General features: G+C 34.2%; 7 protein-coding genes across 12 annotated transcripts; 5 read left to right on the top strand and 2 right to left on the bottom strand.

Annotated features, from left to right (window-relative positions):
* The first annotated feature begins 391 nt into the window (after positions 1-391).
* LOC145562187 (BEL1-like homeodomain protein 2) lies at positions 392-12688 on the top strand. The gene is made up of 5 exons (XM_081622379.1): positions 392-848; positions 1050-2492; positions 3863-4248; positions 6320-6380; positions 11755-12688. Exons 2-5 carry the CDS (start codon positions 1098-1100, stop codon positions 12355-12357), a joined length of 2445 nt encoding a protein of 814 aa, XP_081478505.1. The 5' UTR covers positions 392-848; positions 1050-1097; the 3' UTR covers positions 12358-12688.
* A 7035-nt stretch (positions 12689-19723) lies between these two features.
* Positions 19724-22975, bottom strand: LOC145562186 (BTB/POZ domain-containing protein At3g50780-like). Its single transcript, XM_081622378.1, has 2 exons — positions 21744-22975; positions 19724-21008 (listed from the first exon to the last, which is right to left on the bottom strand). The coding sequence occupies exons 1-2, from the start codon at positions 22371-22373 to the stop codon at positions 20046-20048; spliced, it is 1593 nt and encodes a 530-aa protein (XP_081478504.1). The 5' UTR covers positions 22374-22975; the 3' UTR covers positions 19724-20045.
* A 4782-nt stretch (positions 22976-27757) lies between these two features.
* On the top strand, positions 27758-28319 carry LOC145563470 (uncharacterized). Its single transcript, XM_081623916.1, has 2 exons — positions 27758-27842; positions 27955-28319. The coding sequence occupies exons 1-2, from the start codon at positions 27761-27763 to the stop codon at positions 28302-28304; spliced, it is 432 nt and encodes a 143-aa protein (XP_081480042.1). The 5' UTR covers positions 27758-27760; the 3' UTR covers positions 28305-28319.
* A 1271-nt stretch (positions 28320-29590) lies between these two features.
* Positions 29591-44517, bottom strand: LOC145562185 (histone-lysine N-methyltransferase SUVR5-like). Of its 5 annotated transcripts, none has more exons than XM_081622374.1 (13): positions 44052-44517; positions 43029-43065; positions 40537-41075; positions 39783-40085; positions 39491-39601; positions 38197-38307; positions 34608-37436; positions 32451-32603; positions 31980-32096; positions 31788-31891; positions 31567-31704; positions 30739-30826; positions 29591-29958 (listed from the first exon to the last, which is right to left on the bottom strand). In XM_081622374.1, the coding sequence occupies exons 3-13, from the start codon at positions 41020-41022 to the stop codon at positions 29851-29853; spliced, it is 4548 nt and encodes a 1515-aa protein (XP_081478500.1). In that variant the 5' UTR covers positions 41023-41075; positions 43029-43065; positions 44052-44517; the 3' UTR covers positions 29591-29850. The 5 variants fall into 5 exon arrangements, with proteins under 5 accessions (XP_081478500.1, XP_081478498.1, XP_081478501.1 ...); XM_081622372.1 differs by having other exon boundaries at positions 32451-32612; positions 44052-44516; XM_081622375.1 differs by having other exon boundaries at positions 32451-32612; positions 40537-41015; positions 44052-44516.
* Positions 44518-47639: 3122 nt separating this feature from the next.
* LOC145563469 (uncharacterized protein At4g19900-like) lies at positions 47640-52137 on the top strand. Of its 2 annotated transcripts, XR_014094545.1 has the most exons (6): positions 47640-47862; positions 48444-48510; positions 49026-49520; positions 50207-50636; positions 51541-51593; positions 51728-52137. XR_014094545.1 is itself a non-coding variant. In XM_081623915.1 (5 exons), the coding sequence occupies exons 3-4, from the start codon at positions 49026-49028 to the stop codon at positions 50609-50611; spliced, it is 900 nt and encodes a 299-aa protein (XP_081480041.1). In that variant the 5' UTR covers positions 47641-47862; positions 48444-48510; the 3' UTR covers positions 50612-50636; positions 51541-52137. The 2 variants fall into 2 exon arrangements, 1 of the variants encoding a protein (XP_081480041.1); XM_081623915.1 differs by having other exon boundaries at positions 47641-47862; positions 51541-52137.
* Positions 52138-57307: 5170 nt separating this feature from the next.
* LOC145564757 (uncharacterized) lies at positions 57308-58147 on the top strand. Its single transcript, XM_081624968.1, has 2 exons — positions 57308-57605; positions 57816-58147. The coding sequence occupies exons 1-2, from the start codon at positions 57308-57310 to the stop codon at positions 58145-58147; spliced, it is 630 nt and encodes a 209-aa protein (XP_081481094.1).
* A 1071-nt stretch (positions 58148-59218) lies between these two features.
* Positions 59219-60037, top strand: LOC145564756 (uncharacterized). The gene is made up of 2 exons (XM_081624967.1): positions 59219-59422; positions 59618-60037. The coding sequence occupies exons 1-2, from the start codon at positions 59219-59221 to the stop codon at positions 60035-60037; spliced, it is 624 nt and encodes a 207-aa protein (XP_081481093.1).
* Positions 60038-60948: the final 911 nt, after the last annotated feature.

The raw sequence follows: 60948 nt of genomic DNA, 5'->3' as shown, positions 1-60948 counted from the left end.
ATTTCAAAACCAATTGAAATGATCTTAGGAGAATTATTCCAGATGTCATGATACGAATTAGAAAATTACCAATTAATTATAAAATGGGATGAGATGAACATGCATACAATTTATTGACCCATCTAAAAAATTTGAAAAAAGTCAATAAAATTTAACTTGTGAATAAGGTTAAAAAAATCACAATATTTTATTTTCAGTAAGTTAACCTATGTCATTATCTACTACTTAAATATTTGGTTTCCTTCCATGTAAAACCCTCTCCAATACCTTTGAGCAATTGGGGAATTAATAAATGAAATAGTAAAAATAAATCAAATTAAAATTAATAAAGAAAACTTTTAAAATAAACGATGGAGTGAGAGAGTGGGTGAAGAAGAGGATCAATAGCGACTTCCCTCCTCTCTCTCTCTCTCTCTCTTTCCTCCTACTTCCTCTCTCTCATCCTTTGAAGAACCAAAACCAACAAAAAAAAAAAAAAAAAGAAAAAAAAAAGGAAAAAAAAGAAGTCTCCCTCTTTATAATTTTTGGCAAAATTTCCTCCATTTTTTTTGCTTTCCCTCTCAAGTAGTCCACATAATTTAATGTTAGTTGATGATATCTCTTTCCAGAAGGCGATCGCAGAGGGAGCACACTTAACTACAAAGAGAACCACATAAGGAAAAAAGCCGTAACCCGAACCCGAACTCAACCCGAATATTCATAAATAACTAAAGATAATACAGCCTAGCTTCATTTTGATAAAGATTGATATAGACCTTATTACCAGACGACAACCTACAAAAACAAGCACAATTCATCTCAGAGAATTTTCATTTTTGCAGTACTAAGCATTTCTCTTTCATTCTAAGGTTTTTCCATTTTTCCATTTCAAGTTATGCTTTTTTTTTTTCTTTTTTTTTAATATTTTTATTTTTGGGTCGTTTTTATTATCTAGCTATCTATCATCTTCATGAAAGGGGAATCGGTGTTTTTTTTTTTTTTTTTTTTTTTTAATATATATTTTTTTTAACATGGTGCTGACAAATTGATGGTTTTTTTTTTGGGTTAAGGTTGTTGCTTATGTTACAGAAGATGATGAAGAAAAAGATAGAAAAAAGATGGGCGTAGCGCAACCATTACCATCAGTTTGTTCGTCATCAAAGAAGACGACGACGACCACTAGCACCACCACCACCATCATCAGTACACCTTATCATCACTTGCAACAACTTATTGTCGCGATTGATAAACAACAGCCGGACAATAATAATACCGATAATTCTATGTCCCACGAGTATCATCATCCTCATCAACATCATCATCACCACCAGCAAGCTGCAAATAATATCTTCAGCTTTCCGAATGGATTCGACAGATCTGCTGGAATAAACCAGCAGACCGAGCAGGCAACTGTGGCTGCTGAAGACCCTGCAGGAGGAGGATTACATCCTGTGTATGAAACTGCTGGGATGTTGTCGGAGATGTTCAATTTTGGGCACGGCTCAGGGCCTGCTCCAGACCCCGAGCTGTTCGACTATCGCCGGGCTGTTGGCGGGATGGGCCCTGCCGATTGGTATGGGAATACAAGGCAGGTAACTAGAGACGATCAACAACATATTGTGGAGCACCAGCAGCAGCAGCAGCAGCAGATGGGTGGTATAAGTGCACATGACTCGGCCGCAGCCATGCAACTTTTTATGACTAATCCACCTCCGAGATCACCATCGCCGCCACAAGCACCACCACAAGCGCAATCCAACATTCAGCCGGGTATTGGGGGAGGAGGGTTTCACTCCCTAGCCGCGGCTGGAGTAGTCCACCCATCAGCTAATAATAATAGTACAAGTACAACAAATCATCCTAATTTTTGGAGCACTCAACATATCAATAATCCAGCTGAATTAACCGGAATTGTGGAAGGACAAGGGCTATCATTATCGTTATCGTCGTCGTTACAGCATCTAGAAGCAGCTAAACAAGCTGAGGAAGAATTCAGAAACATTGGAGGTCCAAGTAATGAAAGTCATATTATGTTTTTTAACCAACACCAAGCTAATGCTACTGGAGTTGGTCCATCATCATCAACAACCACCTCATCGCCAGGCGGTCATTTCTTTAAGAACCTAGCCCCTAGTCCACACCACTTACAATCCGTGGGCGCTTTCGGAGGTCCAAGTAATGCTCATCACAACCAAATCCACCTTGGGTACGGGTCGGCGGCCACGTCATCATTGGGAGTAGTCAATGTGTTGAGGAATTCAAAATATGCTAAGCCTGCTCAAGATTTACTAGAAGAATTTTGTAGCGTTGGAAGGGGTCAAATAAAAAAGCCTAAACTAGGGAGACAGAATTCGTCAAATCAAAACCCGAACTCAAGTGGCGGTGGCGGTGGTGGTGCTGCTGGTGACGGAGGTGGATCTTCGTCATTGACGAAAGATCCGCCTCAATTGTCACCATCTGATAGGATAGAACATCAAAGAAGGAAGGTCAAACTACTAGCAATGCTTGATGAGGCATGTTTTTCTTTCTTTACTAGTCATTTTGTTAATCATGGCACCTCTTTCTTCTTCTCACACCAAGAGTCAAGACCAAATCTTATTTTATTTAATTAATTAATCCTTTACTTTTCTTAACCAAACCCAATTATTTTTTTTTTATTAAACCACCCAAATCAGATTTTTATTTAAAAGATCCGGCATGCTTACTCACAAAAGAAAATCAACCTTCTTTCTACTGGCCGGCAAAATATAGTATTAATGTTGGGCATATAGGGATTATTCTCATTGAATCTTATGTTAATCAAAATTAAATCTTCATAATATATATAAGCTACCAATCAAAATATTATAATGTATAAGTTTTACTATATAATACTATAATTATTGTTACTATTATAATTAAGAATATGATTAGAATGAGTTGACTTAATTAAGCTAAGGAAAATTTCTAATTTTTTTTTTTTTCAAATATAGTAGAGGGTCTACTCTAGGCACTTTGTTTATGTATAGTCTAAAATATAGATTGAATTTCTATTGGCTAAGACTAATAGTGAGAAGACAGGCAAAGAAACACCCGAAAGTATATTCTTTCTTTCATCCTTCGGCCTCCTTCTCCATTAACAATAATAATTTTGTCTCTATCCCAAATACTTTGGGTTAGTTTCCCTAATTATTTATTCATTATATTTAAAATTTATGTTAATGTACTTTTGGTTTCCCTTTAAGAGTAACAAACCTTCTTCCCTATTTCTTTATTTAATTAGGGTTTATAAATTAATACCCGAAAAATAAAGAATGATACTATTATATTACCAAATCTTCAATTCATTCCTACACTCCTAATCTTGGTTTATAAATAGTGACAGTGGTTAAAGACTATAATGTAATGATTGTTGATTTTACGGTTAAAAATTGCTATTTTCGCAGGAATTTGTCTGTTATTTGAATTGAAACGCATTTTTGAGTATGTATAACAAATTCTTGTTTTCATTTTCATATCATTGTCATAAATATTTTTACATATAAATAGTAAAGTAATTGAGATGCCTTTTTCCTGAAATCTTATACATATACATACCTACATATGTCTTATTCTATACCCACCAAGAAAAACAAAATCAATTAAAAAAAATATGATTGTGTTTTTAATTTGCACTAAATAAATTTAAAAAAAAATAAAAAAATAAGGCATCTTTTCTCCTTAACTAAGTTACTCTCTTAGGTAGTTGAGTAGTGAAAACAACTCAGTAACCTCTTCAACAACTAACGTACACCCATGAAACTTGTGACTTATCAACCTCCAATATCAACTTTCTAAATTTATACTATACTTGTATGATTTAATTAATTAATTAATTTTATTTCCTTTGATTTTGATCTTTTAGGTGGATAGAAGGTACAACCATTACTGTGAGCAAATGCAGATGGTAGTAAACTCGTTCGACCTAATAATGGGGTATGGCGCAGCCATTCCATACACGGCGTTAGCCCAAAAGGCGATGTCTAGGCATTTTAGATGTCTAAAGGACGCAATACAAGTACAACTTAAGCATAGTTGTGAAATGTTAGGAGAAAAAGATCCAACCACAAGTTCGGGGATAACAAAGGGTGAAACACCAAGGTTGAAGGTACTAGAACAAAGTCTAAGACAACAAAGGGCGTTCCATCAAATGGGGATGATGGATCAAGAAGCGTGGCGCCCGCAACGTGGCTTACCGGAGAGATCAGTGAATGTACTAAGGGCATGGCTATTTGAACACTTCCTTCATCCGTATGTTGTCTTTTTCTTTTACTCTCTTGTTATTATTCTTTTTGTTTGGTTCGTTGATAATATTATGTGCATGATGATATGAATAACATGATATAATATGATGAATGATGGATCCAAGGTAAATTACTTTGTGTAAGTCGTTGTTGTTGTTGTTGTTGCATAAAAAAATGGTTTGGACAAACGGGAAAAAAGCTGAGTTAAAGGTTATTGATCATCATCATGGTCATGTCTCTTTTTATTCTTTTTCTGTATGTTCTTTTTAGCACAGTTTCTCATGTCAATCTATCATGTCTATCTAGAAATAGAATATTTTTTGGGATTTATAACTTTGTTATTATTATTATTATTTTTTTTTTAATGTATATAATGAATAGGACTTAGTTCAGTTGAATTAGTAATGATTAATTAATATAATGTAAGATGTTTATGTAAAGGTCAACATAGTTTAGAAATACATTTTATACGGTCTAAGTCAAATAGGAGATTATTATAGGCTAATGAAGTATAAATTGTCATTATTGAGTGTTAAAATGCTCATCATTTAGCTCATTTTATAAGGGTTGTATGGCGTGGTATCAAGGAATATAATGAGTTTAATTTGAAATTTGTTTGTGTTCTATTAATTTATTTGTGTGGCCGCTTCTATGACTCAAATATACAAATTGAGAAAGGTGATTATTATATATTATATTGATAATTCTTGTTGATCTTAAAATGTTTAAATTTCTCTATCTTAATAATATTCAAGTTTTTTTTTTTTTTTTTTTTTTTTTGTTGTGTAATTGATTGCTAAATGCATTTAGGTGTATGACTTATATCATTGTAAAATGAATTAGATATTTAACCAACGACCTAGTATATAAGGCACACTTTGAATCTTAAATGCAACTTGATGTTATGATCTCAGTCCCACTGTGATTTTATGTTCTAATTTGAAGATTAATGATATATGTTTAGTTTTAAATACATCCAAATTTTGTCATAACACCATAATCATCTCAAATCATTCTTACAGATTATTCATTTTTACTTAGTTGTATGTTGCTCATACTATATACGAAGTATTGATGTAGTTTACACTTTCTTACTTTATATTGTCTAAAACCTAAAATAATACAACACTTATTTGCTTACAAATATTTGTTTAAAGTACGTTTCCATACAACATAACAAAACTGACTTCATATTCTAAGGTTCTGATTCGAAATAGAGATATTTTAGTTATTGGTTATTGCATTGTCATATTACAATTATCATTATGAATTGCTTAAGTAAAATCATTTTTGCAAGATGGGTTATATATATTGAAATTACCAAACAAAATGAAATGATGCACATGTAAATTGTTAAGAACTAGGACTAGTACTAATCAATTCCATTGGAGTTAATTAATAAGGGAGTGTAATTAATTGCTCGCTGTATGTAATAGACCCTTGATTCAGATCAGTATTGATTAATTAATGAATTTCTAAAACAATTTAAATTAATTGATTGATTAATGGTGATGCTTTTCTGCTGTATCAATGACAACAAGGTTCCAAGAAATAATGACAAGCGAAAAGCCAATAAAATTGATCTACCGTTATACTACATACATACAACAATCATGCTTTTCTTCTCAGACCACATTTAATTTTAATTCAAGATATGACAAAGATTCAAGTGGCTATATCATACAGTTGTCCTTATGACCTTTCTCTCTCTCTTAGATTCTCACGCCCCCTTTAAGATGAGAGAGAATTTCTATATTTTTCCATTTTACATTATTTTTTTTTTATTTTCTTGTGTATTAATTAATTAATTAAATACAAGTGTTATTATATAAATATATGAAAAACATGACCATTGTTACACCAAAAAAAGCATATATATGGTATACAAATATAGCAAGTGTAGGTTTTTGTAAAAAGACATGGTAACTCATCAAAACACGGTACACATTTATCTCATACTATATGATAATTGTACATGGGTAGATTATACACTGGGTGACTGTAATAGACTAATGTCGTATTCTCATTGATCGAGCTTGGACACACTATATGATGTCTTTTTCTGGTCACTATCTCAGATATCCAAGCGACGCTGATAAGCATTTGTTAGCACGGCAGACTGGTTTATCAAGAAATCAGGTACGAGTACCGCCTTTTTTCTTTCGTTTCGTTATCTCTCTCTCTGTCTCTAGCTATTATGCATATGCACAATTTCACAGACATGTATGCAAATAAAAGACACACAAAAATGCAAGAGAGTACTTAAATGCAAGTAGGGAAAAAAAGAAAGAAAGAAAGTCATATTCATCATTAATGAGAGAATGCCTTGGTAACTTCTATAGGACAGTTAAAAAATGGCAATAATAATAAAGAATAACATTGCATGGATATAAGTCATATAACCTATAGTTTTTGTACTACAGTTTTTATCCTTTTTTTTTTTTTTTTTTTTTTTTTTTTAACTGATGAAACTACTGTCATTGAGAATGACCTAAAAAGTCACTATAGTAGTATAATTATTTTAAGTGGGTTTTATATATTATACTTTTGGCTTTAATTTTACTGATTGTACTTTCACTTAATTAGGGTACACACAAAAAAATACAGGTAAGATGAATCATATGATAATAAAAGCAGATGTAAGTACGGAAAAAATAATTAAAAGATGGTGTGGAAGAAAGTTTTCAGAGAGCTTTCCTCTCTTTGTCTTTCTCTATGCAATGTGCATCATACATTATTACTCCATATACTATGATTCTTTTTTATAATGCTATTATTGAATTTATATGATTATTATATCAGTTGACCGACCAAAGTGATGATTAAAGCAACATACATTATGGTATTTATGCAATGGATAAATAGGACTTATTAGTTAAAAATAGTATGATCATATTTTTCCGATTATTGTGTCATTTCAAAGAGTAATAGATCAATATGCACGCGATACATGTACGAAATTTCAAAAGTGTATAATTGACTGCTCATTGAGAACATTAGTATTGATGGTATCAAACATTAATAAAAGGGAAGATAGGTGCTGACATTTTTTTTTGGTACGTAGCTAGTTCAAAGTTTGCTTAAGAAAGTTCATCTTATCAAGGTTCAAGGTTGTATGGTAAATTTGTGGTACATTACTAGAGGGAACTAATTTCATGACTCTCTATACTATTTTTGGTGAGGGAAACAATTAGAAAAATGCTATGTATTTATCAATTAGTCTTGGTATATTTTAATTAGGAAAATGTTCAATTCAATCCTTAACACAGTCAGAGTTTAAGGACTTATACTATATACATAATAGCTAGTAGCTTTGCCAATATATTATGATTGCGTAACATTTAGGGCTTGTTTAATATCTATCAATGCTAGTTTTCAATTTTTGCTTTTTTGATTTTACATGTCATATGATATGAGATGTATTTAAAAAAATTATATTAGTTAATAATAATAATAATGTTGATTTAGAAAACTAATAAGTGAGAAGAAAACTATTGTTTTATACTGCGTATATGGTTACCATTTCATTATTTTTAAAAAATATGAAATTGAAAACAAACAATATTAATGAACATATTTCTTAGTATCTCATTTAGTTAAAACAATCCCAAGCATATCAATCAATCAATCAAAGCCTTAATCCCAAAAGTGGGGTCGGCTAACATGAACCAAATTTGATTATTCCGTGTAGTCATCAACATAAATCTTTCTCCTCCATCCCTTACGATCCAAAACTTCATCCTCACGTAAATCCATGCACTTCATATCCTTCCTCACTCCTTCCAACCAAGTCATCTTTGGTCTCCCTCTTCCTCGTTTAATCCCTCCATGGTCCCACTCTTCCACTCTTCGCACCGGTGCACCCTCGGGTCTCCGTCTTACATGTCCAAACCAACGCAGACGATTTTCCCTTAATTTATCTACAATGCCCGCCACACCTACTTTCTTGCGAATAACCTCATTTCTGATTCTATCTCTTAAAGTGTTTCCACACATCCACCTTAACATGCGCATTTCCGTAACCTCCATAATCCCAAGCATAAATTATTAATAAAATTATAACTACAATAGAGAGATTACAAAAGATGCGTAAAAACAAGTCTTTGTAAATCAGCAAAAAGAGATCTAAATAAAATTTGTATAAAAACAAACCATGGTATGTGAAACATATTACAATATATGAAAAGTTTATAAACTACTACATTTAGAAGTAGATAATTTACAAACAATCGTAAATTGATAATTGATTGTATTAGCTAATTCGATCAACAAATTCTTTGCTTATTGGTCATTATGAATTGCTTACATATTTATATAAATATTTTCTAGTAATTGAAAATTTTACTAACCAATACAATAATACAATAAGTATAAAGCTAACCAACCAATACACAATTTGAAAACAAGAAAATAAAGATGATTTGAGTGCACTATAGCTAAGATATGGCACCCTTCTAGAGTTCTAGGAAGACCCTCAAGTCTATCTCTATCATATGTAACATCATCTCAACCTTCATAACACTGAAAATAGATCCAATAATTATAATTTAGACTTGTGGGATTTTCATTATTACAATCACTTGTTAAACTAGACCTTTAGCCAACCAACTATTTGACACCAACACCAAGAAATATTTTTTGAAGTTGGCAAGTTAAGATTCCTAATTGCCTTCTAACATCCATAAAATCTACACCATTTTTTTTTTCAAAGAATTGACTTGTGCTTCCTTTTTTTTTTTTCAAGAAGAATTGACTTGTGCTTCTTATACTATTGGATTTATCCTTCAACTCTTAAATTACAAAGATATGGCATTTTTCAACGTACTAATAGAGGAAAAATTACAAAGATGAAATTTTAATATAGTATAGAATAATTGAAAAATATAGACGGGACACATGTCATCAATATCGGCAGCCTATATCTCATAGCATTCCAATGCAATATTAAGAACAAGATTGTGAAATCTAATTTCATCTTTTAAACAATCCTACTTCCACAATATGTATAAAGTCTTTTTCCATTAATTAGCTAGCTAAGATATAAAATCGAAAGAAAATCTAAAAAGAACAATGCAACTAATAGAAAAAGAAAAAAAAGGAGCATATTCTTGGAACATTGCATTGCATTGCATGTAAGTGCGTGACAAGCACTAAAATGCATGCTACGTCATTGCCCATTGGTTATTACTCAGCCTCTACAGTTGCCATTAAATAATGCTGATTCTTCCTTATTATTGTACAACTATTTCGGTTGGGAAAGGATTAGGAAGGACATGTTTGTTTTGTTAGGTCTTCTTTATTCTGAACATAACCAACTCCTACCCCCCTAATTTGAGCATTTTTAAGTGTAATCAATAGAATAGGATTGTTGATTATTAATCATTAGGAAAACATATAAAGTTATCCCTGTAATATAAAAGTCGTGCTTAAATAACAAAATAGAAAGAGTCTCTCTTATCTCTCGATATTCTTTTAAGATTACCAACATACCAACTGCATAATATTATTGAGGCTGAATGTAATTTTTCTTAATAAGATATACTCGTATTAATGTATATCAAAAGAATTGAATTAAAAAGATTTTTTTTACTTTTTATTCTTTTAAGTATTCATATTGGAATGGAACCTTTTCTAAATATATAGGAGCCTTCACATAAATAAAGGAAAAAAATTATTATTGATAGGTTTGTTTGTTGATTTGATTGGGTTCCATTATTTAGATGATTTTATGCTTTTTAAATGGTCCCTGTTACAAGTTTTAGGAGCTTTATAATTTTTAAAATGTTTGGTTGTCTCTTATTAAGATTTTCAAGAGATTTACTTCGATTGAGCTGAACTTGAGAGGTTAAAATTGCATGTTACATCTTACGTGCATGCTGTAAATTGTTGTCTTTGTTTCTAAAAGTATGCTCTAAAAAACAATTTAAGCAATGACCAATTGAATTTATTTTTACAATAATATGTTACTATTTCATTATATAAACGATTGCTCTTTCAAAAAAAAATTTGGTCCGACTTCCTCTACTAGTACATACTACTCCTAGATAATTACAATAAGACAATTGTACAAGTGGAATCGGAACGATTGTCATTTTTGTCTAACAATGAATAATAAAAAGTCAAATATATATTGTCTTTACTCTTCAATCTTCACATTGTGCTTAAAAGATAAAGGATGGTACCCCCTAGTCCCTAGTGTATAGGTATCCCACAAGTCTTGTAGCCCTATTTGAAGAAGGATACAATGGAGGATTTAGGTCGTAGTGTCCCTTGTCAGTTAAATTGCATGTAAAAATAAACAAATAAATGAGACAGAAATCTACACGATTATGACTGTTTTGAAATACAGTAAACAAAATAAACTATCATATCTCCCTTTCATTACTTACTCACAAACTTTTATTGTGCCATCATGTGGTTACTTCATTAGTGTTACATGATTACTCGATCAATATTACAAAGGTTATTTTATCAGTACTATGAGTATTATTTAATCGGTGTATAGTGGTTATTCGATTAGTATTATAGGAATTATATTGTTCTTTTACAAGCGGTCAAATAAATTATTATTTTTTATACGTACCTAGATTTATTTTTACTTTAAATTACCTTTAGAAATATATGATTGGGATGTGTTTGTGATGAGGTAAGGATAGGATATAACGTGCATAGGCAATAGAAGAGGATGGTCCTAAAAAAGTAGGGTCTGGTTACTATAATTGTTCCCACTAATACTATTCACCATTCACTTTCATAAAATTGAATGCCCTCAAAACTACAATTCAGTAAGGTCAATTCTCAAATCATCAGTACTACCAGTGCCACTTATTCAGTGTCTGCTTTGAATTTATTGAACCTTGTATTTAATTTGTCTATCCCATTTATTTCTTTCAAACTTAAGTTGGTGTGTACATCCAATCAATAGTCGTCTCATACTATATTGTGACTATTTTTTGAGTCAATTGTCCAACCATAATACTATGTACTGTGTTACTCGTATATAGATTGGTTATGTTTATTAATTAGGAATTTCCCTTGGTATAAAAGAAGGTAAAAATTAGAGGCATCTGGAAAATAGAATAGTGCGACTTCTACGTGTTACGTGTAACATACTGGATGTACAAGGTACAATACTCAAGTATGAAAAAAATTTATAACTAAAAAAATATTTAGTACTCCGTAGTAATTTATGATTATATTTTCTTAAAGAAACTTGATAAATGTAAAATAATTTCTAATATAAAACTATGAAAGCGGGAATTATTAGAATGGTTAGAATGACTTTAAATAATCCGAGTCAAATAATATCTGTTATCTTAGGATGGAGAAATTATAACATGACAAGAGTTAATGGCAATAAGGCCTACAGATTTTTTCTAAAAAAAAAATAAATAAGGCCTACAGATTAAACATTAATGCATCTATCATTATGTTATACAGTAATATTATGGAACTTATTTACAAGTGTAATGACCATATATATATATACATTGGGACAAATTTTGAAAAACAGGTATCAAATTGGTTCATAAATGCAAGAGTACGGTTATGGAAACCCATGATTGAAGAGATGTACCAACAAGAATCCAAAGAAATGGAAGAAGAGCGAGAACGAGAACGAGAACGCGATCGAGAAGGAAACCAAACGAGCAGCAGCACCAGCAACAGCTTCGCAACACAGCAACAACATCAGCAACAACAACAACAACAAGCATCAACTTCACATAACCCAATGCCTTGTTCTTCTCCTGCTGCCAATGCCACTGTCGCAGCAGAAGGCAAAAGATCCGCTGAAACAATGACACCTGCAGTCCCGCCATCTGACCGCGACCCTTCAGTTCTTGCAATCAATAGACACCACCAACATCATCACCAACTACCGTCCCACTCGGCTGCAGCCCTTGTAGGTCTTCAGCCAAGTGGGTCCCAGGATTTTATCCATGGACCAGCAAATGATACGTGTCATTTAGGTGGTGGGGATAATGTGGGCCCCACTACTATGATTAGATTTGGGACTTCGACTGGTGACGTGTCCCTTACTTTAGGGCTTCGTCATGCCGGGAATGCTCCGGAGAAAGGTGCTGCCTTTTCTGTTAGGGACTTTGGGAGCTGCTAAAATTGGTTTTTATATTTTTATTATATTCTTTTTTTTGTTATTATAAAGAAAATAAGCGGGAAAGGCGTACAAATTCAAAAAATAATATGTCTTCCTAGCTTATAAAAATTGAACAAAGTGAAAAAAAGGGGTGAAAAATATAGATTGGTGCAATTTCAGGGACGTATGTATGTATGTAGCTAAGTAAACTAGCTAGCTAGGTTGGTCCATGCATCATATTATGATTATCTTTTTATTATTTGTTGGAAAATTGTATAGTAGAAGAATTAAGCTTCTTTTTTGAATTTTATTTTTGGATGAGTGGAGTTTAATTAGTTAATTGTTATTTATACTACGTATGTAAAATTAATTTTGTGAATGATTAAATAATTAAGAATAGTGTAAGAGGAACCAATGAGATGACGATTGACGACCAAGTCATCAAGAAGTGATAGTATAGTCATTATGATGTGGTTAATTATATATCAGGTGACAAATTATAAGGGCATTTTGATGTAATAATAATTTCCAATCATTTAGTTGCGGGCCTAAGCATGTTCATGAGATTGGTTCTCAAAAGAAAAAACGCATGTTCATGAGATTGGAGTGGGAGTGGTGATTGATAAATGATTGAAATGATGGATTGTCACAATTTGAGAGAGAATGATCGAACAATGGTGTAAAGTAGTTAGTAAACAGATGATGAATTGATTAGATCGATTTGATATTGCACTTTTTTTGCCCTAATGTTCATTTGATTTGCACTTTTTTTTTACAGGGTCTACTTGTGATATGATTATGTTCAAACACAACTTGGAATTGGTATATACGATAATACGAGTATCTTACTATTTTTGTATACTCCGTATATAATGTTTCATGTCAACAAATACATTTAAACAAAGCAATATAATTTGATTAAGCTCTTCATCATCATATAGAACATTGTCGCATAAAGTGAGATGTAATAAAAAAATTGTTGTAAAATTAAAATTCCATAAGATCGATTAATGCTATTTTAATAAAGGTCTACAACAACCTTAAATGCATATCAAAGGCCGTTAACAATTTAAAGCAATACAAAATAAAATTTGTCACAACAATTAAGTCATAGATGGATTATTATTGTAAGATATTAATATAAGGCAGTTATTCTCTTCATTTTATTATATCTAATTTGTTTCATTTTCACTTTATATACATTTGATTAGACCTGATTAATCCCAAATAGACATGATTGAACTTGAAACCTTTTTATTTAAGTGAAAATAAGGTGGATGACTAGATGTTACATACTATTTTTTTTTTTTTTTAAAAAAAAAAAAAAAAAAAAGGTAGTAGTAACAAATTATTTTTGCCTATCGATCTCTCATAAAAGAAAAACTAGTTGTTGAGTACAAAAATGTGAGTTTATATAGGATGAAGATTCTTTTGAGCGTAAGTATTAATTCATCAATTAAAGAGTAACATTTACAAATTACAATGCAATAGAGATCAAAACGTACTGAGAAACATAATTAAGTTGGATCAAAATCATGGGTTACATTTGACGTTGATGAATACTCTGTTGAGGACACCCATATTCAGGCCCAGGCCCATTTGGCTAACAACAGAATTAGTCAAACAGGAGCTTAGTCAGCAGTGTAATTAGAGTTAGTTATAACAAACTCTAATTTCTTTTTCTGTTATTTTGTTAGCATCATACAGCTGTATAAATATAGGTGTTAGTTGTAATAATTGCATATAATAACTTTCTCCTAACTTTTCTGGGTTTTCATTTTTTCTTTCAATAATAAAACACTTTATGTTCTTCATTCTTCTTCTTCGACTAAGTTCTTCTCTGAATCTTCTTCTTCTCTAAATTCGAAGGTTTTCATTCTACTATGACATAACCTAAATCATATAAGGAAGCTTCTAAGCATCCTGATTGGGTAAGAGCTATGCAAAAAGAAATAGATGCTCTTGAAAAGAACCATACTTGGGATATAGTTAACCTTCCTGCGGGTAAGAAGCCTATTGGATGCAAGTGGGTTTTCAAAATCAAACTCAAGGCAAGATTGGTGGCTAAAGGGTATACACAGAAGTTTGGCATAGACTATGAAGAAACATTCTCTCCTGTGGTCAAAATGTCAACAATCAGATGTGTAATTGCCCTAGCAGCAAGCAAAGGATGGGATATGTTCCAGTTAGATGTAAATAATGCATTCTTGCATGGAGACCTCAATGAAGAAATCTACATGGCTCTTCCTGAAGGATTTCAAAAAGCTGCTGGAAAGGTGTGCAAGTTAAAGAAGTCCCTCTGTGGTCTAAAACAAGCCTCAAGACAGTGGTTTGCAAGATTAGTCACTGAACTGTCCAAGAAAGGTTTCAAACAGAGTCACAGTGATGCCTCATTGTTTATAAAGAAGAACCAAGGCAAGATCTCTATAGAAGCAATATATGTGGATGATATTATCCTAACTGGAGATGACAATGTGACCATTTCTGATTTAAAGGATCATCTGGATAAGGTATTCAGCATTAAAGATTTAGGAAGACTGAGTTTCTTTCTGGGAATAGAAGTGAGTTATATGGATAAAGGAGTAGTTCTGACACAGAACAAGTTTACTCAGGAATTATTGTCAGAATGTGACTTTGATCTGACCAGAAGTGCTGTGACTCCTTTTCATCAGCACCTAAAACTGTCAGCAATTGAAGGAGAATTGTTAAAAGATGCAACACTGTATAGAAGCCTGGTAGGAAAGCTGAATTTTCTCACTAATACAAGGCCTGACTTAGCCTACACTGTTCAGAACTTAAGTCAATTTATGCAAAGTCCAAGGTCATCTCATATGGAAGCTCTGGAACATACACTCAGATATGTTGCTCACACAGCAGGACAAGGGATTCTATTAAAGGGTTCAAATGAGTTAACTTTACAGGAATTTAGTGACTCAGATTGGGGAGCCTGTCCAGATTCTAGAAAGAGTGTGACTGGATATGTACTTCAGCTTGGATCTTCTCCAATTATCTAGAAGTCAAAGAAACAACAGACTACTTCTAAGTCTTCATCAGAGTCAAAATATAGAGCCATGGCAAGTGCAGTAGGGGAAGTCACTTGGATGGTCAGGCTTTTACAGGAGCTTGGAGTACCAAACCTGCTACCTATAACTCTGCACTATGATAACCAGTCAGCAATTTACATTGCCAAGAACCCAGTGTTCCATGAAAGGACCAAACATATCGAGATAGATTGTCACTTCACCAGTGAAAAAGTTCTTGAAGGCATAATACAGTTGACTTATCTTCCAACAAGGTGACAGTTAGCTGATGTGTTCACAAAATCTTACCCTCAGCTCACTTTTCTGATCTAATGCTCAAGCTGGGTCTGTTCAAACCACAGTCCAGCTTGCGGGGGAGTGTTGAGAACACCCATATTCAGCCCAGGCCCATTTGGCTAACAACAGAATTAGTCAAACAGGAGCTTAGTCAGCAGTGTAATTAGAGTTAGTTATAACAAACTCTAATTTCTTTTTCTGTTATTTTGTTAGCATCATACAGCTGTATAAATATAGGTGTTAGTTGTAATAATTGCATATAATAACTTTCTCCTAACTTTTCTGGGTTTTCATTTTTTCTTTCAATAATAAAACACTTTCTGTTCTTCATTCTTCTTCTTCGACTAAGTTCTTCTCTGAATCTTCTTCTTCTCTAAATTCGAAGATTTCTTCCAAAATTAACATACTCTCTATATGAAGCTCTTTCAATTTGTTGTAGAAAGTTTTGGAAATTGAAAAAAAAAAAAAAAAATCGATTCAAGTGATGATAGACATATAAATGTAATCTCAATTCTAGTTGGATGACTTTTGAATCTACAATACATGAATTAACTTATTATTAAAAGTGATTAATTTAAGACACATATTTGATTACATCTATGGTCAGGCGAGTTCCTATTGTGTCCTTCAAATTGAAAAAACACATATAAATCGAATCAGTCTAATCAAGTGATTCGAGTCGGGTCTACAAATAATGCAAGACCAATAGTTAGGCAAATGACCACTCGAGGGACTAGCATCTAAAGCATGTGCAGTGACATGAGAATAGCTAGTTTGGCAATAATTCTCATAGAATAAGGTGAGGGATGGATCTCCGTACTTTGATATTGAACGAAAATTGTTGCAATTAATAGATGGTTTTTAAACCTTGTCATTTTACTAGTTGGATATAAATAATTGGCAGCAATGACAACATCATTTTCATACATAAGATTAAATTAAATGAGTTAAAAAATGTGGGGATAACAATTTTTTTGAGGACCAATTATACATTATGAAGAGTACATCGCTTTCTATAAAAATCTTGGTGGGTTAAAATTTGGTCCCCTACACCCGTCTTAGCCTTGATCATCAAATGTTTTGATTGAAAGCGTGGCAAGACAAGGATGGAGCAGTCTGCCCATATGCGGGTTGGACCCGTTGGGCCCCATTTATCTTCTACTTTACTTAATCGATCGATGACTGTAATTAATCGCTATGTATCTAGGGCTTGTTTGGTTGGATCCAGCTTACTTTTCGAACTTTAATTTATTCTACCAAAAAAAAATCAACTCTTAATGAAATCTAAGGGTTGTGTTCGAGTGTGTAACTCTAAATTTATCAACTCTTATCATGAATTAAGTTTCATAAAACCTTTTTGCAAGGTTTAAATAGTAATAAAGCCCTAAAAGTGTTACTGTATTACAGAGTAACAAAGAAATTGGAGTAGGCCCAAAGCACTTTTTCCGTTTCATTTTACCAAAGATATTCCTACATGTACATTTGCCCAATGCATGAATTCAAATATTAGTATCTTCGATTACATGTACATACACTACATGGTGTGAATAATGCCAAATTCAAAATATGTCAACTTAAAAAACACGGAGGAAGCATAATTTAAGCACCAATATTATAGCAACCTCAACACAATTTACACATATAACATGGTAAGAAGAACAAAATAAAAAGGAAGGCAGGGGTAATAATAGAAGAAACAAGACAGTAGTAGAAAGAAAAAAGAAGCAGACAAAGATATAAGAATCAGGAGTGCCGGGATTCCTAGTGCACCAAAACCAGGCCCACGTTCGATGGTGAAAGCTCATTACTCTTTCGGGCTTTTGTCTTAGGCCCGCTTTTAGCTCTTTGCTCTACCTCCATTTTACTATTTGTCCACCTTTTTTTTTTTATTTTTTTTTTGGCATTATAAATTGTGGTCCTCCATATTGCATGATTTTCTTATAACTCTCTTCATTCAATTTTTCCATGTTTTTGCAATATTTTGACCTCTTAAGGTTGCAATTTTTTCCCAACTTTAGCCACTAAATTCATTATATATGCAATTTAATGCAATAACACTATCGACTAACATGTAATTTTCCCGATGGATTTGTTCATGTCGGGTTATCAAGTATTTTCGACTTTTCAAGTCCTATGTAAGACTGCATATATATATATATATATATATATATATATATATATATATATATATATATATATATATATATATATATATATATATAACCAAGGCTAAAATAAAAACTAGGAACTAATCTAGGCCCTTAGATCAGGTTAATCGGACGGCTCACATGCTTCCCGTGTCATTAATGACATTTTTGTAATATTTTAACTTTATAAAGTAGTTTTCAGTTTCATTTCTAAAAAGTAAATGAAAATTTAGTAAAAGTAAATGAAATCAGTTTTAAAGTAAATGAAATTTCCTTAAAAGTTAAAAAAAAAACTGGAGAAAAGTTTGAAAACAGTAAAATTACGAGAATGCCATTAATAAAAGCGGGTGCAATGTGAGCCATTAGATGGAGTGCGATCAATGGCTGAGATTAGTTCCTAGTTCCTATTATTCACCTTGGTTCTTACATCATCTCAATTATATATATATATATATATATATATATATATATATATATATATATATATATATATATATATATATATATATATATATATAAATATATAAATAAAGACCCACATTTCTTGGAGAGAGAATGAGATCTACAGTCTACATTATTATTTCCTCCATTAGTTTTAGTTGCAATATTTTGACTTATGCATTACTCATATATCCTATTTTGACTTAAGGAAAAATGTAGTCATGTGAGATTTTTGTTAAATTTATCTCAATATATGCTTTCTTAATATTAAAATTTAATAATGTTATCATTTTATTTTATTTTTCCCAGTTTAATATTCAAAATTGTGATACTTCGTATTAGGCCCTGTTCTCTTCACCTTAAAAAATATAATATTAAGTAAAAATAATTTCAGTTTAGTAAAAATAAGTTCAATTCAGTAAAATTAATTTCAGTTCAGTAAAAATAATTTCAGTTCATTAAAAATAAGTTCAATTAAGTAAAATCCAGTTTTCTTAAAGAAGAATTATAATAGAAAATCAGTAAAATTAATTTAAGTTCAGTAAAAATAATTTAAGTTCAGCAAATATAATTTTGTTTCAGTAAAATAATTTCAGTTACAAAAAAATAAGGTAAAAAGAACGGGGGTCTTTATAGTCAAATTCCAATTGTAATCATTTTCCATCACAGTTCGATCCAAATTGGTTGTCCAATGAACTTACTAACTTGGTAAAAGCCCAAAACATGCAGCCTACCCAACTATTAATAATTTCAGGCCGACAACGATCAAACCACATTGAAGTTGCTTATATAGTTGTTGCCTTGTTGGGGCATGACATTTATTCTTCCTTGGTTTCCAAATATAAGTCTCATTTCACCCAAAAACAAGCCTCCTTCTCACTTGGTAAGTTTCGAACTTTAAATATCAAGGAGATAGAATTAGAGTTTTAACAAGTGAGCCAAGTCTTGCTTGGTGTTATATAAGACTATTCCACTTGTGAGCAAGTTTAAGTTTAGCATGGTCTTACAGTTGAAAATTTGAAACGGCTTAATTCACGAAGGTAAATAGTTTTATGCAGTCGGAAATTTTAATCCCGTTGATTTTGTTCCTTCCGTGATGTGGTGAATCGATTTTATTCTTGATTTGCGTTGTTTCGGCTTTTTGGTAGCAAAAAATAGCTAGCACCATTTAGTACTCAACTACCAGCAAGTAAAACTCAAGCAGTATCCTGCTAGAGAGGTGTAGAAGTGCTCCTTAGATACCAATCTAAAGGACTTAAGGGCATCTCTTAACAAAAGCACTTGTTCAAAGCTTCAAATGTACCAGAGGAAGCGGAGATTGATACATTACTATATTCAGAAAACCAGTTTGCTTTATTTTAACAGCATTTCCTCCTGTACAGTGTACACCACGAATTCTGAATCTTTAACTTTCGATCATAGGAACATTTGAAAAACCAAACGCTAACTCAAGAAATACATGCTAATAAAAAGTTGCATATACAAGCATTCTAAGCAGGACTAATATTTATCGGAATCACTTGGAATTGGTTAACATTTTTATTCACCAATTCTGATAACATGAAGATAACCACAGCTATATATATCAGCTTATAAACACAATATTGGATTCACAGGACTCAGGACTCATACTTCCTATTAGCATCCTACTCCCAACAATTTGGTGGGTCGAGTACATAAACTACAACATCATGTCACTCCAAATTTCAAGTTAAGAAACCACTCTTCAAACCATAAACACAATCAGCATTGTACATATACCTGTATGAATTACTTTCTCGAGGTAATTATTTTAGTCTACACACTATGAAGTCATTGAGTTATCTGACTGACCTTGATTTACTCGTGGCTCAGCATATGGCCGAATGAAGGTCCTCCGCCACCAAACCTCAAATGCTCTTTGGAGATTCGGGCAATTATCACCCGATTTTAGGAAATTGCTCAACCAAGAGAGCAGAATACTCTGCTGTTCCTCAAGGGGTAAAGTCAAGATTGTCCTCCCAATCCCTTCCTCCACCACCTTCCGATCAAATGATCTGCACCCATGATTCAACCAGCTGTAGTCATTGGTCAATGGCTCCAACCACGTTTGCAATAGCATATGCCGGGTATCTTTAGATGGTAGCAGCTCCCCCCTGCCAATCCCAACAAACAACCTCGCTGTTATGCAGCTAACATGGTAGCGAGTCATAGAAGGAAGCTTATGATGTAAGCCTGCTAGCTCCTGCTGGCACACCCACATGAGGGCAAACTCGTCAGCTAACTGTCTTTCAGCCAAAATATCCAGCAACCATGCAAGGTTGTCTGCTTCTAGAGCAATTTGCTTGGCAATAGGATCCTGATTGTCCATTGGCCGGTCACTAAATTCAGGCCCTGTTGCCCGCTTGAAATGGGATAATAATGAATCTAAGCAGCTTCTGCATGAAGCATAGATTGTTTCATAACAGATATCAGGTGAGCTATCACAATCTGAGCTGCTGTTATTCTCCCTAAGAAGTTTAAGAACAATGGACTTCATTTCACGCCGACCTCTCTCTTCATTACTCTTAAGAACAAGTTCCACAATTTGAGATAGTGTGTCTTTTGGAGGTCTTGAGATTTGCGAAGAGACTCGTTTCAGGACAGGATTTACACCAACATCCTCACTCTGAAGTCTCAGAACTGAAGACACCACTTTCTCCTCTTCCTCCTCCCCAACCCAAGGGGCAGCTTCCAGGTAATCTAAACACGCCTTGATACATGAGCTAAAACCAATTACTTCTGCAACCTGCAATGAATTCATCATTAGTTCACACGTGCTGAAGAAGTCTATTGGACTAAATGTCTTTATAAGGAATTTTCTAAAATGAGGAAAACAAATTTGCATTTCACTGATGATAATCTTTGTTCATGGTTTTGTTCTCATCTTTCTGTAACTCTAAATGCAGCATGGTAGATGAATATGAAAACCCACTTAAGTAGTTAAGCATATGAATGCTTATAATCACGCGATTTAGAGGGGTAGCTCACATTTTGGCTCTTGAAGCTAACTAGCCTCACCAACCAAATCTAAACTATACTATCAATATGCTCTCATAAAAGAAGGCATACATAAACATATCTTAAAACTCATCCACTTGAGCTCCCACTTCATAGTCATACATTAAGAACCTATATGAAACAATTACATCTGCACCTTTAAAAAACGAAATCGACAATTGCATAAGCATTTAAGTATATAACATAATCAAATATCTAAACCCAAGATGCTAAATCTGTCAAAATTATTGAGTTTCATCAAGGATAAACAAGGCATTCAACATCTGAAGCCAATCTATTACTCTAAATTTAGTATCATTAAGGAAATAATTCACTAATTGATGATAATGTTTTAAACAATTATATCACAGAGATCTTAAAACAATTCATCACACAATAGCAGGAATAATATAGCAGTAAAGTATTGATTAACAAGCAAGAATACAAAGCAGATATATTTGATCACTTGGGTTTTCGGAATTACCTTAAGAACACGAAGCACTCGTTGAACACTTTGCTTAAGTATCCTTTGCTTCATATCCTTAGAATACATCAAACCAACACACTCAACATAAATTTCAACATCTTCACATTCCAAAATCTGAAGTGAAGCAACATCAGACTCTTGGTCAGCCAATCTCTGAGCAAAAAAACTACTATTTTCCACAAGAACATCCTTATGAACATTCAATTTAACCGAAAATCCATGCTTCCCATACAACACAACCTTCATATCACTAGTCCCTGATTCACCAAACTCAATTGAAACTTTTTTAGGCAAACTCTCACTCTTATTCCTATGTGTTGTTCTCTCAACAACTCCCTCTGCCACATTAGAGGCAGGGGTAGTACTATTAGTGACACTCTTATGATCATCTGACGGTTTTCTTTCGTGTGAGTTTGTTATTGCTTTCTTTTTAATTGATTCGCCACTGCTTGGTAGTGGTGGTGAACACGGATGTGGTGCTGGTTTAGATTTGTTCATTGGATGTTGTGTTTTCAGATTTTTTTGGAACACAACAGGTGAAGGACAACACCAGAAACCTTCAGGAGTTACAGCAATTGGTACATTTCTGATCTTTGTTCCACCTTTACTAACTTTTACTTCAGACATAATTTCACTACCAAAAAAAAAAAACCTCAGAAACCCAGTTTTCTGATATTGATAAAAAAATACAAATAAAAATCTACAAATTATATATATTACCCAGAATTTCAGCTGATCATACAAGTTTCAACCAAACTCATTAAAATTTTCAACCAACAAACCAGATTAAAGAAAATTCCAACCAACTTTTTGACTATAAACAAAAATGAACAAAAAAAAAAAAATCAGTCTAGGAAATTACTAATTAACCCTTTTGGCATGAAAGAACGATGAACCAAATTTTGCAAAAACCCAGAAAAAATTACAAAAAGATAAAAACAATGGAAAGAATAATTTGTAAAGTGGGTTTATAAGAACAAAATGTTGCAAAAAACTTTAGTAGTGTGGGTATCTGTACAAACAACACTTTTTTGCTTTATCTTTGCATTGTATACGAGTAAAATATAGAGAGAGAAAGAGGAGAGAGAAAGATTGAAAGAGAATGATCAAACAAAGCACGCCTTACAGAAACAGTTTTTGTGTTGGATTTTAGTTTTTTTTTGTGCAGAAAAATTGGTTTACTGGAGGTGGATTCCCAGTACATAATATCTAATCGTACCAGACAATACAACATTTTTTTAATTCTTTTCATGTAATGTAATGTGATTTATTCTATGGTTTCATTTTATAATATGGTTTTAACATATTTAGAGGACAAACTTTAAGGTTAAGATGATGATAATTTTTGCTAATAGTGACATGATGTTGAGTTTCTGTTAATTAGCCTTTTTTAACTTTAGCTTGCCTTTTCTTTTTGGTTATTTTTTGTTTTTTGGGTGAAGATGGCCTACGTTAGCTTGCTTACAGTGCAAAATCAAAGTTTAAGAATCCGATGTTTGTATCAAATGTTGATCAATTTTCTATTTGTCAAGAAAGAATGGATATTTTGTTTTCTCCAAAATTTTCAATGTTAGTTACATATTTGTATATGTTTTCATCTAATTTTACATACGAAGTACAAGTATATGTTTTCATCAATTAAGAGTAGTGTGGATGTGTGGTTAATATCGTTGTCTCATAAATGTTTTTATTTACAATATTGACAATCAATTATGAATTGAGTAAGATAATATCATACTAATTTCAAAATTTATATTTACCTATCAAATTGTATTTTTTTTTTTTAATACAATGAGAAGTTTAGGTACATCTTCTTGCAAGACCGTGACCTAAACTATCTAGGAGTAAAAAATAAGAAAATTTGCTATCTAAAAAAAGGTCTAAATCTTGTAATTTGGTAAATGCTAACATCAAACTTAGATATATTTGTAAGGTTCATCTTCTTTTATGACTAGTGTACTTTAAGAAAAATGTCATGTTGTTAATATTGACAAACAATTTTGATCATATCATTCTCAAAAATTCCCCTCGAAATTCCCAAAACATCCCCATTGAATACAAACTTATAAATTATACTCCCTCCGTTTTTTTTTTAAATGCATCACTTTGATTTTTACACTATTCACATATTATGGTTGACTTAATTTTTTCACCTTTATAAAATAAATAAATGTTATTATATAATATGTCATTAGATTAGTCATAATGTCTAGTTTCATAATATAATTTTGTTACAATTTTTACTAATAGACAATTAAAAATATTAATAGTCAAAGTTGCATCTCAGCAAATGTATCGATCAAACTGATACAAATAAAAAATAAAAAAATAAAAAATAAAAAAAAAAAAAAAAAAAAAAAAACAGAGGGAGTAACTATTCTTCAACAAGACATTTAACTGGACTATTAATTCCATAAGAATGCTAATTCGAAGAATGTAATGAGCTGCGCAAATGAGCACATTTATCAGCTAGTTGAGCACATAAAATGCATATTTAATTCCTGTTATGGTTAAGTGGTTTACCATTGAGTCGTTGAACTGGCATGTTAGTGGAAGTAGCTGGACCAATACGCTAATAAATTGCACATCTAATTTTGTTGGAGTAAAAAGAGATAAATGATTAAAGGACAGGCTACACTTAATTGCATTTAACATGGGCTCAATAGAATTTTTTTTGGCATTATATTATATTATGATTTATGGGTAATGATATATGTAGCCCTTAGGGCTATGTATTAGCATTAAATATATTTTTCAAAATGGAATTAAGCATTAAATATACTTTTCAAAATGGAATTAAGTTCGGAATTCATGACAAAATCACGCTCAAATCGGTGTAACTAATGTTAATCTTTTCTTAATATTTCCTTTTTGAGCTTCTTATACACTGCCCTAAGGGTTATGTTTATCATTTTCCTTATATTATTAAGGGCTTCACAGAACCTTTAGTCACATCCTCAATTGGTGCTTCAAATTAGTTTAGAAATTATATGCCCAAAAGTGTGTAAATTTATAGTCTTAAATTTCTAAAATTATACTCTACGCCAATCATCTAAGAAAATTGTAAGTAAAAGATAAGTTTATTATACGAGTAGTATATTTTTAAGGGACGAAAAGAGAACTTCGTATCACTTAAGTTAGCTTCACATGTTTGAAAGAGAGAAAATAATGTGGATCCTATTAATTTGGAATATCTCATGCACTCTCACATTCACTGACTCACAGTCTCACACTCTGTCTCATGAATTCAGTTGTTGTTTTTTTTTAAAAAAAAAACTAATTCAGTTGCTTATAACTAGGTGATTTGTTTTTTCTTAATTGCATAGAATATTGTAATAAAGATACTGCTTAATATTAATCCCATAAGTCAGAAGAATTAGATGTCCTGTGCCGTCTACGCAATGCAATAAAGTAGTAGTTGTATTAAAATGTTATTTCTACTTGAACTTTGCCAATCTTTTAAGAACGCACATTTGCCAATTTCTCCACCATTGACTTAAGTTACGACTTTTGCTTGAAGTATTAGAGATTTTTGTTATTTTGGATGACAAAATGTGCTCATAACTACATTATGTAATAATAAGTTTACCATTTCAATTGAAAGATGAACCAACTAATTTTAAAGTAAACGTACTTATCAAAGGAATTGTCCCACCATTGAGGGAAAAAAAAAATTATTTCTGATTGAGGTGGTATTGCCAAACTAAGGAAACTAATCAATAATCGTGATTGAATGAAGGGAAAGAAAAATGTAGTATGCTTTAAGACCGAAGGCTTTTTTTTTAGGCTAGTAATATCTTAAGAGAATATTAGGGTAAACAACGACTCTCAGGTGAGTCGTTGCTCATATATATATATATCCTACCATTCTATACTCCATAAGAAAAATCATCATTATAAATATTTCGTCCTTAATCCTCTATTAGTGAGAAATAACATGTACCATATTTCACCTTAGCAAAGCAATATCCTACCATTCTATACCCCCTAAAAAAAAGCAATAGTATACAATTCTTTTTAAGAGTATAATCTTTAGAACTTTAATTTTGCTTTTTTTTAGTAGTGCTCTAAAATCGATTTTTGAGTGATGAAAAAGTAGTAGGCCAGGGACCAAAGAATGGGCCTAAAATGTTATGTTATGAATAAGATCGAAGATATGATGAAAGGATTCTTCAACTTTGTGATTATCATCCATCATCTATCATCTATCATCTATAATCCGTCATCTATGATGCGGTTATAAACTTTATAATAAAAGGGAGATGAATGATGATAATGCAGTTACTAAAGAGAATAGATGGGCCTTCTCTCTAATAATGCTGCCCAACCTGTCTTTGTATAACTGCATGTGGTTTGGCGTTTTGCTGACCTTTATTTGTATTCATTTATATTTTGCTGTTTTTTTAAGCTATACTATACATATAAAGTTCTTCTATCTCATTCTATATTGATGTCATATTTGACATTTTCTTCTCATTTTGCACTTTCTTGTGTAATCTAGCTGCTATACATGTGTAATTCTTTCATTCCTTTTTAATTGTTTTTTAAGGTTACACTCTTATACTGTTTTAAGAAAGAATACAGATATATACACTGATATTTTACTATTCGATTTTGATTTACGTATATCAATATTTCGATTGATATATTATAGTAATAAGGTGCTAATTACAATAAATACGAATATGACTCGATTTTAACATGAAGCTGAACGGATTAACTCATCACGCAAATATGATAAGATGGTATGTACGGGGTATATTGCACGGCAATACAATAGAATATAATTCGGTAATAGGAGAAGGGAAAGGACGACGTGTTGGTGTAACATCCGTATTTAAAAATCAATCCTTTCCAGAGCAGCAAATATCCCAAGTTTGATTGAGTTTTAGGGAGTTGGGTGCAAGAAGCTGCAGACATGATAGAAACAGGGACAAAGCTAATGTCAAAAAACTGAAAAATATCAACATGAAAATTGAAAATTATGCAAGCATGTCCATATTTTGGCATTTCACACTCATCGCTGTCTACATGTGACATGTTATCCAAGGAAATTAAAGTACTACTGTACTGGTTAGTTGCTTTGCCTACAAGGCTAACGACCTCTCTCTTTCATGCAAGATGCATCATGTTTCAATTGAAATCTCAATCTTTTTAGTCAATTGCACATTTACACTATAGTGGTGGCCTCATTCATTCGCTTTCGGAAATATTTTTATTGAAACAGATCTAGCAAGATTTCATACGGAGTAACTAGAATGAAATGAGAGGGTGGCGGAGTATTATATAAAAGTCTAGAAATATTTGCCACCGTTCATTAAATGAAAATGAAAAATTGGATTTTAGTATGACACTAAATATAACATTTAGGTATAAGAGTTAATACTATTTAAATCAGGTGTACAAGACAACACCAACTATAATATTCGTCGCATCTGACATACTAGTATCATAAAAAATACTACTGTATACAAGTAAAATTTTCTAATTTAGACGACGATAAAGCAAGGGGTGGGGAGTAGGACGGGGTTTTGAAGGATGCACACCCAAATAGAGGTTGGTGTGCACCTATACATCCCTTATAGTTGGTGTTGCTCCACCAGTCTATAGTTGGTATCATATAGGCCAATCATTCTTTTATTAAATGAAGATGTGGTGAAAAAAGCCAATTAAACAAAAGAGATAACTATTACTCTCATAATTTATTGTGAAATAGTAAAATATAAACCTTAACAAACCCCTTAATCATAATTTATCATAGGGTAGACACATTATGTTATACGTAGTATTAATTCAGAGTAGCTTATTTTGTTATCTCCTAGAGTATTGAGGGTTCAATATATAAAACTTTCTTTTCCAATTTGTTTAACAACTGTTGACTTTAATTTTACTAGCTCCATTAAACCCATAAACAATCATTGACAACATATAATAATATCATATCTTATTCATACATTATATCAATCTTAGATGAATTTTTATTTCCTAAAAAGTCAAAAATAAATAAATAAAAAATGGCAAAACTCTACAGAATAAGCTCTACACTAATGGCTGCCCTTTTTCTTGTTTCTGCATCAGTTCAATTTAATGATCCAGGTATCCCTTAGTATGACCTTTACCTTATATAATATACTATAATATAACTTAAGCACATTCATTAATTCATTATGATTTACAGTATTAATTAATATTTTGTTGTGCTTTTTAGATTGGTATTTCTGGATTCCTCTGTATTCTTGTGCTGCTTATGTTAATCTGATGAGCAGCTTAGCAACTGTTTCATTAAAAAGAACTACATCAACAGGTAAACTAACACTTTGGCTAGGGATATTCTTGCTTACTAAGGTTCTTTTGGAAGACTACTTTGGTGACATGATTGGGATTTGGTCTCTTGATATGAGACATAGATTGGTTAGAGAAAAGATTGGAAGTGGGTTAGTCACTTCTTCTATGATTTTGCAATTATCGTTGGAGATGGATCCTAGAAAGAATATGGAACTCAGATCATACTTCGAATGTGGTAAGGTCTTTGGCCAGGCACATGTTCTCGGAAGTTGATATTTTGGATAGAATACATCCGTTGTATATAAGTTTTTGAAGGGGTCGATTAGTTAACTGGATGATGTTTTTGTAGGGATGGCGATTTTGGTGGGGATTAGCTATGGCCTCTCCCTTGTCTTTCTAGTGCATAATGAAAAAGAGATGATGTTTTGAATCTTCTAATCTATCCAGCTGTTGAAGATAATGTCCCAAATTTTGCTACAAAATGTTCTATTTTCATGTCTAATTTCAATAAATAGATAAGGAAAATTTACATTAAACCACCTTTTATAACACTTTAATTGCAAGAAACCACCTTATAAAAATTTTTTCAGAAAAACACACCTTAATCGTAAAATTTTTTACAATCACACACCTTTTCCCGGAAAATACCCATTGACTTGGTTTTCAGGGGTTGACTCGACCATGAGACGCCCTAAAACCGCTAACCCTCCCTTTTCCCCAGCCACCCACTTCCAGTGGCCGGCGACCACCTCCCTCCTTCGTCGCCGATGACCTCATCCCCTCCCTTTCCTAATTCCCGTCTTTAAACCCAACCCTCAAGCCCTAAACCCAATTCTCGTACCTTCGTGAAGTGGGTGGCTGGGGAAAAGGGAGGGTTAGCGGTTTTAGGGCGTCTCATGGTCGAGTCAACCCCGAAATACAAGGTCAATGGGTATTTTCCGGAAAATGGTGTGTGATTGCAAAAAAAATTTCGATTAAGGTGTGTTTTTGCGAAATTTTTTTTATAAGGTGGTTTCCTGCAATTAAAGGGTTATAAAAGGTGGTTTAATGCAAAATTTCCAATAGATAATAATGTTCTTGTGAATGTATGGTGGAATCATGTTGTTTGAGATACAGAATTTGCTCAAAATACTTGGAAAAAATGCACCTTTGATTTACTACTTGTAGTTCAGTATTTAAATCCTGATTCACATATTAGATTAATTACAACAACGTAGGAAGCAACAAAGGAATTGTAAAATGAAAGACTAGCCCTTGATACTCTTACAAACAAAATACTTCCGAGTTACGAGTATGATCTTTAGTACTTGATAGTTGGAACTCTTTTACATTGAAACAACTTGAACATCCAATTTCAAGAACTCTCATCCACGCCTTTAACTCGCCATCTCAATCCTGCAAGGAGTTTATCAAACAAACAGGAAACACATAATAGGGTATGTAAATTGTTACCAACGCTAGAATTTACAGGAGCAAGTAACTAGTTGTATTGCATATTAGTGTAACTCCCGTAGAATCACTGATATAAACTAAAATCAAGAGACTAATTTCTCCAAAGATACTACGAAATTTCTATATTTCTCTAGTTATGCAACTGGTCAGACAATAGAAATGGAAAACTGTATATACAAAGAAGCGAAAGAGGAGAGAATGGTACAATCAATTTACAAGAAGGTAATAGGCTCCCGACACTGCATAGCTCAGCTCTACTCAAGCAGTAAATGGAAAATTTAGCAGCGCGACTACAAGACCATTACAAAGGCCCTTAAAATCAGCATCTGTGATGCAGCTGATTGCCTGGGCATTGATGCTAATAATATTAGTAAAGGCGACCCCTACAAGTCGAAGCTCCGCACAAGCAGGGGCATCCGTCTCCGGCCTGTAGCTGATAGTGAAAGTCAAAACAAAGTTCTTCCCCGGCAGCTATCTGTCCCAATATAGACAAGTTACAAGTGAAGAGTGATGGCAATGAAGGTTGGAAAAAAATTATAATAATTGTTCATCAATCAATTAACTTTTTAAAAGCACAAAGAGTGCCACAGAAGCAGTTGAAAAAAAAAATTAAAAAAATTTAAATGTCAGAACGATTCTATCGCATGCTTGGATTTGAGGTAAATAAATGTCGGTAGATCTTCACAACAGCGGCGTTACTTAAATTTTCAGGGAACAATAAAACTTAAGTATGTTCATGGGTTCAAAGCTAGTAGGGCTAAATTACGGGAATTTGTTGATGGATGGAAGTGGAGGTGGGTGGTGGAGGACTCTTAATCCATATGAGATACAAAATTATTTGCATGCTTGGATTTGTGGTAAACATTTAACGGCATATATGAGAACACGATAAAGAGAAGGAAGATTGGGTAGATGTGGTGGGTTCAAGGAACCCCTTCCTCCTCCCTAAACCACCACCTCCACGACTCAATCCATCACCCTTTTCTTTATTTTCTCTTCTTACACGCACAACACAAAATTAAGCATGCCTAAGAGAGAATTTATTTTTGCCATATAATTATAGAAATTTCAACAATAGACAATACCCCTAAATAAATTATTACGGATACATTCTAAGCAAGGCCTTAATATGAAAAGGTGAGAATAAATAAGAAAACCACTTGCAAAATAGTTTCTCTTAAAGAGTACCCCAGAAAATTATAAAAGATCACTTCATCATTTAATACTTTTCATTTTTGATGGAATATTCACTTACATCCTGTTTTGCATAGAAACCAACATGGGCAAGCTGAAAATCCATGCTTTCCACAAGAACCAGGTGACTGTCAAGATTTGGACAGCAGCTACACAAGAAAACATAATTAGAGCACCAGGCAACAAAATCAGATAACACATAGTAAGGGAATTAGAATTATAACCGGAGTATGAAGCAAACATTTAAAAGGGCACGATTAAACATAAGCTTATCACTATTTAACAATAAACTTAAAATCTAGTTGTATTAGATATCTCAAAAATGTGCGCTTGCACTAATCAACTTTCTATTGCATGTGATTAGCAGCACAATAGTAGCATCATCTATGATACATGATTCTTGTCTTCAATTTGTCTCGTGCAACAGGTTGATGCATCTACCTGTCTTTGTTAATATGACTGAAGGCGAAAATTAAATACGTGGTAAAAAAAAAAAATTCATGACTCTTGTGCCCAAAATGAATTAAAGAATCTACAAACCAACACCTAGAAGTTCTATCACTAGATCTAGCAGACTCCAAGAAAATGAGTAAGCAATGAAGATCTTTTAACTAACTCTTATAACAAACAGGCTTCCCTTCATAGACAACCTATAATTTTTTGGACAAGAGCAATATTGCAATAACAAGTATACACAGACTTAATTTTTCACAATGCAATAACATATCATACATAGCAAAATTTTGCAGCTATTCATCAGAGGCACGTTATGTAGCCCCTATCATGAAAAAGTGAATCTAAAAGAAAAGGCTAAGTTATTTAACCTAAAATATGTGCCAGATTAAAAAATAATGTTTCACCAAGTAGCTTAAGACCACTGCTTCCTCACCTGTGATTTATGAAACGCGAAACATTTCCATATTTTGTAGCATCAATAAAAAACTTGGCTTCCCCTTCAATCAATTCACTCATGTGCTTTGTATGGGTCGCCATGTCATAGATATAATCACAACCTTCATTTTTACACCTAACAACACAAAAGGACTTATGTAAGTGCACAATAGCGATTCCATAAGGTAACGACTGACTGACGATGGATATGATATGAACCTTTTGCGCCTTCTGTCTACTTCCTGTTCATTTAATATTTCACCAACAAATTCACATACAAATGTGCCGCGCAAAATATTTTCACCAGCTCGGAGTGCCCAACCCTGTCAATAAAGCTGGAAGAGTCAATTGACGCTCCAATCGTCAAAACAATCTCAAAACATTAAATAATAGAATAAAATAAAATAAAACCTTTTTCAATGTTTTGAAGACTTCCATCTTTACTCTAACCCCATTCTGCAATACCCTATTTGGGCAGTTGCTACTACACTTACACAAGTTATTGCATTCATAGATGAGATAATTATCCTGCACATCACCAAGAATTAGAAAATTCTTTATTACTTCAGTAACATAGCCAAGTTTTAAAAAGAACAGAGAATAATAAGGTTATATATAGATGAAGTTTGCATCAACATTTTAAAGACCAACATTAAAGTGGTATATATCAATCTCAAATAAAGGTTGAAAAGGACATTTATCGCAAACTAGGTATTTTCAGAAAGCAAAGAACAATAAAAAACGATTTCAAAAGAAATAATAAATAAATAGGAACACAAGAATTAGTCATTTCTAAGTTGCAACTAATTCTACATGAAAGCTATAACCAATGAGATTAAAGAATACAAAAAGTAAAGAGCTCGTAGTCTCTAAAATGAGTACCTTCAGAACTAGTCGACCTTTATCATCATAAGGGAATCTTCCTTCCATAAGCTTTCCATCGATATCCTTCGCATACTCGAAATCATTGTTGAACAGGTATACGTGATCACATGTCTCAGGATAGCAAGTTGATTGTGAACAGCCACACCCTAACTGCAAATTCTGAAAGCAAGAATAAATCACACACACACAAAATAAAAAATAAAACAAAATAAAGGGGAAGGAGAAGAAGAAGAAAAGGATCCTTTTGTTCTCAATCAATGAAATTAAGCTACTCCCTCCATCCTTTATTTTTCCCCAATTTCCTTTTTAGTTTGTCCCTTTAATTTTGCCCAATTCTATTTTTGGACAAATGGGACCATACCTTTAATCTCACAAGTCACAACCACCCCATTAACCCCACTGTTTTTCTCTCTCATCATCTTTTCCAACCAAATACTCCCTTCATGTTTAAATAAATGAAATGTTGTCCTTGCGCACGTATGTCAATGCAACACTTTGAATGATAATATCTTTAAGGCCCCGTTCACTTCACCTTATTTTTTGCTAAACTTAAATTAGTTTTTACTGAACCTGAAATTAATATTACCGAATTGAAATTATTTTTACTGATTTTCTATTATATTTCTTCTTTAAGTTTACTGATTTTTACTGAACTGAAATTATTTTTGCTGAAACTGAAATTATTTTAACTAAATATTTTTTTTTTTTAAGGTGAAGTGAAAAGGGTCTAATTATCAATAAGTAAAAATTATAACAATTGAATATCAATAAACTATTCATTAAGATGATTCCAACAAATACCCATAAGACTATATTTATTCTTATGTATAAATCAAATAATCACAAGACTATATTTACACAAAGTGATTTAGATGAATAATGCAAAAAGTCAAAACATTTCATTTATTTAAACATGGAGGGAGTATTAATAAAGTAACATTACCTCTAAGGAAGGAAAAAAAAAAGGACAGAGGGAGTAGCTTTTAACGACAAGTAGACCTAGTTATTGGACGGGCCGGGTCAGGATTGGTGCGGGACAGGTCAAAGAGGTTCGCATTTTATAGGGCCAATGCGAGTCAAGGGTCAATAACGGATCAATAATGGACGGGCCAATAAATTATCAATTAAAATAAATACTGGACAAAACCATTATGAAGTATATATGAATACGAAAATATCTATGTAATTTTTTTCACATTATCTATTTTCTTTATCTATTAAATTGGACAAACATTTTGGCCCTATATTGACCCTACCCAATAAGAGCCCTGTCCATTAAGAACCCTTTAAGTTTGGCCCTAGCCCTATTATCATTGGGCTACCCTACCCATTAACCAAGTTTGACATCAAGGCATTGTCTTCAATGAAGAATGGAGGTAGGTAAAGCACAACTTCTAGCAATTTTATTAATTCACAAATGTCTAGGCACACATCTCTAATGCCAAAAATAAGAGCATACCCATTGGTTGCCTTTTTGTAGTGGGCATGAGGAGAGAGAAGATAAAATATTATTTTAAAAATAAAATTTCATCAATTTTGGAGAGAGAAATGCCATCACCAGGTCATGGCCATAACCTTTGGCAAAAAATGGCAAAGAATTAGAGTCTGCCACTGGTCCTGCTATAATTGGCTGATAGTATTTATTTTTTATATTCTTTTTAGTTATTTAGTACAAGTATAATTAAGAAAATATTTATGACCCGGGTAAGTAGGGGGCAACCAATGAGAGTATATGGGCATAAGTGAGTATGAGAATTGGACATAAATGAGATGGAAGAGAGAGATATGAATTAAATATTTGATGACCGCCATTGGCATGGGCAACCATTGGCTTTGCTCTAAAAATAGCATTTCACACTTCCACAAATGCATTATTCAGGAAGTTACTTATATTTCCTTCCTTTCTATCCAAATCCTATCTGCTCTCATAAATTTGGTGTAAACTGAAAGTTGTTTAAAACCTTTCCTTTTTTTTAATCCAATTCCTTCCAACTAAATAAGCTGTACATATAAGCCATAAAGTGATCCACTTTAATCATGATATTAGTGAAACATACATAAACAGTTTCCAAGTGGGGAAAACATTCCCCTGATTCAAAGCTTAATAATCTAGTAAAGCAGAATTGAAATTCAAAGGGAGATGCTTGAAGATACCTGCATATTGACTTCAAGGGATATATCTAAAAGTGGCTTAGTCGCATATGTAAAGCTCTCCCATGGCATGAAAAATGCTTGCCCATCAAAGTCATATGTTGGATTATAAAGTGAATCTAGCAGGTTTTTGTCTACCACACAAGGAACTGATACCTTTTCTTGTCCAAAACTAATATCATCACACAAGATAATGGTGGTTTGTAAGTGTCTCCATCTAATATATTGCGGATTCATGACAAAGTGGCACTCATCCATTTCGCATTCCTCTGGTGGATTTGGAGGTGGTGAATTTAGCCTTCCATGTTCATTCATGGGACAAGGCAAAACAGACCCCAAAATATGATCTTCCTGTGGTTTGCATCCTTTAGAGCAATTAAACCCCTCCTGATGCCAATCTACTGGAGTATTATGTTCACTGCAAAGCTTAGCAGCTTTCAAGTATAAGCGTTCAGGCAATTCTCCATACTTCTGCTCTAGTGACCTCTGAACACTCACCTTGCAGCAAGCAGAGCAAGCAATAGATAAGATTTCATTATTACTAGGACGTGCTCTTGTTTTCTGAGCTTCAGAAGACAACATTTGTGCAATAGCTGAGCACTGAGCCTCGGTAAGTCTAACAGGACCAGCAGTATCCATTACATGAGACTGCACATTTATTCGTCCAGCACCAATAGGATTAACAGGCTGTAATCGTTTCTTTAAAACTAAGCTACCCTTATTTCGGAGTCTATAAGATGCTCCACCAAGACCCTTTTTGAATCTGGGACGGCTTAGTCTTCCTGATTTTAGTCTATAAGCATAAAAGCGGAGGCCTTTCTTTTTTGGATGAGAGCTTACCAAACCTGGCCCCATATGAGCTGCCTGATGATGACGGCCTAAATCAGGTAGCAGATCAAACTTTAACCCACAGAATCTACAAATGAACTTCCTAATACTGCTCTGACTCTCAGAATTATCAACAGAAGCAAGACTCGAGGTAATAAGATTATTCTGAGGACCCACTAATTGGTGACCATTGTGCCCTCTTTTTGATTGTCTAAAACCTTCGGTGTGAGCTGAAAGAACATGTGACCATAACTCCTCAGAATTACCAAAATGGCTGCCACAAGGAATACACTGGATAAGCATGCAGTGCTCAACAAACTGAGCATGGTGTCTCTCCTGTACATGTGTCTCAAGAACCTTCCTGTTAGTGAAAGAATCAAGACAAATAGCACAGGCATAGCCCCTAAAAAGCCACTGTGCTTCCTTATTGTGAGTGTCTATCCAGTGTGTCCCAAGTGCTTGATCATCAGAAAACTCTTCAAAGCAAATTTTACATTTGAAACTTCCATCATCAACACCCTCTTCTTCTACAGGCACCAGAGCTAATTCCTCTACAGGAGAGCAGGAAACCTGTGAATTCTTCTCCAAATTAAAGCCCCATATCCTTGTCAACCTCTCTTTTTCTCGGGAAACCAGCTTCATTAAAAGTTCAGCTGTATGTATATCTTTAGAAGCTTCAGACAACGCCAACTGAAATTGAGTCTCTTTGGGAACTTGGTTTCTCAAGGATAATAAGCTTTTAAGGAGATTATAGAAAAGCTCACATGCTTGATGCAAATGAGTTTTTTGCTTCTGGGAGGAACATGTCCTCAAAAGATCCACAAAAACTTCTTTGGAGATTATCCTACTCTTACCATTTCTAGCACGTTTCAGCCAGCTTGGTATATGTTTATCACAGTATAAAGAATGCCTCTTAGGGCTTTCTAAACAGTTTGAATGGCCCTCATGCATGCCCAATCCAACGCAATAAGCTATCTCTACATTCTTATTGTTAGAATCCTCAGCATGTTGTTCAGGCACTATCAGTTCAAGTTCTCCTCCATTAGAGGTACTTCCCTCCATAATTGTGTTCAAATGTCCTTCCAGAGGTCTTTCAGCTCCCCCAGCTATAACAATATCCTTACATGTGTTCTCGGACTTGTCTAGCAGCTCGTCACGTTTTCTCTTTAACTGACTTCCAGGTGAACTTGGGGGCATTGTTCCATCACCATGGGGGCGGTGCTTTTTACAAAAGGAGGTACCTGGGAGAGAGCGATGTTTGCACCTGGTACCTTGAGTGGTAGTTCCTTGACACATAGATGATTCAGCTGGTGTAGAGGTCTCTGTTTTGACAGATTGTGTTGCAAAACGAGACATCAAATGAACACAGCAGTATTCATCACCATCATTAGCCCACCTTACACACCGCCTTCCCTTAGCCTCAATAAAAGCAATGCATTTCCGACTATTGACTCTAGAAGCTGGGGATTTTGTCTCAACCACCCCATTAACGGGTAGCAGCCTACTATCTTCTTTCTGGGTAGACTCTGCGTTTAAAGTATCGACCACAACCCCATGGTCCCCATCCCATCCATCTACGGCATTGCTCGGCAAGGAAATTTGTGCTACTGTCTGGCCTAAAAGGTCCTCCTTAAGAGGCAAGAGCGCATTATCAGCATTCATAGTGCTCTGATCAGAGAAAAATGCCGAGTTAATCTCAACAATGGTATTTTCCTGACAGCTCTTATTTTCACCAACAGAATTATGTGGCTCTGCACGACGAACTTCAAGCTTAGGTCTCTTCCGGCTAATTTGAAGACTCGTCATTGATGGACTAACACTAAAATCTTCTATGCAATTTTTGCTTGGCTGTTCTATGCCTCCACCACCTGACACAGACTGCGTCATTGAGAAACTTCTCATAACCTCATGCTTCCACATCTTCCACTGAGAACCTAATGCAGGCTGTCCCTGGGCATCTCGAAGATCATTGACTTCACTCCACAAAATAGAATTCACCAATTCCTGAAGCAACAAATTATAAAATGGACATAAGCAAACAGACGTTAGAAGGTTCAAAAATTCCAAGAAAGGGAGCAACAGATTATCAGTCTTGGAAGTGACATCAACAATCATGGCCATCACAGCATTCATACCATACAATAATGTAAGTTAAGCCAAACATTATTTGTAATCTATAATCCAAACAACTATCAAGGGAGAGAAATGGAAGCAATAAAAGTTCAACGGTGGCCCAACAGCTCAAAAATAATAAAGCTTCAAAGCAAGGCCCTTGGCTACACGAGTTAGATCCATTAATCCAAACTTTATTTGTAAGCTATAATCCAAAAAACTATCAAGGGAGAGAAATGGGGGCAATAAAAGCTCAAAGGTGGCCAACAGCTCAAAATCAATAAAGCTTCAAAGCAATGGCCCTTGGCTATACAAGTAAGATCCACAAGGGTCTTACCAACATCAGACAAGGTAAAAGAGCCTACCTGCAGCTCTTCAATACTCACTTGGAAGGCAATTTCAACTTATTCAGAGAGAGAAGGTGAAGAGAGTGAGTGAAGAGAGAAATCTTCCTTACCAATTAATTTCTACACGGATTTTTATATGGTATCATTTAATTCCACCGAACTTATGCATATAGCACTGATGGCTAGTAAGAAACCTGAGGTCATGCTTAATTGTTCTTATAATAAGAATTCTTGTATATTAAGAGCATCCTCACGTATACACATCCAATGGTATACAAAGAAATTCTTTTGAGGTATGAAATTACCTCCTTCAGAAGTTCAATGGAATCAGCACTGACAGCATCCTGGCACTTATCTACCCACATTTGGAAAGAATGTTGCAGCCAGTTAGCATCGATGTACTGCCGCAATACCATCTGTAGCAAAGGAGGAGAGAAGGGAGAATAAAAAAAGATCAATTTAAGTTAAAAGCACTTGAAATCAAACAATTAGATAAGGAAAAGAAAGTAGTTCAGCAGATAATAATGCAACTCAAATATTACACAAGGAGTTACATTATAGAGTTAAAACGGCTTGCAAATTCAAACACCACCTATAGCACAACCAAACTCCGAGCTGTAACAACCCTAGCCTCAAGAAAATGGGCACACCAAACAAGAAAATGGCGTTGCTTTACAATTAAGTCCACGTCATTTTAAAACAGCTCAAAACCTCAAATGACCTGACACTTCAACAATGAAGGAATTAGAGGATGCCAATCCATGACCAAGGGTTGTACTTTACTTTACTTTGTGGGAAATTGTGTGAGGGGAGCGATATATATATATATATATATATATATATATATAGAGAGAGAGAGAGAGAGGGGGGGGGGGGGGGGGGGGGGGGAAGGTGAACAGAAAAATATTTAGTCACTCATTTTCTCTCCATCTCTCTCCTCACAATTCACTACTCCCTTTTTGTCTCTAAATAAATCCCTATATTTCTTGGCCACAGGGTTTAGTAGAGGAATTGTAGTGGGATGTTGACGATCAAAGTTGAATAAAAATTCAGTAGTGTGAATAGTTTATTAATTTTAGGGGAAGTGAAGGGAATATACAGTGGGCTAGAGGGGTTTTGTTGATTGAAAAATAAATAAATAAATAAAATTAAAAAAAAAAAAAAAAAAAAAAAAAAAAACAAGAAGTTAGTGATGAAGGACTCCACCCAAAATGAGAATTTGGGCATTTATTTAGGGACAAGAGTTTTGGAGGAAATAGGCCTTTTATTTAGGGACAAAGGGACTAAATAAAAATTGGTGACCAATCAAAGGCACTTGAACATAAATGGGCATACTCTTAGCAACTGTAATTACCACCAGGAAGTTGCAGATAGCAGGTCTATATTTTCTGCAGAAGTATCCATCTATTTGACTCATACAATGAAATACAAAAGAATTACTGGTATATGATTATATTTTACATGGTTTACGAGAAAACCTCCTTGAACCCAGGTAGACCAGCTCACATATGGAAATAATAAAGCAAAAAATGACATGTGAATAACATATAGAGAAAAAGGGTTGTACTCCATAGTATAATAACAGAATTAGGAGTTTACATTCTGAAGCTTTAAGAGCAGTCTTCCAAGATCAGGATAACTTTTACAGCGAGAAGCCTCTGCAGCGAAATCTCTCCATACAACTACATCACGAGCAGTTTCGAACAACACCTAAGACAATTGAATCACCATTACAAAACAGCTAATAGTGAGAATATCTCAAAGCACTAATTATGATATCAATTGCATGTAACAAGACATTGCATATTTCAATTTTTACAAGCATTAACTGTACCATAAGAAGAGATATGTTAAGAAATGTCAGAAGAAAAGAGGACCACAGAATTGGCACCTGAACAGGAAGCTGGTCAACAATACTCAATATGCCAATTACTAGCTTTTTCATGATAAAGCGGCGTGCAACAGTCAAATCTTCAACCATTTGCACTCCAACTTTATGTGACCGGTGTACAATAGGCTGCGGAAGCTCATCAATTGCACAAACAAGCAGTGTATCTGCCCAAGAATAATTCTTTTTGTGTGGAAAGAATATCACAATATAACTCTTCCTGTCATGAGTTGGTTTTGCTTTCACAGTCGCTAATGGCCAGTCTGCCCTTTCGCATTTGATTCCAGCTTGCCACTTCCCTCTCCACTATACTTGCGGAGTAGATTAAGACAGACATTAGATAAGAAAGTTTAGCTCCACTCTCTGGTTTTGAAAAAGAATCACATGTCTTCTAATACTAGGCCACAAATCTTTCTTAAATTTCTTTTAATGACAGAAGAAAACTTTTAAGTTACGCATGAGAGTTATTCAGGCACATAAAAGATCGTGAAGTTAAGCTTTGTAAAATGTTTGGACAAAAAATATCACAATTCCAAAATAAATTGTTAAAACTGAATAGTACAGTTTTTGAAAATTAAAGCAACGACTTTAAATCTTAATCTTAACACTCAAGTCCATCCTCAAGACAAAATTCAAGAATATGAAATACTGAAAACTTAAAGATAAAGTTAAACCCTAACAGCTTAGTCCAAATATTCAGTATAATGGGTGAGATGTGATTGGCAGAGTTGCAATAACCATGTGAAAGAAACCATACCTTAACCCATAATGCAAGGGATTCATCTTGCTCGGGCCACCTGGTTGCTGATATTAATGACTCATCTTCTTTATTTTCAGAATGTGGCTCACTTTCAATTGTGTTCACATCTACATGGGAGTTCTGAAAATCAAGGTAAGTTTCTTTATATTGGACCTGCTCCTCTAGGTTATCATCATCATGATCAAGAACTACCCCAGACAAATTCTGGCCCAACAAATCAGAACCAGAGAGTGCAGACCCATTAGATCTCTCTTCTAACGTAAGAGCTTCTCCATCTTGGTCTTGACCATCACATTGCATCGTGCCTATGGCCACTTTCAAACTTGGCAGAAAATGATCCACTTCCTTCTCTTCTATAGGAATTTGCTCGGCATCCTTAACACTATTTGATTCTGAATCTTGCACAAACTCCATGACTGATTTCTCTTGAGAGTGACAAGAATTTTCAGCATAGTGGAGGGCAGGACACTTCAGAACTTCCATATCACCAAGAAAAAAACCACAATGCCATTAAATCTCTTCACTAATTCATATACCTGGAAAAAAAAAAAAACAAAAAAAAAACAAAACAAAACAAAAACAAAATCAAGCAGATTTCTTTAACCGTTTTATATTGTGTGCTTCACTTCCAAAAATGATGTTATTCGCAAGAAAGTGGGTGTGGCAGGCATTGTTCACAAAATAAGGGAAAATCGTCTGCGATGGTTCGGGCATGTAAGCCGGAGCAGGTGGCACTGGTACGAAGAGTGGGATCATGGAGAGATTAAACGAGGTAGAGGAAGACCGAAAATTACTTGGTTGGAAGGAGTTAGGAAGGATATGATGCAAATGAATTTGCATGAGAATGAAGTATTTGATCGTAAGGGATGAAGGAGGAAGATTTTATGGATGACTATACGGAATAATCACTTTTGATTCATGTAGCCGACCCCACTCACGGAATTAAAGTTTTGATTGATTGACTGACTTCCAAGAGGTGCATCGAAGCGCGGCCAAGGAGCGCCTAGGTGCAGGACCTTTATTGCGCCTTGAGCTTTTTTATACATTGCCTTAAATTAAAACCCTGTTGTGCCAAAGTTCTTGTCCCTAAACAAAAGCCTTATCATTTGTGTGGGGACCATCATCCACTAACTACAACTTTGGTAGTACACCAACTTATTTATCCACTTTCAATCAGCAAAAACCCTTTTAGTTTCTCCCACTTCCCCTAAAAATTGGGCCGGCAACCAGGTCGTGCTAGGTAGGTTTTGTGTTAGGATCGGGTTGACTACCACAAAATCAAAACTAACATGTTTAAGTTTTCAGGTTCAATTTCTAAACCCTAACCTTCTTTTTTTTCCAAATCGGATTCGTGTTGACATGTTGAACCCAACTTTTTAAATTTTTGTTTTAAGTTTTGTACTTCTTCCGTTCTTTTGATATTGCATCATGCTAACTTTTACACTATTCACATGCTCTCCTTAGACAATTTATTGTGACTTATATGTAATAAACAATATAGCTATGTAAGATCATGTTAGCATCTTGTTAGAATCTTCTTGTTTTGTACTTTCAAAATATCAGCTATTAATAAAATGTACTTATTGAGAGTTAAACACATTAACATCAAAGTTGTGTATTAGCAAATGTGAAAGTAACATGATGCAATATTAAAAGAACAGAGGAAGTAAATGAACAACTCAAACCCATTTGACCTCCCATATTTGGGTTGGTGTGAACTCATAGAGCAATAGGGGCGATTTTAGTGGTGAATAGCAACACTAAGGACTTGTAAAGAAAGTAAAAGGGCTAAATCACCGCCATTGAATAAGCGAAGAGAGAAAGAGAAAGAGAGGGTGAAAAAAAGGGTAGCCAATAATAATCCTAGGGTTAGTCGGTTATAAACATAGGTAGTCGCACTAGGAGTAGTTTTCAAAGAGTGATTGGCTGCTATATATGGGCCTAAAAGGATGTTTGGTTTGCCCCTTAGTTTGGGTTATAAGTTTGTGTTCTGACCCATATATTATTTCGGTGACATAGGTAATTTTCTAGTTGAAAATTCTAAATCATAACCTAACCTATTTAATTTCGGGTCGGGTTCATGTCGACAAATTTACTAAACCATTTTCGCTTAGGTTCGTTATCAATTCAATCGGACTTTTCCCAACCTACCTACAAACAATAAACTATTTCTATCGTCTTCTTTTTTTTATTCAACTTTAATTAACAGTACGTCACTGTACAAGGTGTACAGTGCACCTAAGGTATTTTTTGCTTATTTTGATGACTAAATGAGGATGGTTATTGCTCATTTAATTGTCAAATAAGCAAGAAAAAAACCTTGGTGCAACTCTGGTTTTATATAAAAAAATTCCATACAATAACTAGGAGAAATGAGGCTTTTATAGTGACACTTATCATAGCTATTACACAACGAAAAAAATTGTTTACAAAAATCATAAAATAACACAATAGACACAATTACAAAGAGAATATTATCAAATACTTACCTTATTAATCGCTGAGAGTTACTGAATTAGCCTCAAACTGTGAACCAAAAAAGGCAAATTAATACAAGAAAGTAGCACATTATGGCCTTAATTACTAAACTACGCAGTGAATTGTGTTTTCATACCCAATCTTGCACTAGTGATTAACGAAAATATAGAATTCATTATTCTTCTCTCTTGTTTAAAAAAAAAATTGTTCTTCTCTTTATTTCCCTTTCCCCTGTTTTGAGAGAGGGAGGTTTCCAAGCAATGCACAGTTCAGGTAACGTTACATATAAGTGACACAATTCAATTCCACCAAGAAACACCGGAACCGATTTTCGAGCGAAAGGTATAAACTTTCAGAACAAACTAGCATGTTAATGAACAATCAAGAACTTGTGCATGTAATAAATTCCTAAAGGTGTAAACTTTATGAACTGAGAGTAACATTTTCAAGAACAGGTACAACAACTTGTGCATGTTACCTTTCAACTCAGCACACCCAATTGTAACAATTCAACCAACAAAATAATTTTTAAGATCCAATCCACTTCAAAATCCTAAATTGAATTGAAACACATATAAAGTTTCAAACTTTACACATCCAATGAACTAAAACCCTAGAATTAGTAAATTAAGAACAAGTTTATTTCAGGTGAAAACCCTAGGCATAGATCTTAAAAATTAGATAATCCTAAAAAAATAAACCAATTAATTAAAATAAAAGCGGGCAAAATTTAATTGTACCTGGGTTTGTTCAAATCTAATAATATGATTAATGGGGTTTTATTCTCATAATTAGACCAAGAAATTTTTATTTTTTTTGGGTTTGTTGGTAGTGACGGGGAAGCAAGCTTAGCTCTAAGGGTCACCCACCACAAAACAACGTGACAAAAATTTTATAAAAATACTGTAACATTCTAATCCTAACCCAAAAATTAAAAAATGCAGAAACAATCAAACAATGAATTTATATGACATAAAAACTTAGATATAAAAAAAATTGCAGATTAAAAAAATGTTGTGAAAAATGTAGTGTACCTTTATTTTGCCATGGTAGGGGGTTGAAAATGAAATTGGTGGTCTGACAATGGTAATGGTATGGTGTGGTATTTCTTTCTCTCTCTTCGAATTTGTGTGTTTCTCTCTCTAACTCTTAACAAAAGTTTGGACTTTGGTTAGCTAGGCCAATTATTATAAAATCAAACATGTACCCTTTTTCTTTCCTCATTATTTTTTGTGGGTTTTTTGTTTTCTTGAATTAAATTTTCTGTAACATGGAAAAAATCAGAAGTTGGTCTTACAGATTAAGGGTATGTGGGAAAACAAATTTGGGGCACTTTAAAGTTTAAACTATGGATTCTGTAATTTGGTTTGAAGTTTCCAGGTATAACCCTTGAGATTCGTAAATCAAAGTTTTGCTTTTTTTTTTTTTCTTTTTTTTTTTTTTTGTTATTTTATTTTTATTTTTTGGGTTATGTTTGGTTTCGGCTATGAAACTGTTGCAAGGATATCAGATTATCAGGTTAATGGACTAATGGTAGGGTCAGTGTGGGACAGGCAGCTGTAAGCTTGTTGTAGATTTTTAGGGGTAATTTTGACTTTTAGCTAAGTTATCTTTTTCTAAATAAAAAAAAAAAAAAAGATTGGGTAATTGACGAAATACTCCGTAGAACGGTTCAGACAATTTTGAGTATTGATTTTACGAAGTACAGTACTTTGAATTTAGAGTGAAATTGGAAATTTCCTGTGCAACTTATAGTGCAAAGATTGGTTAGTCGGTTTTGAGTTTTGATATTGTCAGAAAACCAAACTGTGGAAAAGAAGAAGTCTTTAAATCTTGATGTGTGTCACAAATGAAAGTGTTCAATGGATCTCCTTTACGGTTTGCGGGATTCGTTCTTATGTTTTCGTTATCGACCTTAATCGTCCGCTTAAAAAATCAAAAGAAAGGGTAATAAAATAAAAAAGGGATAGAGGGAAAAATGAATTAAAGGCCAATTTAGAGGTTTGAATTGAAATAACTAATTTAGGATTCGTTTGGCATTGTTATGGTTTTCTGTTTTTTGTTTTTTAAAAGTATATGATATATGTCCCATAATGAATCAAAAATTATTTAAACTTATTAAAAACATGATAATTTTGAAAACTGACAACAAAAAAGTGGAACATCTTTTTCTTGTTTCCTGTTTTTGGTTTTTGGTTTTAAAAAAAACAGGAAATTGAAAATCAAAAATGATGTCAAACAAGCCCTTAGGTGTTTTTTTTTTTTTTTTTTTTTTGAAACAAACTAATTTAGGTGTTTAGTAAAAACTAAAAAGTTTTTTGAAAGAGCTTCAAGTACTAAAAAGACTCTTTAGAAGAACTCAAATTTGATATTCTCTATAATGGTTCGACTCATAAACTTTAGAGTCTTGTTCGAAATAAGAGAATATGAAAACATGTAAATTGTGTGGAATAATAGAGTACTAAGCAATGAAAATCAAATTAAATCACAGAAGAACCTATTTTGAACCTTAAATATCTTTTGATTATTGGTGAAAATTATAAGCAACTAATATCGTGAATTATTATGCTAAAAAATCAAGACCTCACATAAATATACTTATTCTGCGTCTTTTAGGCGCAGCAGGCCACACCGTATGACCTACTGCCAACTCAGCAAAAATAACATAGTCTGACTCGCATAATAGAGTTTGACACTCACACGCAATTTCAAATAACCCTTAATTTCAATTAACCCCTAATTTCAAGTAATCCATTTTATAATATACCCAAAACAGAAGACAAAAGCAAGTACTCCCTCCGTTTTTAAAATACTTGCTCCATTTCTCCATGTGCGGAGTTTTAGGAGAAAGTAGTAAAATATGGAGGTAGTGGGGTAGGTGGAAGAATAAAATATTGTAAAAAACAAAAGTAGTGGAGATAATTGGAGGAGAGAGAATATGAAATTAATAAAATATGATTTATGTTAGGTCCACTAGGTGAGAGAAATAAATTAAATATTGTAAAAGCATTCCAAATAAGGAAATGGAGCAAGTATTTAAAAACGGTCGAAAAAGAAAAATGGAATAAGTATTTAAAATGGAGGGAGTAACCCATAGTCTCATATTATATAGTAACTCTTAATTTCAAGTAACCCCAACACCAACCCCACCAAACCAACCCAGAAACCCAACAAAATGACAAGGAAATGTGATTTATCATCTTCTTCTTTAATGGATCTCCTTCGAAGTAACTCCGGTGGTGTGAAGAAGACGACGATGAACAACCCAACCCCACCAAACTAACCAAAAAAACCAATAAAATGATAAAGAAATGCGACGAATTGGTCTTCAAACCCGTAATTAGGGTTAGAGTTTGGAATTGAGAAGTAGGATTTGGAGGAGAGAGAAGGAGTTGCAGAAGAGAAGAAAAAGACAATGAAGAAGAAAGTGAGGAGTGAGAGAATGATGATGATGATTGGGGAAGATGAAGAAGAGTGGAGATGTTTATTGCCACTGTTGGAAGGTAGGAGAGAGAAAAACAAGAGAAAGGGGAATATAGTGAGGACTGAGGGATGAGAAATGGGAAAACAAAAATAGATAAATAAATGTGGTCAGCCACATGGTGTGGTCAATCACATATAAAAATTTGTCATACTTATTCTACTTCATATATAAAATCACAATATGTTGTTAAATGTAGAATTAGGAATTAACTTCAGCTTAATTTCAGTTCAGTTCAACTCCAATTAGTTCAGTTCAATTTAGCTCCAATCAGTTCAGTTCAGGTCTTAATTTCCTTCTCTCATAAAATATTCATTTCAACTCTATTCAGTTCAGTTCAATTTAGCTCCAATTAGCTCAGTTCGGTTGAGTTAATGTAGTCAGGCCCTTACTCTTTGTGTTTTGCAATAATCACAAAACAAATTGCACAAAAGTTGATTGTACATAAATCAATTATACACTATTCTATTCGTCTTATTTAAATTAGGCTCTTTTCGTAACTCTTACTCTTCTTATTGAACTGGACTTATTAATAAGACTCTTACTCTTCGTAACTCCTACTTCTCGTAACTCTTACTTTTCGAATAGAATATGTAAAATTTAAGGGTATTCATTACTCGATTAAATATTACTCCCTCTGTTTTTTAATATTTGCTCAATTTTATTTTTTTTGCAGTCGTTTTTAAATACTTGCTTCATTTCCTTATTTAGAAAACTTTTATAATATTTAATTTATTTATCTCAACTAATGGGCCCACTTTTATTACTTTTATATTCTCTCTTTTCCAATTTACTTTCCACTAACCCCACTACCTATATATTTTATTACTTTCTCCAATTTCTCCTAACACTCCGCGCATGAAAAAATGGAGCAAGTATTTAAAAACGGAGAAAGTAGCCAATTTGACTAGCTGGTTGTAACCAACTGATCGGTAAATTCTGTATTGGGTAAGTTAAATCAAAATAAGGGAGCTCCAATTCATCTTCATGATAAACAAAAAAAAACGTTTATCTAGTGGTAATTTCGTAAATAAATCAATAGAAAATCCCAGTTAGCTTGACTTTACATCAATATTTATAGAGTCCACAGTTGATAAAAGTTTTTGATATATTTACGTAAACGTCACTAGATGACCCGTATTTTCTCAATCAAAACTGACCGGAAATGATTTATCTACTCAAATCCAAGTCTAACTTTTAGCCCGTTGCTGCGCTTGGCGGCTTGCTGGCCCGATTTAATTGTCTGTAAATCAAAATTTGTCCAATAAATTTCCCATTTTTATTGGCAAATAAGTTGCAGAACAATTCAAGATCATAATGACAATGGCGTAGATGTTTGTCAGCCATTCTTGTTTAACTTACTGGTAACTACCCCTTCTCTCTCCCTTTGTTTTTTTCCTCAAGTGATCTATTGTAATTTATTTTAAAAAAAATTCGAGTTTAATTTACTTATCTTGTTTGTTATTTCTTCGTAATAATCAAATTTGCTGTAAAGATCTGTTTTTGTGTTCTTGGTTTTATTCATGTTTAATTATCATTTAATTTACCTTCTAAGATTGAAAATTAATCAAATGTACTATATCTAAAGTTTATACTTCGTATTAATCAATTACAGTAATGTTTTGTTGGAAAATTGTTTGCCAAAAAAGTGGAATTTTTTTGCTGTGATTTGCTTAATTATTTGGACATATACCTGGATCTTCTAGGGATAATGGGATATTATCCAATTGTTTGAGAATTACAAATTTGGAGCAAGATGTTTATTTGTTAATGGTGTAATGAACGTAGAAATACTGTATATTGGTTCAGTTCATGGTCTAACTTGGAAGTTGTTTTTCGCGGTGTTGAGTAATTGTGTTAACATTGATAATAGAGAATGTAAATCATCAGTAGACGCGATTGATCGATCAATTGATGATATGTTTATCATAAAATTGGTGTGCAGGCACTTCATTGTGCAATCAGGATTCAGGACTTACTTGGAGAAACTAATTGTGTGAGTATTATCAGAGGTACACTTCTCTCTTTCCTCAAGTTAAAACTTGCAATAATTACAACTTACAAGCATGATTTGCACTAAATGGATAAATATAATTCAGTGCTTAGCATAATTAAGTTTGAGTAGCAAAACAAATTTTCAAACTTTTCAATCAAATAATGAACAAGAATTGCTATAGAAGAATCAGTTTGTTCAACAGTTTTCCCCCAAATGGAAAGCAAAGCACAGATATCATTACCTTGTACTGGCTGTAGCATTCTTATATCAAATGATCTGCATACTTCTGTAGATAGGTTTCTTTCGTTAGCAGCTAAATGAGCCCACTGAGCGCTTTCTGTTCATCCTCTAAATGACTTTGAAAGTAGCTGCAACTTATAGCAATATGTACACTGTATAAAGTAGGCCTTTTGGAGTTAAATTAAGTCGCAGATTTGTTTCAGTCTATACAGTCCTTTTTAAAATTGGCTAGGTTGAGAGTCTTAGCTCTAGAAGTTGTTTGTGATTCTATTCAAATTTGGTTTTGTATAGATGCTTGGAACACTCCGTACAAGACGTCGTAATCAGTATGGAGTGCAATTGTGTGCAGTTGCATCAGCTATGCTCCTCCTCTTTTCAGTCACTCTTCTCTACAATCGCCTCACAGCAAACAGGAGGGGTTCTTTCCTGAATGATGGAGTTGCAGTCTTTGACGATCTTTTTGCTGTTGAGGATCCACTACTTCAAGACTCTGATCCTGACCTAAGAGCCACTTTGTCAGACGACCGAATTGATGAGCTTGATGTCATTGATGATGACTCCAAGGTTTCCAATGAGGAGGAAATCCTGAGGAGTTTAGAATCTGAAGGGGAGGAGAATGAGCATTCTACGATTTCATCTACTGTATCTTCTGGTTACTTCTTTGATCACGCATCTCATGTTATTCGTCGTACATTTGATGGAAAGTCCATTGATGAGTTTGACCAGTGGGAGGCTCATGCAACGATGTTTGAGGCTGGGATTGCTTCTGAGGAAAAGCTGAGCAAGGTTGGTTCTTTTTCTCTTAATTATTTTCTATGGGGTACTTTACTACTCCCTCTGTCTAATATATAGTTCCTGTTTGTGTTTTTTCACGGCATTTAAGAAATAGGAGGAGAAAGTGAATGAAGTACATAAAAAAAGCTGAAAAGTACAATTATAGACAAAAGTTAAGAGAGGGAAAGTGAAAAAAAGTACAAAGCAAGTAGAAAATTTAAGGGTAATTTAGAAAGTACAATGAATAAAGTTACAAAAAAATGAGGGTATGATGGTCTTTACCTACTATCCAAAAATAGAAACAGGAACAACATTTTGGGTCTCCAAAATGGGAAAATAGGAACTATAATATAGGACGGAGGGAGTATATTTTGTCATGAATTCAAACTCTGGATAGCTAAATGCCTATAAATGTTATTAGTTGATCTGAAAGCCCTTCACCACAAACCCTTTTTATTTCAAATCTTGCCTTTTTTTTTTTTGAAATTGTGGGGGAGATGGGGTTGTAGTTGGGTTTCTAAGTTGATTTTTCTTGGAAGTTGCTGACTTTAGTTTTTTATTTTTTTATTTTTTTATTTTTTTTTTACTAAAATATAATATATATATATTTTTTATTTTTTTATTTTTCGTAAAAATATATCATTTATGTATCTTAATATGGATCTCTCTGATTAAAAGGAAAAGATTTGTTTGACTAGGTTGCATTTGGTTCAGATGATATGCCTGTAGATGAGGAGGTGAGAAGGAAAGTGGTAAAGATTAATAACATTGAGGATGCGCTTCTATTAAAATTGGATTCAAATGGTTCACCACTGAGGGAGGGTTGGGCAGCCTGGTTCGATGCCAAGAGTGTGTTTCTGAGAAAAGATAGGATGTTCAGGTCCAGCTTGGAGTTGTTGAATCCTGTGAACAATATGCACTTGCAGGACCCTGATGGGTTTGGTGTAACTGGACTTACAAGAGGAGATAAGCTTGTGCTGAAGGAATATCTCCACAGATTGAAAAAAAAGAACCCCTTGGGTGTTTCAAATATTGAATCAAAGGAAGCTGATGCTGACCACTCAGCTAAAAGGCATAGTAGTGTGAATCATGCTAGTATATGACGATCCCAAATGGACCTGTTTTAAGGTTGAGTTTTCTTTTTAATGACTCAAAGTTGTGTTCCTATCTTCTATCTGGTCTCTTCTTGTTAACATGTGAATTACATTTTTGCTGTTTATAGACTAATCTTCAAACTATGATGCTGTTCACGATGATTTCACTTAGCAGAAATATTGTTTTCCTTGCAACATTTACTATAGGGAGAATTATTTTTATTATGAAGGAAAACTGTTAGAAGTATTATAATAGCCCTAGTTATCAGTTTTTTGGGAAATGATATGGAGATTTCATAGAAACCCTGATTTTCAGAATTTTGTGGAACTGATAGTATGAGAATTTTTATAATGTGGAACTATTATAGCTCTATATGTGCTGCGGTAGTCTGCTTGAAATTCTTGTGTTTAACTGCTTGTATTCTTCTTCTGTATCAAACCCCCTCACTTAATATGTAAAATTCTAAGTTTAATATTCCGGTCTTCAAATAGTGGCTTTAGAATGTTGATCGATTTTTCTGCTTTATATTGGTAGTTATTTATATACAATCATGTCTTTTCGGAACTCATTAGTCTGGCTTCTCATACATGTGGGCCTGTTTTACAATAATGTCTGTTCAGTACAATTGTTGATATTGACAATCACCCTGGATTTCAGAGCTTAAGAGCTGACATAATATATACCTAAATCGGTATTTGGTTTACACCGAGTGGGAATGAAACCAGAACCAGAATGTTACTAAGCATGTGTGGTTAAATGATATTCTGGTTACACTAATATTCTATTATTAAGGTGTGGCTTGTGTAGGGATTCTTCCTTTTTTGGGCATATAAAGAAATATTCAAATATATATATTAAGAAGTCTTTGTGAAACTTGTATGATTCATTCATGTGTTAACTCTTTGATGATTAAATTGAATTTGATTATGTTTAACAGGAAGGAGTTATCTAGAAGGAACTTTGGCTCAAGCTTTATATATCAGTTTCAAGGTATGGCTGATGGGTCTCAGCTTCCATATATTGTATCATGGATTCATTATTATTCTACGGAGTAAAATAGAATGCATTGAGTATATAATTTATTTTTAACCGCGTCTCATTTGTGGTATAACACTGATTTTAAGTGTGGAAGACAAGTAACTAAGGATTTGAGCATAGTATGCTAGCTGAAATTTTACAAGAAGAGAATGACCCTGAGTTCTGCTGGAATTGTCAGTTGAAAGTTACTGAAACGGTTGGGAGGCAATATGGAACTATATTTGGCCTGTCATTACTCATGAGTTTCATGACTGGGGGCGAGTGAAGGACCTAACTATTTTAGCCCCCTTCCCCGGTTCCCCCCAATCCAAGTGTTGTATGTAGTTATGAGTTATGACACTGTCTATATGTTAGGTTGTTTTTTTAGAATTGTGGAATACTTCCCAATCTTCATGGCAATTAAATTTATATTTAGATTGCCTGATACAATTTGTTATGTTAGTATTCGTATTTGGTAGACTCACTTGGTAATTTGTGTGTAGTTTTCTGAGATGAAGTGTCTGGCCAAGGTTGATGCTACCAATATGGTATGATGTTTGATATGAATTTGGATATTGAACCCTTGCAATTTAATTAAGTTTGTGATTTGGAAAATGTTCTGTTACACTTCCATACATTCTTCTTGAAGGAATAATCATGACCAATCTTAACTTCTTTAGTCAAGATTACTCTCAAATTCGGGAATGAACAAGTGAAAATAGTGAATGTTGTATGGATTTTTTTAGTTTGGGGCTAATGTATTCATTCTGCCTATGGTGAGCATCCATTTTAAATATTTACCCCGGCCCCCTTTTATTTTATACCCTAAACTTTAAGTACTCGATTGTTATACCTTCTATTCTTGCATCTCTGCTCCTAGGCATATTACGAAAATATATGATAGTTTTTTGTAAAATGGACACTCCTTTTAATGTCAAATAAGTATTTTTCCTCTATAATTTAGCTTCCACATATAATTGAGTTTAACGTTTAACTTTTAAGAATAAGCAGCACATTTTGACCAAAGAATATATACTCCTCAGTTCACATATATGAGCTGAATTTGGTTGACTTTTATTTGTTGTCTATAAATTCTATCTTGGACTGCCAAAAACTAGAGTTGAAAATTATTTAATTTCTTTGATTTACTTAACAACAACCCTCGTAAACAGTGGTACCACGCAACTGGAGATTGACTGAATAGCAAGAAGCCAAAACAGTAGAGAAGATAAAATCCAAGGGTTTGGTCACCATTTTTGATGATAGAAGCCGAAAGGTAAGTTTAGGTAAAAGGATACCAATGTCTTGGAGATTACTTTTCTTGAACTCTAATGGAATCGGAAATTAATTGATAAAATGATGATGTACCGATGGGAAGAGGAGACAGGAGTACAGGACACTGGTGAAGTTGTATTAGGTCAGCTGAATTGTAGCAATGGGGAGAGGGAATAGGTGAAATAGATATACTAATTATTTACTAAGTTATCTGGTATTTAACTGGTGAAGATAGTCTGAGAACGTAATTATCTTTAGTCTGTATTTTCTGAGTAACACCTATCTCTTATGTAGTAGATATTAGCCTGGCCTTTTGGATTGAGGACGAATGCCTTAAAACCCATGTTGTTGAGTACTTGAGTTGAACCTACTACTTGCTGGCTTTGCTGTGTGCTCTTATTTGGTGATTGTTCTTTGTTCTCTTGTGAGCAATCGAGGTTTTGGTTGACAATTCACATTCTTGGCTACTTCAGAGAATATATCTAATTATCGCTTACAGTACTGTACTACTTATCTATACCTCTCTGAACTGTATTTAGTGGGAAACAGCTCCCAGCAAACATTGAGTTGTCCAAAATTCAATCAAATCGGGTCTCCCTTTGATTGAGGGAGGTTGACGTTAAGAAAGAACGTAATTAACCAGTATGTAGGAATAACACTGTAGAATTTAGATCCTGAAAAAAGAATCCTGCCTGTTGCATGTTCATGCTGAGGAAATATAGCAGAGTTAGCTGTGATATCTTGCAGACGCCATTAATTGAGTCCTTTCATATGAAGACATCAATCCTTCGTGTTTTTAAAACATTATGTAGATTAGTAAGTGTCTGAGGTATTATGTCAGCAGATATGTGAAGTATCAATCCTTTACGGTTCAGTCTCTGGAGCCGAAAAACATAGAGCAGATCACTGAGCCCAAAATTTCTCTGGTCAGTGCTGTATGTATGCTATAGATTCAAGTGTAGGATTCATCGAAAGCTGGGTGAAGAAAATGCAAAGAAAATTTGTCATTCCATAACTGCTGATTTGTACATCAGCTTAGAAACTTCCTTTGTAACTGGCTAAGGTAGTCTAATCTGTAGGAAAATGCAAAGGTGGGGTGAAAAGAAGCAAAGAAAGTTTGTCATTACATCACTGCTGATCTTATGCTAGCTCATAGACTCCTTTCGTAGCTGGTGCTTCTTTTATCAGTTATCACCACTCTAGCCTAGCACCATAACCTCATATCTGTTGTAGTATTCTTGCCATGTGGGAATCCATTCGAATATCATCTGCTTCAATGGCTTAAAAAATCCTTGGCCGTATCCTCTCTCTGTGTAAAATTATCGGCTTATAAAGAGATGGCTCTTGTTGTCATATATTGAGTGAACAGAGAATAGAAGTAGAGAAGTAGTCCTTTGTAGTATGCTGGTGAATTATGGTTTCTTGTATCTAGGTCAAAAGGATGTGAATCATAACTAGAAGCATTTGAACCATAAATGGTTGAAGGAAGCTCATTCAAGAGAGGAGGTTATTCTGGTTCATAGGTACATAGATATTGATTCAAAAGTATTATGATGTTTATAGATATGAAACACTCCGTATAATGTTTTACTGGTCCGGTTTGAATATTAATCATGTGTCGTTTACATCTTATAGTTAGGCATATGACACAAAATATCACTCAAAATTCTTGTAGAAAGTTGGGCACTTTCTTATCTTTTTCATCACTCAATCATAATAAGGGTATAATGGTAAACTCAACCATAAATTACGAGTATTACTATTCTAGAAACTTTAACATGTACTCGTATAGTCATATCATAACAACTTTTTTTGGACAAGCCTAAAATAGGTCGTCATTAAGAAAAAACTTCCCACAAATGTAAGCCATTATGCCATACTCAGTTCATTAGAGGCTTGTCTTTCATTTCTTAATTATCTTGCACTGATGGCAAACTGTGCACATCGAACTTCCTGGAACGAGTTGCGCATCCGTGCCAAATGCTGCACCGCCGTGCTAAAGCTACTTCACCGAAGATAGGAGCACGAGCATTTGCTGCTTGTTCTTCACTTCTTCTGCCTCAAGTATGACTTGACCTGCATGGGTGTGGCATAAGTTCACGCCCTTAGCAAAGAGCCTAGATTTTTTATGCTTAAAAAAAAAGACAAATAATAAATAGTTGGGCTTGTATGCGCAATGCCATAATCTTACATAGTCATGTGTAATATAGGCCCATTGAAAATTTTATTAACAAAACAATACGTAGTAATACCAATCAGGGGCAATCAGCCACTATTGTGGGTGGACTTGCATTTTATTTTTCGTATGGAGTAATTTGAAACAAATGATTTTGGCATGGTAATGAAGTATGGATTATGGATTTATGGAAATTTGTAACAAAGGAACAACTGAACAAGGTTACGACTTATGGATAGTAATGTGCACGTCTAAATTGAACTGAACATTATAAAAAAAAAAAAATCGCTTATTTTTATTTTGTTAGTCTTTTGTGTCAATTATTTTATTGTAAATTAAGTGTACACAAATGATTTTGTTATTTATATAAAGACTATTTCAATTTTCAAACTTAATTATTTAGGAGCTATTTGATTTTGTTTGAGACATTTACAATTTTAAAATGCAGCATTTTTCTTTTCACAATTCCTATCACATATTTTGAACACTAAGCAAAAACTAATGACATAAAACATATAACAATTAAAATCAATAGCATCATTAAAAAGCAATGATAAGTTTTACATATAGCAATTAAAATCAATTGTATCACTAAAAAGCAATGATAAGTTATTACCTTAAACCTGTGCAACAAATCTTTATTATAACTTTTTTAATGACTTGGACCTAGGCTCTAGGTGTGTTTAAAAACCAATTTGGACCGGACTGATTGGAACTAAAGAGAACCAGTCCGGTCTTTGAGATAAGAATTTTAAATTTTTGATCTTCCCTTCAATCCGATCCAATTCAAAACCACTAAAAATCAATGTTGGACCAAACTGGTTTTTGCATCTAACAACCTCTATAATATTAATTATTTACCTCAAATATACTATACATATTATTATATTATGAGCTATCATATATTAGACATTCAAAATAGGCATTAACAATCTTATAATTTCTTAGATTTATCTTTCTCTTTTTCCCTAATGCTATAAAAATATATAAAAAAAAAAATTCTAAAATTGGCCCAAATAGAACTGTTCTAGTCTTCAAGCTTTGAATTTATATTTCTGATCTTCGGTCCAGTGAATAGGCATACTTGGACCAAATACTCATAGTTCAAGGCTTTTTCAAGAGCCAAATGCTAAAATCCCTTAAAACAACCCATTTTAATCTAATTCATTCAATTTTTCATATTTGAACCAAATAGTTTCTTACTTCTTCCATTTTTTTTTAACTTGACCCGCTTTGACTTTTACGCTATTCACCACCCTACCTTTGACCGTCTTTAGTGAACTATATGTAAGGAAAAACATGTTCATGTAGGATCTTGTTGAAATCGTCTAAATAAGTACTATCACAATATATAACTTTTAAAAAATATACTTATAGATAATTAAAGTTATTGATGGTTATTAGGATGTGGTGGAGACTGACGATCATCAAATGCAAAAGGAGGATGTTGTGGTATCTAGTATTGAGGGGGATAATTTTTGTCTAGAGAATAGGGGGCTGAACGTGAATAAGGGGTGCAATGTAGGGTCTGGAAAATGGAAAAGAATAGCTAGAGGGTGGAATGATGATGTTCAGATGGGGGAGGCTACTAGTGCTATGGGTGTGGTGAGGGGAAAAAAGAGGCAGCTAGCTCCGTTGGGTGATGTTGATGCATCGATTAATGATGATATGGGTGCTAAAAAACAAAAAAATGAGATGGAAATTCGATTCGGTGACGGTTTGTATCAAGTAGAGGGTGTTGGAGTGAACCAACCCCTCGAAGAGCCATGAAAATATTTAGTTGGAACTGTCGTGGGCTTGGCAACTCGCGTACAATTAACATTCTCCGGGATTGGTGCTGGAGAAAGAGGCCAAACATTGTCTTTCTTATAGAGACAAAGATCGATGCAAGTAGTTTAGATTTAATTCGAAAAAAATGTGGCTTTGTACTTGGAATTTGTATTAGCAGTGTAGGATTATCGGGTGGGATCGGTCTTTGGTGGAGGGATATTAATATCTCAATTGGGTCATATTCTTCTCATCATGTCATTGCAGATGTTCTAAATCATAAGGATGTACCGGTATGGCGGGCGATGGGGGTTTGTGGGTGGCCTGAAACAGAGAGGAAATATTTAACATGGGAAATGATGGAGAATATTCGGAGTAGTAGTTCCCTCCCGCGTGTGATGTTCGGTGACTTCAATGAAATTGTAAGCATGAATGAGAAGGAAGGGGGTGCCCGAGAGCTGAAAGATTGATGGATGCATTTCGGGGTGCGATTGACAATTGTGGCCTTCGTGATTTAGGCTATAAGGGGTCTGCTTTTACTTGGAAATGGGGTAACACTCCGGGGTCGATCATTAGGGAGAGGCTGGACAGATTTCTAGCGGACTTGGGGTGGTGTAACATATTCCCTGATCATCATGTTTGTCATTTCCCCATGTATATTTCTGATCATACCCCTATTGTTATGTCCACAACAAATTATTATGAAAGAAGGCGCAACAAAAAGAAGTTTAAGTTTGAATCTCTCTGGTTATCTAATGCTGAGTGTGGCGAGGTGGTGAAGGAAGCATAGGATGGTTGTGCTAGCAATCCGATTGGGCAGCGAATCGGACTTTGTGCTGAATCTTTGTCTCGGTGGGCACCCAAAGCTTTTGGCAGTACAAAGAAGAAGATACATGATATTGAAGCAAAACTTTCATACGCGCAAGCTCGGTTCCCTGATGCTGCTATGCTGTAATTATGTGCATCTCTATCATCAGAACTTGATATTCTTCATCAGCAAGAAGAGTCTTACTGGTACACTCGGGCCCGTGCTAATGCCCTTCGAGATGGTGATAAAAATACCTCCTATTTTCATCATAAGGCAAGTCAAAGGAAAAAGAAAAATATGATCCAGGGGCTATTTAATGATGATGATGTGTGGTGTACGGGGAAGCAGGAGCTCGAAAAAATTGTATCGAATTATTTCAGCACTCTCTTTGCTACTAAAAATCCGACTAACTTTGATCAAGCTATGGTCGGGTTGAGCACAATGGTATCGACAGAAATGAATGAAAGTCTAAATTCGGAACCCACAGATGAGGAGATATAAAATGCTCTTTTTCAAATGCATCCGAATAAAGCCCCAGGCCCTGACGGTATTGCATGCTCTTTTCTTTCAAAAATTTTGGCATGTCGTTGGAAATGATATTATCATATTTGTGAAACTTTGGTGGCGTGGATTAATTAATCTTGAGGATGTGAATAGTACTTGTGTGGTTTTGATCCCAAAATGTGATACGTCGAAATGCATCACTGAGTTTTGGCTTATTAGTTGTTGTAATGTGATTTATAAAATAATTTCGAAAACAATGGCTAACAAACTTAAACCATTGCTTGGAGACATTATTTCTATAAATCAAAGTGCTTTCGTTTCGAAGAGATTAATTACGAATAATGCTCTTGTGGCTTTTGAGATATTCCATGCTATGAAAAGGAGAGGTGAAGGTAAAGATGGGTCAATAGCTCTTAAACTTGACATGAAAAAAGCTTATGATAGGGTTGAATGGGTTTTTCTGGAGAGAGTAATGCTTAAAATGGGTTTTAGTGTCGAATGGGTCGGAAGGATTATGGACTGCTTATCTACTGTTTCTTTCTCTTTTAAGATTAATGGGCAGTTTTCAGGTTCCGTGTGTCCATCACGAGGTCTCCGACAAGGAGATCCTATCTCCCCGTATTTGTTCTCATTGGTGGCTGATGCTTTTTCTACTTTAATTGCAAAAACAGCTCGTGGAAAACAAATCTATGGAGCTAAAATTTGCAATGGGGCTCCTAGGGTGTCACACTTATTTTTCGCCGATGACAGTATTTTGTTTGCGAAGGCAACTGTTAGAGAATGCTCAGTTATTACTGATATAATCAGTGTGTATGAGATAGCATCGGGTCAAAATGTCAATCTTGATGAAACAGATGTCGTATTCAACAAACATGTACCGAATAATCGAAGAGTGGCGATTGTGAATACTTTGGGTGTCAAAGAGGTGGAAAAACATGAGAAATATTTGGGGCTTCCGACTATCATTGAAAATTGAAGAAAGTCGTCTTTGCAATGTTGAAAGAGAGAATTTGGAAGAAGTTATAGGGTTGGAAGGAGAAGCTACTATCGAAACCCGGGAGAGAAATTATGATTAAGGCGGTGGCACAAGCTATACCGACTTACATGATGAGTGTGTTTAAAATTCCCGATGGCTTGATTGATGAAATACATCAACTTATTGCTCGTTTCTGGTGGGGCTCGGATGGCACTAATAGAAAAATGCATTGGTTATCTTGGGATAAATTATGCAAACCAAAATCACAAGGGGGAACGAGATTTAGAGATTTAAAGGTGTTTAATCAAGCCTTATTGGCTAAACAAATCTGGCAGCTCCACAATAATTGCTCATCACTGCTGCATGAAGCGTTGAAAGCTAGGTATTTCTAGAATGCAACTGTCGTAGAAGCTTACCGTGGTTTTGATCCAAGCTACACGTGGCGAAGCATGTGGGGCTCTAAGTCTCTACTGCTAGATGTGTTGGGTTAGCGCATTGGAAATGGTGCATCAGTGAAGGTGTGGTCAATGAATTGGGTTCTTGGCCTTTCGTTTCCCCCATCACCAAAACCGAACAGTGATGTTAATGCTGAGTTAACAGTTGCTAGCTTAATCAACCATCAGTGCAAAGAATGGGACTTGACTGTTTTAAGTGAGCTTGTTGAAGATAAGCACACCAAAATGATCTCACATATTCCTTTTTCTATGTTCGAAGAAAAAGATGAGCTCTACTGGAAAGGCACGAAAAATAGTGAATATTCTGTCAAGTCGGGCTATTGGCTAGGCATGCTTGGAGCTACAAACATTAATGCTGATGACAATGCGATATGGCGTGTTGTGTGGGGGCTTGATGGTCCTCCAAAGCTATCACATTTTGTGTGGAAAATCTGCAGAGACAACATGGTTGTCTAGGCTGAAATGTTTAGAAGATATATAGCTAATGATGCTCTTTGTCCTCGGTGTGGAATTGAGGCTGAAACCATTGATCATGCGCTATTTGAATGTGAAGATGTTAGGATGATATGGGAAGGGTACAAACTGTCTGCTGCAATCCTTGATGCTTCGCGTGATACTTTTGCTTCTATGCTGCTGCGGTGGTCTGACAGGTATGAGAAGAAGGAGATTCGAAAAATCCTAGCTTGGTGTGGGCTATATGGTTTGGGAGGAATAAATGGGTGCACGAACAATTGAGATTGGAGATGGGTTTGGTTACAAGGGGATTTATCCAACTTGTGGAAGACTATAGAGAGTATAATCAGAAAGTGCGAAGTGGTATTCAAGGCTCTCTCCCCTGCAACTCCCCTTCTGGTTGGGCTGCTCCTCTTGAAGGTGTGAATAAACTCAATGTTGATGCACATATGGCTGGGAATGGGTATGTGGGGCTTGGTATTGTGGCAAGGGATTTCAAGGGTGAAGTTCTGCTCGCTGCTGGAAGCGCCTGGACGTGGATTGGACAGCAGAACTGGCGGAGGCAGAAGCTTTAAGGTATGGGTTACAGACCTTACTCAGATTTGGGCATATGAATATTTGGGTGGAATGTGATGCATTATCAGTGGTGAAGAACATCAAGCAAGCTCCTGATGGAAGATCTCCAAACTCTCTATTGTACGATGACATTAAGAAACTTTCAAATTTATTTAGTTTCTTTACTATTACTCATGTTAAAAGAGCCGGGAATGCCGTGGCCTATTTAGTAGCTAGATGGGACACAAATGAATGTTCCGAACGTGTTTGTATGAACTCTTTCCCCCAAAGTATCTTAACTTTGCCGGAACTTGATTTGTAATAAATTTCCGGCTAACTTTTTCTAAAAAAAAAAAAGT

Source organism: Chenopodium album, chromosome 10 (assembly GCF_948465745.1).
Source record: "Chenopodium album chromosome 10, dcCheAlbu1.1, whole genome shotgun sequence".
Lineage (NCBI taxonomy): Eukaryota > Viridiplantae > Streptophyta > Magnoliopsida > Caryophyllales > Amaranthaceae > Chenopodium > Chenopodium album.
Note: the sequence above shows the minus strand (reverse complement) of the source record. Positions and strands in the feature narration are given on the sequence as shown.

Excerpts from the sequence above, each read along its gene's own strand:
- LOC145562187 (XM_081622379.1), top strand. The coding sequence starts at position 1,098 with ATGGGCGTAGCGCAACCATTACCATCAGTTTGTTCGTCATCAAAGAAG. Across the intron at positions 4,249-6,319 it reads TTTGAACACTTCCTTCATCC|ATATCCAAGCGACGCTGATA; the intron begins GTATGTTGTCTT and ends TCACTATCTCAG. Across the intron at positions 6,381-11,754 it reads CTGGTTTATCAAGAAATCAG|GTATCAAATTGGTTCATAAA; the intron begins GTACGAGTACCG and ends TTTGAAAAACAG.
- LOC145562186 (XM_081622378.1), bottom strand. The coding sequence starts at position 22,373 with ATGTCTGAAGTAAAAGTTAGTAAAGGTGGAACAAAGATCAGAAATGTA. Across the intron at positions 21,009-21,743 it reads GAGTGCTTCGTGTTCTTAAG|GTTGCAGAAGTAATTGGTTT; the intron begins GTAATTCCGAAA and ends AATTCATTGCAG.
- LOC145563470 (XM_081623916.1), top strand. The coding sequence starts at position 27,761 with ATGGCAAAACTCTACAGAATAAGCTCTACACTAATGGCTGCCCTTTTT. Across the intron at positions 27,843-27,954 it reads AGTTCAATTTAATGATCCAG|ATTGGTATTTCTGGATTCCT; the intron begins GTATCCCTTAGT and ends TGTGCTTTTTAG.
- LOC145562185 (XM_081622372.1), bottom strand. The coding sequence starts at position 41,022 with ATGGAAGTTCTGAAGTGTCCTGCCCTCCACTATGCTGAAAATTCTTGT. Across the intron at positions 38,308-39,490 it reads TGCTCTTAAAGCTTCAGAAT|ATGGTATTGCGGCAGTACAT; the intron begins GTAAACTCCTAA and ends CCTTTGCTACAG. Across the intron at positions 29,959-30,738 it reads GTTTCTATGCAAAACAGGAT|ATAGCTGCCGGGGAAGAACT; the intron begins GTAAGTGAATAT and ends ATATTGGGACAG.
- LOC145563469 (XM_081623915.1), top strand. The coding sequence starts at position 49,026 with ATGCTTGGAACACTCCGTACAAGACGTCGTAATCAGTATGGAGTGCAA. Across the intron at positions 49,521-50,206 it reads CTGAGGAAAAGCTGAGCAAG|GTTGCATTTGGTTCAGATGA; the intron begins GTTGGTTCTTTT and ends TTGTTTGACTAG.
- LOC145564757 (XM_081624968.1), top strand. The coding sequence starts at position 57,308 with ATGGATGCATTTCGGGGTGCGATTGACAATTGTGGCCTTCGTGATTTA. Across the intron at positions 57,606-57,815 it reads GTTATCTAATGCTGAGTGTG|AACTTGATATTCTTCATCAG; the intron begins GCGAGGTGGTGA and ends CTCTATCATCAG.
- LOC145564756 (XM_081624967.1), top strand. The coding sequence starts at position 59,219 with ATGATTAAGGCGGTGGCACAAGCTATACCGACTTACATGATGAGTGTG. Across the intron at positions 59,423-59,617 it reads CGAGATTTAGAGATTTAAAG|CGCATTGGAAATGGTGCATC; the intron begins GTGTTTAATCAA and ends GTGTTGGGTTAG.